Consider the following 71790-nt stretch of genomic DNA (forward strand, 5'->3'; position numbering starts at 1 on the left):
AGATTCACATAAAGACTCACATCTCCAATCCAAAATTAAATCTAGAATCGGCTTCCTATTTCGCAACAAAGCATCCTTCACTCATGCTGCCAAACATACCCTTGTAAAACGGACTATCCTACTGATCCTTGACTTTGGCGATGTCATTTACAAAATAGCCTCCAACACTCTACTCAGCAATTTGGATGCAGTCTATTCCAGTGCCATCTGTTTTGTCACCAAAGCCCCATATACTACCCACCACTGCGACCTGTATGCTCTCGTTGGCTGGCCCTCACTTCATATTCGTCACCAAACCCACCGGCTCCAGGTCATCTATAAGTCTTTACTAGGTAAAGCCCCGCCTTATCTCAGCTTACTGGTCTCCATAGCAGCACCCACCCGTAGCACGCCCTCCAGCAGGTATATTTCACTGTTCACCCCCAAAGCCAATTCCCCCTTTGCCCACCTTTCCTTCCAGTTAGTTCTCTGCTGCCAATGACTAGAACAAATTGCAAAAATCACTGAAGCTGGAGAGTCATATCTCCCTCACAAACTTTAAGCATCAGCTGTCAGAGCAGCTCACAGATCATTGCACCTGTACATAAATAGCCCATCCAACTACCGCATCCCCATATTGTTATTTATTATTTTGCTCCTTTGCACTCCAGTATCTCTACTTGCACATTCATCTTCTGCACATCTATCACTCCAGTGTTTAAATGCTAAATTGTAATTACATTGCCACTGCGGCCTGTTTATTGCCTTACCTCCCTAATCTTACCTCATTTGCACACACTGTATATATATTTTTAAATATTGTGTTATTGACTATACTTTTGTTTATTCCATGTGTAACTCTGTGTTGTTGTTTGTTGCATTGCTTTGCTTTATCTCAGCCAGGTCTCAGTTGTAAATAAGAACATGTTCTCAACTGGCCTATCTGGTTAAATAAAGGTGAATACATTTTTTGGGGGGGAATCTTACAGATGTTTATTTTTTATTTTAATTTTTTTATTATGAACGGAAAAAAATACAAAAATAGAATATATTTATATATATATACAAACAAGAGTACATAATCTAACAGTATTACATATCGAGATACATGTTCAATTTGTCAAAAGGTTTTATGGTGTTTGTTGCTTTTTTGTTTTTACATTTACTGATAATTTAAAAATAATATTTCAATTATATCTTAAATGATGTGATGAGGGGTTTGTTCTCCGCCCACTTCATTTACATCTTACAGATGTGTGAAGCCTATCTCAGAGAGGTAAAGAAACAGCGGTAGACGCTGTGTCCGTATAAATATGAACATTCATTTATCACAATTCATCAAAAACAACACCCCAGGATAGTGTAAATTATCAAAAAGAACTACAAGAACAAGTTAGGCAGACAATTCAGTAGTCATTTGATTTCAATCCACGTTGTCTCAGTCCATTGACGAAATCCATAACATGTGTGTTACCTTGCTGATTACAAAACGTGCTAATGCAAAAAATGTTACATTGTATTCTCTGATGCAAGGCTGTCTGCTATAATGCAATTCCACTGTGGTATACCCAATCTGAGGGATCGTTTCACTAGCCTAATCAATTCTGACACCTTGTGGTGAAACATGATAACAAAAATGAATCCTAAACTGTCGATATGAACACCATTGAAGCGTATTCGTGAATCGAGAAACAAATTACATTTGATGATAAATCGGACAAAATTATTCGTACACCGGTTTGGCTCTTTAACGTTGGAGTTTGTTTGGGCCGTTGTGACAACCAAAGCCTCAGTCTGAGCTTCTAGCACCACCCCCTCTCCTGTTCCAAGTAAACAATACGGAAGTTGCCCAGAACTCTGCCTATCAACAAGAAAGACGACAGAAAGGGTAAGGTTGCTAACTTCGTTGTTACAGGCATTTATATACACAATCTATCGCCGTTTTTTAATTAATCTGTACATCAGAGTGTTTGTATGTATATATGAATGTTTTTTTTTAAATTTTTATCGCGTGGCACGTTCAGGAAAACATAACGAAAGGAAGAGGGAAGTTAGTCAGAGCTATCATTAGCATTAGCCACAACAAGACGAGAGAGCGAAGCAGGGGTGTATTCATTACGTTCTATAATGTAAGAACCAAACGGAACGAAACGGGGAGGGACCTAGCTGAATTCGTCCAATATAATCGTTCGTTTTCGTTGGAAAACGGTTTCATTTTAGAGTAAACTGTTTCTGTACAAAACGTTTTGCAACAGAATTGGCGTGATGAATCCCTTCCTCTTCAAGGAAGTTTGCGGGGCAGGCATTCAGAAGGTCTAGAAGCTATGTACATAATTTCACATAATCTAGAATTAAAATGACACAGAAAAAACGCGATATTAAAAATCACAAGCATTTTTGTGTTTAGAATTAGCTTGCTGGTAAATCATACAGCACAAGGTTAGCTAGATGCGTCATTTAGTTAGCCAACGTTACTGGCAAGGCAGGACATGTCTGTGTATAATATTCAAAAGACTCACGATCGGTGTCGTTTAAGATGAACATGACGTTATTTATTTATATTACAGAATATTGGGTGACTGTCATTCATATTCCATTCACCCAGCTCAATGTAACATCGATAGGTTAAGGATACTAAGTCACATGATACTCAAAATGTCCCAGTACCGTTACCCGTCATGAGGTTGCTACAACCTAGTTTACAAAGTAGGTGCACAAGGTCGAGAGAATTGAGTAATCAAGGTGACAGACCATGACACATTAAATATCGATTTACACAATCTTGCCTGTATCTAGATGATCTAGGGCGGCTATATCCAAACAGCGGTACGCCAAATAAAAATATGATTCGCATTTTCAAACAGTCCATTTAGATTTTCCAATGGGGCTATACATTTGGGTGATGTTTTTTAAATATTTTTTTTATTTAACCTTTATTTAACTAGGCAAGTCAGTTACGAACAATTTCTTATTTACAATGACGGCCAAACCCGGACGACGCTGGGCCAATTGTGCGCCGTCCCATGGGACTCCCAATCACAGCCGGATGTTATTCAGCCTGATTTCGAACCAGGGACTGACTCTTGCACTGAGATGTAGTGCCTTAGACTGCTGCGCCACTCGGGAGCCCTAATACAGGTAGCCTCGTCAAATAATTAACATCCAATCACATTAACCGTTACTCTCTCGCGGGAATTCCACTAATGGTCCATATGTAGCCAAAGGTAGCTGCTGCTCATTCCGTTGATAAATGGTTAAAGAAATGTAAAGTAAGAGGCGCAAATATGATGAGAACTACATTGATTTGGGGCTCACTTATATTGGGAGTAGTGCCTTTCCTCAGCAACATTATACGTGCAAAAGTACTATCTCACAACTCAATGAAACCTTCACTCTTGCACAGACATTTAGAAATGAAACATGCATATTTGAAAAATAAGCCACAGGTGTTTTTTGAGTGAGAATAAAGATGACTTTCGATTAGTAAGACAGGTATAAAAGCAATAGATACATTTATAAGAAGGGTCTAGAAGTGTCTTATATGTTGAGCTACCGAGTGGCTAGGACAGGCAAGCCCCATACTATTGTGGAGGACTTAATTCTTCCGATATGGCTGAGACAATGCTGGGGGAAAAGGCCCAAAAAACTATTCAGACAATTTCTCCATCAAACAACACGGTTTCATTATGCATTGCAGTGCTTGCTAGTTGTTTTTATTTTAAGAATGTGAAATGTCAGAATAATAGTAGAGTGATTTATTTCAGCTTTTATTTCTTTCATCAAATTCCCAGTGGGTCAGAAGTTTACTTACACTCAATTAGTATTTAGTAGCATTGCCTTTAAATTGTTTAACTTGGGTCAAATGTTTTGGGTAGCCTTCCACAAGCTTCCCACAATAAGTTGGGTGAATATTGGTCCATTCCTCCTGACAAAGCTGGTGTAACTGAGTCAGGTTTGTAGGCCTCCTTGCTTGCACACGCTTTTTCAGTTCTGCCCACATTTTTTCTATAGGATTGAGGTCAAGGCTTTGATGGCCACTCCAATACCTTGACGCATCAGTGACATGGCAGGAGATGTTTTGAAACTGTTACTGCTTCGCATACAAGCCAGTGAATTCTATGCGTTAAAGCTGGATGAGTCAACAGATGTGGCGGGCCTGGCACAGCTCCTGGTATATGTCCGTTATGTTTTTTGGGGGGTCAATTAAGGAAGACATCCTCTTCTGCAATCCACTGGAAACCAGGCCAACGGGAGAGGATATTTTTAAAGTACTGGACTGCTTTGTGACATCAAATGGACTTTGGTGGTCAAGATGTGCTGGTATCTATACTGATGGCTCAAAAGCCATGACAGGGAGACGCCATTTGGGTACACTGCAGCATCAACCGAGAGGCTCTGGCTGCCATGGGAATGCCTGACTGCTTGAAAGACGTTTTGGACACTACAGTGAAAATGGTTAACTTTGTTAAAGCAAGGCCCCTAAACTCTTGTGTATTTTCTGCATTATGCAATGATATGGGCAGCGACCATGTAACGCTTTTACAACACTGGTTATCAAGGGGCAAATTATTGACAGGTTTTTAAAAATTGAGAGACAAGCTTAAAGTTTTCTTTGCTGACCATCATTTCCACTTGTCTGACCGCTTGCAAGATGACAAGTTTCTCACATGACTGGCCTATCTGGTTGATGTTTTTTTCTCGCCTGAATGATCTGAATCTAGGATTTCAGGAACTCTCCACAACACGTCTTTCCATCATTGTATGTTTTGTTTTGTGTGCAAATGAACTTAAGCTTACGTACATTGTCAAATGTGGTATAGTGAAGCAGATGAGTGCGCTGGGTGCTCAATTACGCAGATATTTTCCCAGAACAGATGAGACAATCAACTGGATTCGTTATCCTTTTCATGCCCTGCCTCCAGCCTGCTTACCGAAATCTGAACAAGAGAGCCTCATCAAAATTGCAGAGTTATGCGCATCCTTTCAAGCACACCCTTCTCATTAACCTGTGGTGATTTATTCACAATTTTTGATGAACAAATAAGGTTTTATATGTAAGATGGCTAAATAAAGAGCAAAATGATTGATTATTAATGTAATATTATTTGTGCCCTGGTCCTATGAGAGCTCTTTGTCACTTCCCACAAGCCGGGTTGTGACAACAACTCACATGAATTCTTACAGTTCGTTAACACATCGTATAGTGTGTGTGGCAAAAATACAACATTTAAGTGACCTGACCCTGGTGCTAGAGGGGTATGCAGCTGGAGGTTGAATGATTGAAGGGGTACGGGACTATAAAAAGTTTGTGTACCACTGATCTAGGGTGAAATCATTAGTCCAACAGTTGGAAATTAGTTTCTATTGGACAAATTCAGGTATGTTTAATACCGTTCCATTTTAAGAAATATTTTAACAGAATCGGCGCAATGAATACACCCCTGATCACATGCAAACACAGTTCACTTTCATAGCAGCCACTTATAAACAACTCGTTGTGTATATATATCATTCCTTCTCGCATATATCTATGTGCTCTCCTCTCACCGTTTCACTTCGCTTGTGGACTTCAGTGCACAACACATAAGCTGTCTGTGACAAGGCAAAAAAAACTATCCGAGCTATGTCATGACCGCTAACCACTACACACAGCCTACATAATTGTCCGGTCTTAGTCAACATAGCTCCTAGAACTAATGTGTTAGTAAACCTGTTACAATCAAGCAGTACAGTGAGCAGCAAGCAGTTTAGCAGTTACACCGGTGGGTCCCAGTGACACAAAAATAATACAAATAAAAGCTTGCCTTGCCTTGGACAAGTTCCAGCGTTAGATAGCCAGCTAGCTAACATAGCATCCCTCTCTGTTTAAGCCAGGTGTTTGAGTAGGCTAAACTAGCTAGATGCATTCAAAGCTAACAAAGAGAAAGTAAAAAAATATATACTACGAAATATACGGTTGAAGTCAGAAGTTTGCATACACCTTAGCCAAATACATTTAAACTCAGTTTTTCACAATTTATGACATTTAATCCCATTAAAAATCCCACTCTTAGGTCAGTTAGGGTCACCGCGTTTTATTTTAAGAATGTGAAATGTCCGAATTTTGGGCAAAAAATTATTTGTTCAAGTATTGTCTTCTCTCTTTGAGTCAACTACGCACCACATTTTATGCATTGCAGTGCTAGCTAGTTGTTTTTATTTTAAGAATGTGAATTGTCAGAATAATAGTAGAGTGATTTATTTCAGCTTTTATTTATTTCATCAAATTCCCAGTGGGTCAGAAGTTTACTTACACTCAATTAGTATTTGGTAGCATTGCCTTTAAATTGTTTAACTTGGGTCAAATGTTTTGGGTAGCCTTCCACAAGCTTCCCACAATAAGTTGGGTGAATGTTGGTCCATTCCTCCTGACAAAGCTGGTGTAACTGAGTCAGGTTTGTAGGCCTCCTTGCTTGCACACGCTTTTTCAGTTCTGCCCACATTTTTTCTATAGGATTGAGGTCAAGGCTTTGATGGCCACTCCAATACCTTGACTTTGTTGTCCTTAAGCCATTTTGCACAACTTTGGAAGTATGCTTGGGGTCATTGTCCATTTGGAAGACCCATTTGCAACCAAGCTTTAACTTCCTGACTGATGTCTTGAGATGTTGCTTCAATATATCCACATAATTTTTCTACATCATGATGTCATCTATTTTGTGAAGTGCACCAGTCCCTCCTGCAGCAAAGCACCCCCACAAAATGATGCGGCCACCCCCGTGCTTCACGGTTGGGATGGTGTTCTTCAGCTTGCAAGCCTCCCTCTTTTTCTTCCAAACATAACGATGGTCATTATGACCAGGCAGTTCTTTTTTAGTTTCATCAGACCAGCGGACATTTCTCCAAATAGTACATTCTTTGTCCCCATGTGCAGTTGCAACCATAGTCTGGCTTTTTTATGTCGGTTTTGGAGCAGTGGCTTCTTTTCTTGCTGATTGGCCTTTCAGGTTATTTCGATATAGGACTCGTTTTACTGTGGATATGGATACTTTTGTATCTGTGTTCTCCGGCATCTTCACAAGGTCCTTTGCTGTTGTTCTGGGATTGATTTGCACTTTTCACAACAAAGTAGCTTAATCTCTAGGAGACAGAACGCGTGCTGCTGAGTCTACTGTAGACCTTCATTGCAAAACAGGGTGTTTTAATCAATTATTTGGTGACATATAAATATACTGTATTTAGTATAGTTTTATGTAAAAAGTTTAACATTTTAATTTTTCTGGAATTCTTTGAGGATGTTCCTGGCCTTGCTCCCCTGAGGAGCCTTCACTGATGTAAACATTGGGTTCTTGATAAAAACAGAACCATCACATTGAACACAACACATGCTTTAAGCGAACAACTTCAGATGTCTGGCTGTCATAAGTAAAGGATTAAGCAAGTTCTGTAGCTATGTTTCTGTCATTTCCTCCTGTTCCTCTAAAACTATACCCTGGTCCCAGATATTTTTGTGCTGTCTTGCTATTTTTTTGGTGTCAATGGCCATAGGACTTAGCAAGACAGCATAAACAGATCTGGGACCAGGCTAATCAAAATAGCAATTTCTGCTGACTAGGGTTGATCTTTTTATTTTCTCAGGTGAAGTCTTCCTGAACGAGACATTCGTGATGATGGGGCCACTCAGCAAGGCGGACTGAGGGGGATCTGGCTAGATGTTTTTCCATTCTAGTTTGCTTTCATTTCACCATTTTTGCTCTTTCATGAGCACCTGCATTTCAGAGGAGCACCTGCATTTCAGAGGCGCACCATCATTTCAGAGGAGCATCATCATTTCGGGGGAGCACCATCATCAGAATGACTGTCTCTTTCAACCTTTGTGTCATCAACATTTTGTTTGTAACTGGTGGGTTTTACTTTGAATGTGACTCATCTATCTGCCTGTTTTGTCTGTCGGTCCATATGTCAGGTGGTTAAGAACAATACTTAATGCCAGGGCTCTCCAACCCTGTTCCTGGGGAGCTACCGTCCTGTAGGTTTTTTGCTCCAACCCTGATCTAGCACCCCTGATTCTAATAATTAGCTGGTTGATACGCTGAATCAGGTTAGTTCACAACTGGGGTTGAAACAAAAACCTACAGGAGGGTAGCTCTCCAGGAACAGGGGTGGCGAGCCATGCGTTAGGCCAACAACTATTGTAAACATTGTATTTTGTAAGCAGTATCTAGTGTGAAATGTACCGTGTGCAAATACTAGTCAGATCTTTAGTAATGCCCGATTCAGACCTCTGTAACTCTGTTTTTGCCTGTTGATTCACAGCCTACAGCAGCCTGGAGCTGGTCTCCAGTACTGGTAAGAGCGCTACCCCTCCCCCTCCCTCTCTCTTGCTAATGTCTCCATTCATGTTATCAAAGGGACCCATCTGCCTCTCACCAGTTTTACACAATCCTCATAGTTATGTGATCAACATGGGTCGGCGTGGGAGTCTCAACTGTAATTGACAATCAGTGGTGGCACCTCCGGGTCCTTTACATTTTTCACTCCAATGTTTCAGGCGGTACATATCAATTAATAGTGTGTTACGGCCTGATTTAATTGGACCAGGAATACCGTAGAAAAATGTTTTGCAACTGGAAAACAAATATGTGTTCTCAGGCCGCCCCTCCCAGTCTAATATACTGTAGGGTTCTTCTCTCTCCCAGCTCATTGTGGACGATCTCCCCAAGTCCTGGAGGCTGCGAGAGGAGAGATCAGAAGCTTTGTGCACCGCAGCTCGTCCTACCGCCCTCGGCCCTTCTACTGTAGTTGGATTATCAAGGCACATGTAGGAGAGTCTGTTATTCTCAGGTAATGTCTCCCCACTCGCTGTCTTACCGCTGTCTTAGGGGCTTATTTGGTGGGTCAGGGTGCATCAACGTTTGTCCCCAAAACAACTTCTAGTCTAGTCCTAAACCCTCTTGGCACTAGTGTACACCTGAAGGATTTAGGTAGGCGTAAGCAATTGGAGGAAGAGTTTGTACAGCCTGTCAGTGGTGGAGCTACTACCATGTTCTTTAAATATACTTATCCAATACTTTCAGATCTACATGAAGTGCCCAGGGTGTACGGTGTAGGGGTTGTGTCCGGACTGGACTTTAGAAATGTCACATTGTGTAAAGGAAAATGGCTTCATTGCCAAATAATGTAGTTTTTGATTGTTTGCTTACTTCTTTATCTATTTTTTTCCCGTCGATCTCTCAGTTTCTCCCAGTTTTCCACACGGTGTAAGAAGGAATGGGTCTCGGTGACGTCATCGACTGGCAAGCCCATTACCCTCTGTGGTTCCGACCTGCCGAAACCCATGGAGTTGATGGGGGGAAACATTACAGTGAAGCACCACTTCCTGCCACACTTATTCCCTGTGTCTGCGTTCCGCCTGGGCTATGTCAGAGGTATGGTGCCGTGATGTTAGGCTATATCACTTGTTAATCATCACCTAGTAGACTCGTTATAACTCTCTTTGAGTACCAGGAAATTTAATATAGCTAATAGAAATATCAGCTCTGCTCCCTCTCTCCCCCTTTCCCTGCCACTCCTCTCTCTCTAGACTCCGGGGACTGTACGGGTGTGGACTTTGAGTGTTTGGGCGGGCGCTGCCTGCCCCTGTCGTGGCGTTGTAACGGCCGGGTGGAGTGCCTGGGTGAAGGGGTGGGACTGGGCATAGACGAGCAAGACTGTGATGGAGAGATGAAGATCCTGAATTTGGATCCTGAGCATGGCAAAACAGTGGTGGCCACCGCCACACCAGAGTCCTACAGGGCGCGGGAGACCGGAAGAGAGAAGAACGGGGGGAGTAACAGCAGAGGGAGGGATTGGGAAACAGTAGGGAAGGCACCGGGCAAGCTGGAAAAAGAGGAGGAGGAGACAGAGAAGCAAGTAGATGTGAATGGGGACCACACCAAGGAAAAGGAGCCAACCAATCCTATATATGACTTCTGGCAGTTCCAGGCTCACAGAGCCCACCCCAGTGTGACCCGGGCCCCCGTTGAGTGGCCCTGCGGGGGCCTCCTCCAGGCCTTTTATGGGACGTTCACCCCTCCTGCCATCAGAGGCCCCTCTCTGTTCTGTGTGTGGACCCTGGACCCCCAGGAGTCTAGGCCTCTGAAACTGGACCTGCGGCTGCTGGAGCTGGGGCCTGGAGACACGGTCACCATCACTGACAGACAGCAGGGCACCGGGGAACTCCTCAAAACTGTGAGTGTGCCTGGGGGTGTGTTTGTGTCTTAGAGTTAGGTAAAGTGGCCCCTTATAAACTGATACGGGGTCAGATATTATTTAATTACTCTCGGATTGAAAGTAGGCTAGTCTTGATCTGTGGTGAAAGCCAACTTCTACCTCTAGAGTTTGTTACAAGACTGATCAGTTCAGTTACCCAAGTTAATTTACTCATTCTAATCATTTCACCATCTTCCCTTTCCCTTTGTGACAGATCACCAGCGCGTCCAATTACAAGACCATCCAGGTCGAGTCCCGGACCGGCCTCCTCTCCCTGACCTATCGTACGCTCCCCGGCTCTGAGGGGCTGGGCTTCAACGCCACCTACCGTGTCGGGGGCTACTGCCCCCCCTGGGAAGGTAAATGTGGGGGTGCCGAGGGGGGCTGCTACACCCAGGAACAGAAGTGTGACGGGCACTGGGACTGTCCCGAGACGGGACATGACGAAGCAGGGTGCAGGGGATGTCCCCGGGACCAGTTTGCCTGTGGAGTGGCTGGGCAGAGGGCACTGCTGGTGGGGCATAGCTTCCTAGGGCATCCGGTGTGTTTCCCTGCCAAGGAGAGGTGTAACTACCAGCTGTACTGTTCTGATGGGAGTGATGAGAGAGACTGTTCTATATGTCAACCTGGGACCTTCCACTGCGACAGTGACAGGTAGAGGAGTGTGTGTGTGTGTGTTTTGGGGGGGGTTATTTTTCTGCCAATGAAATCCTTATAATTGAGATTCTTCAAAGCGTCAGATGACATGGCCTCCACAATCACCCGACCTCACCCAAGTTCAGATGGTTTGGGATGAGTTGGACCGCAGAGTGAAGGAAAAGCAGCCAACTAGTGTTCAGCATATGTGGGAACTCCTTCAAGACTGTTGGAAAAGCATTCCAGGTGAAGCTGGTTGAGAGAATGCCAAGAGTGTACAGCGCTGTCATCAAGGCAAAGGGTGGCTACTTTGAAGAATCTCTGATATAAAATAGATTTTGATTTGTTAAAACACTTTTTTGGTTACTACATGATTATATATATATATATACATACACACACAGTGGGGCAAAAAAAGTATTTAGTCAGCCACCAATTGTGCAAGTTCTCCCACTTAAAAAGATGAGAGAGGCCTGTAATTTTCATCATAGGTACACTTCAACTACGACAGACAAAATGAGAAAAAAAATCCAGAAAATCACATTGTAGGATTCTTAATGAATTTATTTGCAAATTATGGTGGAAAGTAAGTATTTGGTCACCTACAAACAAGCAAGATTTCTGGCTCTCACAGACCTGTAACTTCTTCTTTAAGAGGCTCCTCTCCTCTGTCCTCCACTCGTTACCTCAAATTTATTTATATAGCCCTTCGTACATCAGCTGATATCTCAAAGTGCTGTACAGAAACCCAGCCTAAAACCCCAAACGGCAAGCAATGCAGGTGTAGAAGCACGGTGGCTAGGAAAAACTCCCTAGAAAGGCCAAAACCTAGGAAGAAACCTAGAGAGGAACCAGGCTATGTGGGGTGGCCAGTCCTCTTCTGGCTATGCCGGGTGGAGATTATAACAGAACATGGCGAAGATGTTCAAATGTTCATAAATGATCAGCATGGTCAAATAATAATAATCACAGGCAGAACAGTTGAAACTGGAGCAGCAGCACGGCCAGGTGGACTGGGGACAGCAAGGAGTCATCATGTCAGGTAGTCCTGAGGCATGGTCCTAGGGCTCAGGTCCTCCGAAAGAAAGAGAGAATTAGAGAGAGCATACTTAAATTTACACATGACACCGGATAGGACAGGAGAAGTACTCCAGATATAACAAACTGACCCTAGCCCCCCGACACACAAACTACTGCAGCATAAATACTGGATACAGCATAAATAGCCGTATTAATGGCACCTGTTTGAACTTGTTATCAGAATAAAAGACACCTGTCCACAACCTCAAACAGTCACACTCCAAACTCCACTATGGCCAAGACCAAAGATCTGTCAAAGGACACCCGAAACAAAATTGTAGACTTGCACCAGGCTGGGAAGACTGAATCTGCAATAGGTAAGCAGCTTGGTTTGAAGAAATCAACTGTGGGAGCAATTATTAGGAAATGGAAGACATACAAGACCACTGATAATCTCCCTCGATCTGGGGCTCTACGCAAGATCTCACCCCGTGGGGTCAAAATGATCACAAGAACGGTGAGCAAAAATCCCAGAACCACACGGGGGGACCTAGTGAATGACCTGCAGAGAGCTGGGACCAAAGTAACTAAGCCTACCATCAGTAACACACTATGCCGCCAGGGACTCAAATCCTGCAGTGCCAGACGTGTCCCCCTGCTTAAGCCAGTACATGCCCACGCCCATCTGAAGTTTGCAAGAGAGCATTTGGATGATCCAGAAGAAGATTGGGAGAATGTCATATGGTCAGATGAAACCAAAATACCATACCTACTGTGAAGCATGGGGGTGGAAACATCATGCTTTGGGGCTGTTTTTCTGCAAAGGGACCAGGACGGCTGATCCGTGTAAAAGAAAGAATGAATGGGGCCATGTATCGTGAGATTTTGAGTGAAAACCTCCTTCTATCAGCATGGGCAATGAAGATGAAAAGTGGCTGGGTCTTTCAGCATGACAATGATCTCAAACACACCGCCCGGGCAACAAAGGAGTGGCTTCGTAAGAAGCATTTCAAGGTCCTGGAGTGGCCTAGCTAGTCTCCAGATCTCAACCCCATAGAAAATGTTTGAAAGTCCGTGTTGCCTAGTAACAGCCCCAAAACATTACTGCTCTAGAGATCTGCATGGAGGAATGGGCCAAAATATCAGCAACAGTGTGTGAAAACCTTGTGAAGATTTACAGAAAACGTTTGACCTCTGTCATTGCCAACAAAGGGTATATAACAAAGTATTGAGATAAACTTTTGTTATTGACCAAATACTTATTTTCCACCATAATTTGCAAATTAATTAATTAAAAATCCTACAATGTGATTTTCTGAATATTTTTTTGTCATTTTGTCTGTCATAGTTGAAGTGTACCTATGATGAAATTTTAGGCCTCTCTCATCTTTTTAAGTGGGAGAACGTGCACAATTGGTGGCTGACTAAATACTTTTTTGCCCCACTGTGTGTGTGTATATATACAGTATATATATATATATAACACACAAAATAGATTATTTTTGAGAACTAACAATCATCAAAATAAAATATAGACAGTGAAAGAGAAATTGAAATTTTTAAAAGTAAGAATTTAGCAGTATTGATTTTATTTGGTTTGAGCAAAAATAACACCGTGTTGGCCATGGCAAATTTCTCTCAACTCCATGGATAAATGTGTAGAATTGCAGGACGTTGGCTTAAAAATGTCTACACTGCCAAGATGGGGGGGTCTCAAAGAATTCTCAAATTCACGGGGATAACTGTTCCCATTGTGACACCCCCTACCATGCCCACCATCTAAGCCCCTTTTTGATCCCGAAAAAAACTTAGTGTGTGTGTGTGTATTCATTTAATGTTTGTTAGTGAGCTTTGATATGTGTGTTAGTGTAGTTTCGACGTGACATGCGTTTGGTGTGTTTCGATGTGTGTGTATACCCCACCTGAACTGTTTATGCCTCTGCCCCAGGTGTGTTTTTGAGAGCTGGCGCTGTGACGGCCAGCTGGACTGCAAGGACGGGACAGACGAGCTGAACTGCACCGTGACCCTACCTCCCAAGGTCGTCACCTGCGGGGGCCTCCTCCAGACCTTCTATGGGACGTTCTCCCCTCCTTCCATCAGGGGCCCCCCTCTGTTCTGTGTGTGGACCCTGGACCCCCAGGACTCTAGGCCTCTGAAGCTGGACCTGCGGCTGCTGGAGCTGGGGCCTGGAGACACGGTCACCATCACTGACAGACAGCAGGGCACCGGGGAACTCCTCAAAACTGTGAGTGTGCCTGGGGGTGTGTTTGTGTCTTAGAGTTAGGTAAAGTGGCCCCTTATAAACTGAAACAAAGTCAGATATTTATTTTTTTAAATAAGAGAGTAGGATGGTCTGATCCTAGATCTGTGGTTAATGCCAACTTTTCTACCTCTGAAATCACTGGGAAAGTTAATATAACCAAGTTGATTTACTCTATCTAATCACTTCACCCTCTCCCTCCCTTTCCCTCTGTGACAGATCACTAATGCGTCCAATTACAAGACCATCCAGGTCGAGTCCCGGACCGGCCTCCTCTCCCTGACCTATCGTACGCTCCCCGGCTCTGAGGGGCTAGGCTTCAACGCCACCTACCGTGTTGGGGGCTACTGCCCCCCCTGGGAAGGTAAATGTGGGGGTGCCGCAGGGGGCTGCTACACCCAGGAACAGAAGTGTGACGGGCACTGGGACTGTCCCGAGACGGGACATGACGAAGCAGGGTGCAGGGGATGTCCCCGGGACCAGTTTGCCTGTGGAGTGGCTGGGCAGAGGGCACTGCTGGTGGGGCATAGCTTCCTAGGGCGTCCGGTGTGTTTCCCTGCCAAGGAGAGGTGTAACTACCAGCTGTACTGTTCTGATGGGAGTGATGAGAGAGACTGTTCTATATGTCAACCTGGGACCTTCCACTGCGACAGTGACAGGTAGAGGATGGTCTGTGAGGGTGCGTGGTGTGTTTTTGATGTGTGTAAGTGTATACACCATCTTGACCGTTTGTCTCTTCCCCAGGTGTGTGTTTGAGAGCTGGCGCTGTGACGGCCAGGTGGACTGCAAGGACGGGACAGACGAGCTGAACTGTTCCGTGACCCTGCCTCGGAAGGTCATCACCGCGGCAACCGTTGGCAGCTTGGTCTGTGGGCTGTTGCTGGTCATCGCTATGGGCTGCACCTGCAAGCTTTACTCACTGCGCACCCGAGAATACAGGTATCCCTCATGCACCTCACACGTCAGGTTTACTACTTGTTGATGCTTCATCACCCACAAATGCCTCCCTTGATCTGTGTCCAAATTGTCTTATTGGACCAGACACCCATATGTTTCTGTCTGTCTTCCTCCTGCAGTATGTTTGCTCCAATCAGCCGCCAAGAGGCGGCGCTGATCCAGCAGCAGGCTCCTCCCTCCTACGGTCAGCTGATTGCCCAGGGCATCATCCCTCCAGTGGAGGACTTCCCCACAGAGAACCCCAATGAGGTGAGAGCCTAGTAACAGGTCTAGGATCAGCTAGCAGTCCCCCAATCCTAACCCTAAGTGACCTTAGATCAGGAACTAACAACAACTTTGTTCCACTGTGCTCTGATTGGAGCACAATTAATTGAAGGCCTCAAATAACAGATTACTTGAGATTTGGTTTCCTTCCTTTACAAGAGGAATCCACCACTAACTTAGTTTATTTGAAATCTCCTCAGTAGGACTGTCGGTCCTCTGACTCCTCATGAGTAGCCTTATCTGACCTACCAGAGGCACTGAGGGTTCAGCTTCACTGGTTGACTCAATATCCTCAGCCTGCATGATGAAAGTAGCAGCAGGAGCATGGTCTGATAGATTGAGTTACACCAGAGCCTGTAGGAGTGCTGATCTAGGATCGGTTTAGCTTTTTAGATCGTAATGAGTAATATTATACGGACAGGGGGGATCTGATCCTAGAGCTGTCTGATTAGCTGCTGCAGACAGCTGAAGGAGGTCAAGAGGACTAACTAAAACAATGTGCTCTCTGTGTTTCACTGTGTTGTAGCTTCTTTTAATGGTGATCTTACGCAAATCATAAACTTAAATGATAATGTTAAGAAATAAGCTTATTTCTTATAGCACATTTTCAAGTTCAACAAATGAACTGCCTCTCTGTCTCTGTTTCTCTTTCTCTCTCTCCCCCCATCAGTCTTCCTCTCTTACTCTGAGAGGTATCCTCCAGCTCCTCAGACAGGACACCGCCAACTCTCCACGTCGCCGCCGCCGGCCCCGATTCGTCCGCCGTGCTGTCCGTCGCATGCGGAGGTGGGGCTTAATCCCTAGAACCGCCTCCAGGCCCTCCCAGCCTTCTAGTTCCACCCCCAGCAGACAGATCCCACCTCTACTGGTGCAGAGCCCAGTCAATCAACTCCCGCAACTTCCTCATTGGCTGTGGAAGCCGTCAATCTGCCGTTGCCACAGAAACTAGGCTTGCTCCCTCAGACGGTGCAGCACCCACCACCGCCGCCTCCCGCCTCCCTTCCTCCACCCCTCGTCTCTATCCCAGCCACCCCCCAGAGCTTCCCTGTGGCTGCCCCTCCCACCCCCAGTAGCCCCTCCCTGGCCTCGCTCTTTCACTCTCTGGGGCGCGGTATCTCTCGCTTCCGCGCCTCACCGTTCTCCTCCTCCCCCACCAACTCCCTGCCCCTCTCCGCATCCCCCTCTTTCTCCTCTTCGGAGGATGAGGTGCTGCTTATCCCCCTCTCGGAGGACATGACCTCGGAGGATGACGTCCCCCTGCTAACCCTTGATCCCTGACCTTATCCAAACGCCACCGCCATCCCCCTCCCTAAATGATGTGCACAGTGCTCGCGCACAGGAGCACTGCAAGGCTCTCCACTTCTCTGTGCTGATGTAGTGCCTTTTGAATTACATTGGGTTGGTTTTGACTGACTGTAGAAATCTAGTATTCAATGCTTTTATGTTATTGAGTGTGGGACCTCCTTGAGAAAGTGTATACGTGTGCCTGCCTCTGCGTGCGGGTAGTCATGAATGTGTGTAGTCTGAAAGTGGTGAACTTTGCACAGAGAATCTTCCTCCCACATCCTCATGCTCTAATATATCAGCTACTGTCAAATGAGTGATTTTGTTTTTAACACATGAAAGAGCTTGTCTTTATGTGACTCGTATGTGTGACTACGTCATGTGTGTTTTAGTATTTATGAGGGTAGGGCAGCAGTGTAAGGGTATGGAAGATGTTCTAATATTATAAGTTATACCCCCCCCCCCCCGTTTAAGTGCCTTGTTTAGAAGCTTCCTGCATATGATGAATTTGAATGATTACACACGCATACTGCATGCATACTGTCACAAATATGCTATATATACAAAAGTATGTGGACACCCCTTCAAATTAGTGGGCTCTGCTATTTCAGCCACACCTGTTGCTTGCCGGTGTATAAAATCGAGCACACAGCCATGCAGTCTCCAGTAGAATGGTCCTACTGAAGAGCTCAGTGACTTTCAACGTGGCACCGTCATTGAATGCCACCTTTCCAACAAGTCAGTTCTTCAAATTTCTGCCCTGCTAGAGCTGCACCAGTCAACTGCAAGTGCTGTTAATGTGAAGAGCAAACGTCTAGGAGCTTCAGCTGTGAAGTGGTAGGCCAGACCGAGTGCTGAAGCGCGTTGCGCATGATAATCGATTGCAACACTCACTACCGAGTTCCAAACTGCCTCTGGAAGCAACGTCAGTCAGCACAATAACTATTCTTCGGGAGCTTCATGAAATGGGTTTCCATGGCAGAGCAGTTAAGAGTTGGCTGGACTGGTGTAAAGCTCTCCACCATTGGACTCTGGAGCAGTGGAAATGCGTTCTCTGGAGTGATGAATCACGCTTCACCATCAGGCAGTCCGACGGCAGAGGCCAGGAGAACGCTACCTGCCCCAATGCATAGTGTCAACTGTAAAGTTTGGTGGAGGAGGAGTAATGGTCTGGGGCAGCTTTTCATGGTTCGGGCTCTTTAGTTCCAGTGAAGGTAAATCTTGAAACTACAGCATTCAATGACATTGTAGACAATTCTGTTCTCCCAACTTTGTGGCAACAGTTTGCGGAAGGCCCTTTCTAGTTTCAGCATGACACTGCCCCCGTGCACAAAGGGAGGTCCGTACTGAAATTGTTTGTCTCGATCGGTGTGGAAGAACTTGACTGGCCTGCACAGTCCTGACCTCAACCCCATCGAACACCTTTGGGATGAGTTGGAATGCAGACTGCGAGCCAGGCCTAATCGCCTAACATCCGTGCCCGACCTCACTAATGCTCTCGTGGCTGAATGGAAGCAAGTCCCCGCATCTAGTGGAAGCAAGTTCCAACATCTAGTGGAAAGCCGTCCCAGAAGAGTGGAGGCTGTTATAGCAGCAAAGGGGGGGACCAACTCCATGTTAATGCCCATAATTAATAGAATGAGATGTTCGACGATCAGGTGTCCACATACTTTTGGTCATGTAGTGTGTGTGTATATATATACACAAAAAGGCACACCTACCTTCTCACAGACAGACTGTTTTATATTGCTTTTATAATTGATAAATTCCATGCAGTTCTGCAAACTGGCAATAATTTTGGGGACCCTCCTGGTTAGTGTATGTAACTTGTGTGTGTAATGTATGCACTTAAATGTGATGTATGAATGTTTATAATGTAATTCTCTAGTACACATTGTGTCTAGACTCACAAGATGATCTCTCTCAGTGCCTGAGGTTGGGTTAGACTTGTGCAGTGCACGCAGAACGACGAGGCCCCCAGGGGCAGCAGGCACAACAAACTTGACTTGAAGTCTCACCCCTTTGTGAATCCAACCCACTCTACCACACTTTGACACGATGAACAAATAGGGCATGAAGCGGTGTTTCAGTGTGCCATTTGTATATCATATTCTTTTGTTTTTTTCTCTTGCTTTTGTCCTCCAGAAATTTACTTTCAATTTTATTTTCTTATTGTTCTGTTTACCTGGTTGTACTGAATGTATTCAATTATACATGGAGTGGTTGGACGATTGCAATCTAATAATAAGATTGTAGTGATTTTTTATTTTTTTTTTTAAATAGGGTCTATTTCACTGTACATAGGCAAAGATATGAACGAATCCACAGAGATTAAACAATTTGCACTTTTATTTGGACGTGTGTGTGTGTGTGTGTGTGTGTGTGTGTGTGTGTGTGTGTGTGTGTGTGTGTGTGTGTGTGAGAGAGAGAGGGAGAGGTGTGGGTCAAAGAAGTGAAAGTGCAATGTTAGGAAAAGTAAAGAAGTGGTAAGTTTTTAGATAAGGTGGGTCTATAAGCCATTGTCCTCTGTCTTCTGGGAATGTATCAAAGGCATGTCACATCCAGTCTCTCGAGAAGAGCCCCGGGGAACCATGACGACAGTACATTTAAATACCTGGGTGTCAATGGTGGAGAGCTGTTTGGTCGCTTGCACCGTTAGGAGAAGAGTGAAGCCGAGTCGGGAGGAAAAGCCATTACATTTACAGAAGAATACTGATGAGTATGTTGAGGAATGTCATTTAATTTAGAAAATTCTGCACTCAATTTTTGATGGGGTCGGCGCAAGGCGTTCCCAGGTAATTAGAACCGAACCATGAAGCAGAACCGATTCAGTTCAAATTGTCTAGATTAATTTAAAATAGCAGAGGAGAAAGTGGTCCACTATACAGCACTTTTTGACTAATAGCAAGGGGGAATTGAAAAACTTCGATTTAGGCTTACCCTTTTCATGAAGTTGTGTAGAAAAGTTATGGAGACTCATTTCGCAGTCTGAAACGGGCTCCTCTCGTGAAAAACAGGTCAGACTGATTCATTCAAGTGTCATTACATCAGTCAATACTTCAGTTGTATATTGACTCACCATTTATACATGTTTGAGTGAATACACTAAATGTTACATTATTACATTACATTATTGCACAATCGTGTCCAAGTGGACTGCTGAAATGCAGTAGTTTTCCGAAGATATATTTGGATTTCCCTCTAAAATCACCTCTAATCCCACATGTTTTTTAAACAACTAATTTAGGATTATCTTGTAGCATGTTAGCTTAGTCCTGCAACTAGCCATTCAAATGACCATTTATATGAACAATGTAGACCTATAATAGAAATCTGTAACATTAAAAGTAAAAGTCAAAATTGTTCATATAAATAGTCATTTAAATGGCTAGTTGCGGGATGAAGCTCGTAGCTGTTAGATCTACTGCTGATGTCATGTCAGTCCAACAGATCCGTCTCTGATCTCTTCCCCGAGATGAGGCTTCTGTGGAGCGGTGGCTCCTGTGGAAGGGCTATGATTATGCCTTCACCCCCCTCCCTCAGCAGGCCGTGGGTTTGGATGGTGGTGGTGGTCATATGGCTCCCTGGTGCTCTGGAGAAGTGTATCTTTGATGAGGTTCAGCAGTCGGTCACAGTGGTCACCACACCCACGGATCCAGACGGATCTCACCCTAAGACGACGGCCAGTAACAATGTCGGGCATCAGATTCGGCTTCCTGCTTCAGAGGACACAGCTAATCCTTTTCAAATTCCTTCATTTGCGCTTCAACTTTCTTCATCCCAGAGACACCACAGGAAGAGCACAAGAGAGCTGGCTCCACCCACAAACCATCCACAGCCAATCAGGATCCACACCTGGGTTCCGAGGGATAGCCCCGCCCTGTCTCAGGTGGAAAGCGAGAGACTGGAGCCAGCAGTCAGGGAGGCTGTGGGCATCATGTCCAACTTGCTGTCAGGTAGGGGATGAGTGTGTCTGTCTCTGTGTGCTGTGTGTTTGAGTGGATCTGTACTGCACAAAAATATAAACGCAACATGAAACAATTTCTAAGATTTACAGTTCATATAAGGAAATCAGTCTATTGAAATAATTCAATTAGGCCCTAATCTATGGATTTCACATAACTGGGAATACAGATATGCATCTGTTGCTCACAGATAACAACAAAAGGTAGTGGCGTGGATCAGAACCATTCAGTATCTGGTGTTACCACCATTTGCCTCATGCAGTGTGACAAATCTCCTTCACATAGAGTTGACAGGGTCTGTCTGGCCATGTCCGGACGGGGCCACAGTGTCTCCTGACCGCTCCTGTCTCAGCCTCCAGTATTTATGCTGCAATAGTTTGTGTTGGGGGGCTTGGGTCAGTCTGTTATATCTGGAGTATTTCTCCTGTCTCATCCGGTGTCCTGTGTGAATTTAAGTATGCTCCCTCTAATTCTCTCTCGCTCTCTCTCTCTCTCGGAGGACGTGAGCCCTAGGACCATGCCTCAGGACTACCTGGCATGATGACTCCTTGCTGTCCCCAGTCCACCTGGTCATGCTACTGCTCCAGTTTCAACTGTTCTGCCTGCGGCTATGGAACCCTGACCTGTTCACTGGAAGTGCTACTTTGTCCCAGACCTGCTGTTTTCGACTCTCTAGAGACAGCAGGAGTGGTAGAGATACTCTCAATGATCGTCTATGAAAAGCCAACTGACATTTACTTCTGAGGTGCTGACCTGTTGCACCCTCTACAACCACTGTGATTATTATTATTTGACCCTGCTGGTCATCTATGAACGTTTGAACATCTTGGCCATGTACTCTTATAATCTCCACCCGGCACAGCCAGAAGATGACTGGCCACCCCTCAGACCCTGGTTCCTCTCTAGGTTTCTTCCTAGGCCGTGCTTCTACATTGCGTTACTTGCTGTTTGGGGTTTTAGGCTGGGTTTCTGTACAGCACTTTGTGACATCAGCCGATGTAAAACGGGCTTTATAAATACATTTGATTGATTGATTGATTGATCAGGTTGTTGATTGTGGCCTGTGGAATGTTGTCCCACTTCAATGGCTTTGCAAAGTTGGTGGATATTGGAGGGAACTGGAACACATCGATCCTGAACATGTTCAATGGGTGACATGTCTGGCCAGTATGCAGACCATGGAAGAACTGGGACATTTTCAGCTTCCAGGAATTGTGTACAGATCCTTGTGACATAGGGCATGCATTATCATGCTGAAACATGAGGTGATGGCGGCGGATGAATGGAACGACAATTGGCCTCAGGATCTCTTCACGGTATCTCTGTGCATTGAAATTGCCATAGATAAAATGCAATTGTGTTTATTGTACGTAGCTCATGCCTGCCACCATAACCCAACTACCACCATGGGGCATTCTGTTCACAACTTTGACATCAGCAAACCACTTTCCCACACGATGCCATTCACGTGGTCTGCAGTTGTGAGGCCGGTTGGACGTACTGCCAAATTCTCTAAAATGATATTGGAGGCGGCTCATGGTAGAGGAATGAACATTCAACAGCTCTGGTGGACATTCCTACTGTCAGCATGCAAATTGCACGCTCCCTCAAAACTTGAGACATTGAGACATCTGTGGCATTGGGTTGTGTGACAAAACTGCACATTTTAGAGTGGCCTTTTATTGTCCCCAGCACAAGTTGCACCTGTGCAATGATCATGCTGTTTAAACAGCTTCTTGATATGCCACACCTGTCAGGTGCATGGATTATCTTGGTAAAGGAGAAATGCTCACAAACAAGAATGTAAACAAATTTGTGCGCAAAGGTTTAGAGACATAAGCTTTTTGTCTGTACGAAAAATGTCTGGTATATTTTATTTCAGCTCATGAAACATGGGACCAACACTTTACGTGTTGCGCTTCTATTTTTGTTCAGTGTATCTACTGTGTGTGAATGTTTCTCAGTAGGAACATTATTGTGTGTGGATGTTTGTCAGTAGGAACTTTTATTGTGTGTGTCTTTGACTGAGTCTTTGTGACTTTTGTGTCACGTTTGTGTGTAATAACAATGTAATGATGTAATCATGTGGGGATAACTAAGTATTTCACTGATAATTTAATACTTGCTGTCCCGACAGTAAACAGAGTCCCTGGTCATCTGCTGCTCAGCAGAAACATCAACAAGTACTGCAAATTCATATGGCGGAACGCCAACGCTGCCAACTATAACAAGTCTGTGTGTTACAACTGTATACCTCGCTATATGTGTGTATTTGTCCATTTCTTTACATAGTAAAACACTGTCTCTGTTTATACAGTATGTTTCTCTTGTCTTAGACTTTCTGATACAGTATATTGGATTTTCTACTGTTATTGGTCGGTGAATCATTTCAACCAATCAAAGATTTCCATTTCCGCAGGTGTGGCCGAGCCAATGAGAACTACAGGACGGAGACCTGTCTGGATGTCATTGTGAGTAGCAGCATCTGAACCCTCTCTCATATCACACAGAAAGGGAGATGCTGTGTTATTATTAGTCCTTTGATGGAAATCATGACCTGCCAGTGAGGATGCACCACCATTGATTGACAGATCCCAGATGATCACCTGAGGGGTTGTTCCGTGTACTCAGAGCCTGATGCACCAACCATGACTGTGATAAGGCCTGAGGGGGCGGGACTTCCTGACACTGACTTCCTACTTTACCTCCACGCACAGAGTACCGACAAGTGTCGAGCGGAGGTGAGGGGTCACAGCGGAGACCATGTTATGTTCTATGTAAATCAACTTAGTTGGTGACTGTCAACATAGCTCTGGTTGTCAGGTACAGATCTAAGATCAGCAGATATCCTTACCAGCATACCCTCACCAATGAAAAGCAATACGATCAGTAATGAACTCAGGTCATAAAATACGTTGACTGTCAATGTATCACTCTTTCCTCTTCGCTATTCATATATCCCAGCCCAGTGTGTTGGCCTATGCAGTGCACTGCCAGACTGACTCCCAGGGTCGACCTCTGGCTGGAGTGGTGGTCATCTGTAGGGACAGACTGACTGGGGAGGGATACAGCCACCAAGGCACTGTGCAGGTAAAATAATTGTAATTGTGTGTGTGTGTGAGATATAAATATATATATATATTTATATAAGTAAAAATAATTAGCATCTCCTTCTCTCCAGACAGTGATCCATGAGTTGTTCCATGCATTGGGTTTCTCCAAAGAACTCTTCAGCACCTGGAGAGACTGCTCCTACTCACAACGTCAGTAACCTTGCTTGTGTTATCATTTGGTATATTACATTTGTATTACAAGGCTATATTCTATTGTGGTACTTAAGAGTGTGTTTTTGTCCAATCCTTTCAGGTTAGATTTTTAGATTTTTCTCTTTCTGTTGTAAAGGTATCTGTTTTTGTTTTGCTGTGGGCTTGTTGTTGTGTTGTGTGGTTGTTGTGTGATTGAGTTATACTCGGTTGTGTTGTGTGGTTGTGTTGTGTGGTTATGTGATTCTGTGTTGTCTTATTGTGTTGTGTAGCTGGGATGGGCTGTTCCCCCCGGGGTCAGGTGACTAACACAGATGAGACAGGTCAGGTCAGGATCTACACCCAATCAGTGATCAGAGCCCTGCAGGAACACCTGTCATCTACTGACCCTGACCTGGGAGGACCACTGGAGAACCTGGTACGGACCCTGCCATGAGCCATTAACACACAATATATAGTAGTGCAGAAATATAGGCACTGTAGTCACACTCATGAAATACCGGACTCTCACACTTTATTCATATTATATATATTATATTGTGCTTTACCTTTCTCTAAATCCTGTGTGGCTCAGTCGGTAGAGCATGGCGCTTGCAACGCCAAGCGTCGTGGGTTCGATTCCCGCTGGGACCACCCATATGTAAAAGTAGTGGCCCCAGCCGACTTGTAAGTCGCTTTGGACAAAAGCGTCTGCTAAATGGGATATATTTAAATGGGATATATTTCTATCTACCTCATTACCCATAACTCCTTTCTCACACTTTTCTCTCTAAATCTCTCTCTTTCTCTCCCCTGCTCTTTAACACACACTCTGCCCCTCCGTCTCTCTTTCTCCACTCCACTCCCCATCTCCCAGGATGTAGGTTCTAGTGGTCTGTCCTCTCACTGGGAGTCCAGGGTGCTACAGGGTTCCATCATGGCTGCAACCCTGGGGGATCCAGCTATGGTGCGTGTCGACCCGGTCACCCTGGCCGCCCTACAGGACACGGGCTGGTACTCTGTCAACCACAGCCGAGCACAGGGCCTGGTGTGGGGAAAGGGTGAGGGACCCGCCTGTCCATTGAGACGGATATAACTGAACCAAACAGATGAGGGGTTTAGAAAGAATATCTGTCAAAGAGAAAGAGTGTAAGAGAGGAATATCATGTGGTATGAGTGATTCTGTGTGTTCCTGATTAATGGCCGTAGTGAATTATTGTTTGTGTATCTTTCGTAGGTGAGGGAGCAATGTTTGGATTACTGTCCACCTGCCATGACAACTCCTCCTCATTTTTCTGCACGGGCAGGTAGTGTTATTCTTTTATTTGAATATCCCACACTTAACCATACAATAAAAAATAAATCCCATTCTCCAACGTTGTCTAAAGCTGTCCAGGTCCTCTACCTCATTCTCTGTTTGACTTGTGTTCTCCATCGCTCAGTGGTTTAGGGTGTCATTATCTTCACCGCCACAAGGGGGAGTGCCAGACTGACGCTCACCTGGATGGGTGCCGCATTTACAAACCTCTAATGGTGGGTCTTCTGCATACTTGTTTACTTCAGTTTGACCGTTTCCCTGAACTCTGTTCTCCATGACAAAACAGTATTTCAAACTCTCTTCCTCAGCTTCACCTTCTCTCTCTATTTGAACTTCTCCCTCTTTTACTTCTCTCTCTGTGTTTTCCTAAGAGTGAGTGCTGGAAAGAGGATAATGAGAGAGAGACTGAAACAGAGTGGAGTGGAGAGTTGTACCGTATAGACAGCCGATGCTTCTTCTCTAACCTGAGCAGAGAGGTCAGTGTGTGTGTATTTTATGTGGACTCACACTGCATATATTTGTGAAAAGGTGTATGAAGGTGACACCTACCCATTTATTTTATTTTCTATCTCCTCTCTCTGTCAGAATGTCTCCCTGTCTGTCAGTGACTCTGTGGTGGGGCGTTGTTATAGACACAGGTGTACTGGGCTGAACCGGTATCAGATACAGGTGTCTGGCTCTGACTGGTTGGACTGCCCAGTAGGAAGCACCATTGAGGTAAACTTTTGAGCATACACCGATTTTGCCATTTTGGCCATTAGATTCTACCATGATTTGACATGATTTCTCATTCATTCAGGTGACAGGTTACAGGGGGCTAGTTGCATGTCCTGACAAGAGGTTGTGTTATTACCCTGACATTGGTCTCTCCATCGACAACCAGGACCCCCACTCTCCAGCTGCCTCTACTAAAGGCACAGTGACTACTGAGAAGTGAGTATGGATGAGTACGAAGTATTTCAGTATCTTTGGTATGGCACAATATGAACTTGCAATGTTGTTATTTTGTTAAGGTTTAAGTGGTCTTTCACTTTCTCAGAGCGCAATACATAACTTATTTATCAGTATAAATAAAGTGTTTATTTTCTTATCTTCTCTCCCTCAGCGATCCCCTGTTATATCAGAACACAATCCCTGACCCGAGCCTGACCTTTGACCCTGCCCCTACTTGTGCAGAACCAGGGGTCAGTACAGACACCACGTTGGCTGCAGTCCTGGTGGTCAGTGCTGCTGTCGGTCTCCTGGCTGCCCTGATGGTGGTCTACAGGAGGTACCGCTTCTCCAGAGTCAGGGTGCATGCTGCCCCTGAGGCTCCCAGGGTTCTGCAGTTGCACTCGACCCAAAGTGATTCAAATAACTGCTAATGGAAACTGGGTGTCCATTATAGCACAGTCTTGTGCACTGGTGTAAATGGTTACTTAATCAAGTAGGTGGTGTTTGTACATTATTTATCAGAGGGGGAAATTGACTATTTGTTAAGTTGAACTGTACAAATGAAAAAAGTACACTAGAGTAAAGAGCAATGCGATGCTGAGGTGTTCTAATTGTCCCATGGATTTGTTGTTCAACATGGATTTAGCTTTAACACTATGTTAACCTGAAATAACAATGAATTATGTGAGCGTTTTCTGTGTCTTATCCCTGTGGTATACATTTTACTTGTACAAATTGACATATGTAAATTTTGCCCTATTTATTTTTTATACATATCTGTTGCCATGGTGATGTTCTCTGGAATCCCCCTTAGATAAGTCAGAGCAGGGAAGGTTCCAGGCATAAGGGACATAAGCGGTAAGCCTTCTCTTAGGCCTCCAATCACCCCCCAACCCCAAAAAAACAAAAACAAAAAAAATTATATATATTTTTTTATATGAACTAAATATACACTACAGTTCAAAAGTTTGGGGTCACTTAGAAATGTCCTTGTTTTTGAAAGGAAAAGCTCATTTTTTTGTTCATTAAAGTAACATCAAATTGATCAGAAATACAGTGTAGACATTGTTAATGTCAAATTTTATCTTGTTATGTCAGTCACTGACAGTCACTCAATTAACCAGCTAACAATTTTTTAATTGGTAAGTTAGTCTAGCCACCTATCTAAACTTGTAATAATGGCTAAATACTGACCAGGCACGCAGGACAAAAGCCCAGGGGCCCCTATAATAAGTCACTCTGGATAAGAGCGTCTGCCAAATGACTTAAATGTAAATGTATTGACTTTGTTAGTCACTCTCAGTCAGATATCATTAACAGAGCATAAGTCATGGCACGTGTAGAATTGCAAGAATTATGCTTTAAAACTGAAAAAAATGTCTCTCCCCATGGAAAAATGGGTAGAATTGCAGATAATTAGCTGTAAAACTGAGAAAAAGCAGTGTCTTGCCCCATGGCATTTAAAAAAAAAAAATATCATGAAATTTGAAATAATATTGTAAAGACAATTATCCGCCCCATGACAAAATGTGTAGAGTTGCAGGAAATTCACTTTAAAACGTACATTTAATCTCTGCCATAAAGAGGGAGGGTCACTAAAATGTTTTGCAGACTCAAATGTTTTGCTTGCTTAGGGCCCCCCCAAAAGGCTAAAACGGGCCCTGAGTCAGAGAATGTCAGTTGATAGAAATTAATCTGCAGTGACTGGGATCTGTCATGCTCAATGATCAAGATAATTATAATGTTGGACAGTCATGAAACATGACAACATGCACAGGTGCTCGTCTCTAGGAATCAGTTCAGCAGCACAAAGTATAACAATACACGTTTCAAACACTAGCTCGGAGTAAAATAGTAGAGCATCAACAGCATGCATTTCCTTCATACCATGTGACTTCTCGTAAATGTCAGGTGAAAAAGAAAGTGAAATCTAGCTATGTTGGAAAAACACGTACAAGAGATAGTCGAGGAGCAAATCGGCTTCTCTTATTCATATCCCACAGTCCGTCCTGTGTGTATGAGGCAACGACTGAGAGACAGTGGAGAGAGAGAGCAACACGATGACAACCCAGCAGCAGGAGGGTGAGAAGCGCTATGACCCCAAAGACACCACGCTCAAGTTCGTCACTAGACACGATGATATTAGTAAAATGTATCTAAGCCTCTCTTGCTCAACCGTAGTTTATGATTTCAAGTAAAATAGGAATTGCTTAATAGGTCATGGAATTTTGTATGCAGATTTGAAAGTATTAATTTGATTGTATAGCTTGAATATACAGTAAATGAAATATACAGGTAACTGCCAAAATAATGGAAACACCAACAAAGTGTCTTAATAGGGCGTTGGGCCACCAGGAGCCGCAAGAACAGCTTTAATACGCCTTGGCATAGATTATGCAAGTGTCGAACTCTATTGGAGGGATGCGAACTATGTCCCCTATGAACTGCGCGCGTGCGCGGCCGCGCAGCTTCTGCCAGGATTGCCGGCACAGAAGAAATGTCATGCCGCGCAGAGACGCAAGAGATTGAATGTCACTGAGTTCGCCCCATTAGTTTTCTCTATTTAGATCAACGTTTTTTCCTGTGATCGAATCAACATTATATCAGCCACTTTTCAATGTAATTAACCAAAAGAAATCTAACTTTGCAAGACTGAGTCTTTGATTTTGTTGTGGGCAAAGCCAGAGCGCAACGGAGTAGAATTCTATTGGCGGGGGTAGTACACGAGCGCTCGTTCAATCACCCGCGAATGAATGCGTTTTTCAGATCAGTTCAGATCAGAGCGCAGTGCCGCGGGTGTCCCCATTTGTTGATATTCTTTTCTAGTAAACAAGTTATTAGCCCAAGTGTAGATAAATATAGGTTTATCAAGGAAGAGTTATTGCTTCCTACAAGAGCACAAAACATGTAGGCTACATTTCAAGCTGTTTTTGAAAAGCCAGTCAGGTCAAAAGCTCATGTCTTAATTAAAGGGACAGTGTTGTATTTTGAGACATGCTTGAATATGCAAATAAGCCAATAGGCAGAGGTGTAACCTACATTGTCTGATTCTCTGTATGGCAATAATAAATAATTGTACTTTGAAAAGTGGTTTCTTCATCATAAAACACAATACAATGCACTTTATAGTCACCTACTTGGAGTGGCGATTTTAGCATGTCTTGGTGGGGCAAAAACAAAAAAGTGGGATGCATGTCAGCAAAGCCACTACACAACACTAAACAATACATTCATTGAGGCCTCCCGAGTGTCACAGTGGTAGAAATGTGCCTCCCCCTAATGTGTAGTGGGCCGGGCACATGCATGCTGACACAGTCGCCAGGTGCCTTCCAGGTTAAGCGGGCATTGTGTTAAGAAACAGTGCAGCTTGTTTGGGTTGTGTTTCGGAGGACACACGGCTCTCGACCTTCGCCTTTCCGGAGTCTGTACAGGAGTTGCAGTGATGAGACAAGACTGTAACTATCAAATGGATACCATGAAATTGGGGAGAAAAAGAGGTAAAAAATGTTTTATTAATTGCACTATAACGGTGACAAACTGTTAGGGCCTACATAAAGTTGTCCCAAAGCAGGCCCAACATCTTACCACTGCTACACCTGGCTATCAGCGGAGCCTTGTCTGGCAGCCAAACTGTTCATTCAGCCTCATTTACTGCCTTAAAAAAACACAGCTGATATGGCTGACTTGCTTAAACAAATGTGGTTTCTAATGACAATTAAGATGTACAAACTATGACATAAGGGGACGCAAAGCGGATAAGAGGCAATCCGTAATTTTGATTAAGACATTAATGAGCAAGCTAGGATGGATGTCGTCAATATAACTACTCAGCACTTTTGAAATGTACAGCGACAGAATTCAGAACATTGACCATTCTTACAGTGTTCTCCCTGTACACCAAGTCAGAACCGTAGGATAAATAAAGGGGGTATATAAGCAGACAATGAAAGCTCTTACAATATTCAATGATTACATTTCTCTAAAACAGGTTATAGGCTACATGTGCACCACCAAGTCAGAACAGTAGGCCAAAATGAAGAGGGTTAAATAGACCCAATTATTAGGGGGAGGCACATTTCTTGTCCATTATAATAACATCAAATTCATCAGAAATACAGTGTGGACATTGTTAATGTTGTAAATGACTATTGTAGCTGGAAACAGATGGTTTTTAATGGAATATCTACATAGGCGTACAGAGGCCCATTATCAGCAACTACTACTCCAGTGTTCCAATGGCACGTTGTGTTAGCTCATCCAGGTTTATCAGTTTAAAAGGCTAATTGATCATTAGAAACCCTTTTGCAATTAAGTTAGCACAGCTGAAAACTGCTGTTCTGATAAAAGAAGCAATACAACTGGCCTTCTTTAGACAAGTTGAGTATCTGGAGCATCAGCATTTGTGGGTTTGATTACAGGCTCAAAATGTCCAGAAACAAAGACCTTTCTTCTGAAACTCATCAATCTATTCTTGTTCTGAGAAATGAAGGCCATTGCCAAGAAACTGAAGATCTCGTACAACGCTGTGTACTACTCTCTTCACAGAACAGCACAAACGGGCTCTAACCAGAATAGAAAGAGGACTGGGAGGCCCCGGTGCACAACTCAGCAAGAAGACAAGAACATTAGAGTGTCTAGTTTGAGAAACAGACGCCTCACAAGTCCTCAACTGGCAGCTTCATTAAATGGTACCCTCAAAACACCAGTCTCAGCGTCAACAGTGAAGAGGCGACTCCGGGATGCTTGCTTTCTAGGCAGAGTTGCAAAGAAAAAGCCATATCTCAGACTGGCCAATAAAAATAAAAGATTAAGATGGGCAAAAGAACACAGACAATGGACAGAGGAACTCTGCCTTATTTGTATTTGTCTTTATTAACTCAATGATATATCTGTTTTTATATTGTTTGCAAACTGATATGTGAACACATATTGATGCCAAAATAACATGCAAAATACAAGTAAAATATAAATATAATTAATTAATGTCAAGCTCTTTAAAAAAAAAAGTCTCATGCAATGTAGGTCTACATTGAACACCCCATGTAGGCTACTGTAGGCTATATCAAAGTAATCCAAAGCTATTTCCAATGTTTTGGGATTTGCCACATTGGTTTTGTTGGTAGGCCTACATTATGCTCAAATAGCCACAATAGCTTATTGGCTAAAACATTAAGGGTACAGCCTCAATGTTCACTGTAAACACACCGGAAATTACAAAAACATTCCTGAAACATTGACATTTCCGCTCACGAGACCTAAACTTTGCTTAGTGCCGTAAAAATAATAGGGAACATTGGATGCAACACCATGTTTCCACGAGAAATTCCATCATTTGGTGTTTTGTTGATGGTGGTGGAAAACACTGTCTCAGGGGCCCACTCCAAAATCTCCCATAAGTGTTCAATTAGGTTGAGATCTGGTGACTGAACGCATGCGCACACACACACACACACACACACACACACACACACACACACACACACACACACACACACACACACACACACACACACACACACACACACACACACACACACACAATTTAAACCACCTATTGTATGCTCCTTTGAGACCTCTCTTTCAAAGTCATGGTTATCAAAATAATGGGCAACTCGGCATTTTTATACCCTAAACATGATGGGATGTTAATTGCTTAAAACTCAGGAACTACACCTTTGTGGAAGCACCTGCTTTCAATATACTTTGTATTCCTCATTTACTCAAGTGCTTCATTTATTTTGGCAGTTACCTACCTGTATGTTGTAAGATGTGTTAGAAGTTTTGGGAAAAATAGGATACAAATTACAATTTTATTCCAAATGCCAATTTGAACCACTTCTGTAGATATGTGTATATATATATATATATATATATACCTAATATATATATATTACGTTTTTTTATTAGCATTCTTCCATATTGACACAACCTCTATGATATTTACCAGGAGCCCAGTTTATAGATGATCACAGGGCAGAGCTTATTCAGAGGGTCAGTCCAGTAGAGCCCATTGCAGATGTCATGCTCTCACAGGGACTGATCCATCCAGAGGTTAATTCTAACATCCTGGCTGCCAGAACCAGCCAGGACAAAATGAGGGCGCTATACGGAGCCATGTCCACTCAACCCCAGAAGGAGGCACTCTACAGCATCCTGGTGAAGAACTATTCTTGGGTCACTCAGGACATCCGTAAGTATCACAAGCTGTATCGGCTCTGTCAGCTACCACTAAGCCATAAGGTACCGTTATCTCTCTGCATACAGTATGCACACCAGACCTGGTTAGAAAACAGTTGCATTTTGTAGTTTATTTGAAAATACCAACCTTTCAAATACTCAAAGTTGTCGAATATAGAGAATCAACTAAAGGCAAGTATTTCCTTTGATAATCAAATACAGGTATCAGAAAATCAAATAATATTTGAAAGTATATTGAATACCTCTCAGAAAAAAAACAAATAATATTTTAAGGTATTTAAGTGATTTGAAAACAAAAATAATATTTATTTGGTGGCTGCCAAATGCTGTATTTGATGAAGAACTAAAAACTACAACAATTAGTTGAATTAGTCTAAATATATGATCATTAGCACATGGTTTGGAGGGCTTTAAGATATTAATCTATAGAACATTACTTTGTGATTACTCCAATGGCAACGTTGTTCTTACATAGGACTTTAGAAACCTGGGTCCTGTTTAAGAGAATGGAAATGTACAGAATGTTCAAACATACATGTATTGTGTAGATCTAATGTGATCCACTGCCAGATGGATTGGAATTCAAATACTTAAAAAGGTAGTCACTTTCTGATATCTGTATTCAAATAGTTTTAAAATGATTCATTTTTGGGTCACCTCCAAAGTATTTATTTGTTACTTTCCCAAAATAGTTACTTTCCACAAAGCATATTTAATACTATAGTTATCTCAGGTCTGCTTGACAATGTACGAACCAGTTGAGCTATACAAAAGGAGCCAATTCGATAGCACCATTGGTGACATTTTAAGTTAGCTGTGGAGTGAGTTTACTCCACATTCTTATCTCCGTCAAAGACGGTGGATAAATGAAGATGTCCCACTCAGGCCGTTTACCATTGAAGAAAGGGGGTGGCTCTCCCATTGACACCAATGCATTAGCACCTGGGTCTGGTCTGCTTAGTTCATTCACTTTATATAAAATAGCGAGTGGGATGTAAATATATATATATACTTGTAAAATTGTATATATATATATATATACAGTACAGTACTGTACTGGACCAGTCAAACATTTTGGACACACCTACTCATTCCAGGGTTTTTCTTTATTTTAATATTTTTCTAGATTGTAGAATAATAGTGAAGACATCAAAACTATGAAATAACACACATGGAATCATGTAGTAACCAAAAAAGTGTTAATCAAATCAATATATATTTTATATTTGAGATTCTTCAAAGTAGCCACCCTTTGCCTTGATGACAGCTTTGCTCACTCTTGTCATTCCTGTGGCGGTCCTCGTGGGAGCCAGTTTCATCATGGTTGACGGTTTTTGCGATTGCACTTGACGAAACTTTCAAAGTTATTGACATTTTCCAGATTGACTGACCTTCATGTCTTAAAGTAATGATGGACTGTCATTTCTCTTTGCTTATTTGAGCTGTTCTTGCCATAATATGAACTTGGTCTTTTACCAAATAGGGCTATCTTCTGTCACAACACAGCCGATTGGCTCAAATGCATTAAGAAAGAAAGAAATTCCACAAATTAAGTTTTACAAAGGCACACCAATTAATTGAAATGCATTCCAGGTGACTATCTCATGAAGCTGGTTGAGATAATGCCAAGAGTGTTCAAAGCTGTCATCAAGGCAAAGGGTGGCTACTTTGAAGAATCTCAAACATAAAATATATTTTGATTTGTTTAACACTTTTTTGGTTACTACATGACTCCATATGTGTTATTTCATAGTTTTGATATCTTCACTATTAAAAATAAAGAAAAACACTTGAATGAGTAGATGTATCCAAACTTTTGACTGGTACTAATATATATATATATATATCTGTTTTTCATTATTTATTTATTTATTTTGGAACTCAGTCAACTTACCGTTGAGCGTTAGAATAATAGAATACAGTAAGTCTGGCGGCCAGCTATCTAAATTTGTATAACTGACTGACGTGGAGCCCATTGATCATCAAGGCTAGGCCCGGCCCTGGATAGAGGGAACAGAATCTAATGTACGGTATCAAGATCTATAAAAATAGAACTGCACATATACAGTAAACATCGAACCACCGGGAAAAACATCACTATTACAATGTATTAAACTGTTTGGTTTCAGATAACATGGAGTAGTCACTGTATGAGTAAGACGGTCATTTCAAGTGCATTAGTTTCTCAAATATTGTGTGTTTTTTCTATTAAAACAGATAGAATGAGGATATTGCCATTGGGAAAAACTTGTGCTGGGAGGAGTGCATCAGGAAACACAATCCTTGGTGAGAGATTTTCCTTCTGAGTCTAACTTCTCTGTTACACACGTAAAACAGAAATTAAAATGGCAAAGTGCAGCTATAAGATTCATCCAGGGCTAAGTTAGAGTCAGAGTTCATTACAAAAATTTCAAATGAGAAGTAGGTGAGTGTCAAATTATAACTGTCAGTATAATTGTAAGTGTGTAGAAACGGCTTTGTATGGCCTGCCTGTATGCATATATATATACACCCCAAAAATAAACATTTTCTTACAGACATTAACTGCTACGATTATTATTATCGATTATTATTATTGTCTTTCATTAAAAAAAAATATTTCAGTAAATAATTATAATATATATATTATAATTATTTCCTGAAATATATATTTATATATAATTATATATAAAAACATTTTTTTTTAATGAAAGACATTTAAATTGTGGGATAATAATAATCGTAGCAGGTAATGTCTGTAAGAACATGTTTATTTTGGGGGTAGAGGCCAGGGGGGGCACGTAAACAAGCATTTTAAAACGAGCACCCAAGTTGCTAAGTCTGCTCCTGCATTTATATTTGTATATTTATATAGTGGAAGGACTGAGACAGGAGAGAATGGCAATCAGCATGGGCCACACAGAGGAGGAGATGAACAATACCAGAGTGCTGCAGCTGAAACAGAATGTTGTCGAGCGAGTGCCAGATAGACCACCAAGGAAGTCAGGTAAGCAGGTAGAACTATATGCAGAATTGAACACACATACTTACGAGGCAATGTCAAGAAATCAATGATGATAGACTCTATTAAAACTACAATTAGAAATTAAATGTAAAATTGCTTAGCAATATAAAAACAACAGCGAAATACCTGAGGAGTTCAGGTAGGCAGGTGGAACTGTAGAAGGCAGAGTACAATACACTGGGCAATATCAAGATATCAATGTATGAAAAAATGAAAGGTGACAAATAACGTGCATTTTCAAGTAGTATAAACAGTACAAAGTCAACATAAGCCTGTTAGCATTCCCATAGACTTAACATGGCGGGTTAGCTACTTAGCATTGTGGAACAACATAAAATATTTAGATCCTGACCTAATTTTATGTTCATAAAAACATCTCAGCACTATTTCTGTCTTTTGTTATTGATATTCTGTGTCTAACAAGATTGACCTTTCAAGCAATAAGTCTCAAAGAAAAAAAAAATCTACACGAATTCAATATGTTTATGACCATGACTTGCAAATTATACATAAATGCCTTTGAATGTAATTTAGTCTAATCCTTGATTCGTGCATGAATAAAGTTTGTTTTGATCACATTCAGCAACATTCCATGTTAGAGTGAATGGACTGAGAGGGGAGATAATGGAAATCGACGTGGGCCAATCCGAGGAGGAGATGAACAATACCACAGTGCTGCAGCTGAAACAGAAAATTGCCCAGAGACTACCAGGCTGGGACATAGGTAGGGCAGTTTGAACTCTACAGTACAGAATTAGAACAAACATACTGGGCAATGTACATAATGATATTTATGGTATTTGATGGTTTATCACGAGGGAAACAAGGCAACTCCCAACATATTGAGTAACATTGTGATAAACAATTCATCATAACAGTAATGTGTGTCCCACCTTATTAACGACAACTGTACGCTGAACTCTCACCTCTTTATGCAGATACCCTAACGATGAGATACACATGCAAGACTCTGGAAGACTCGCGCTTGCTCTCCTGTTACGGAATCCAGGACAAGTCTCTCATCAATCTAGTGCTTGATAAATATAGAGATTAAAGCATCTTCACCAGTCACATCATCCCACTACACTACTCTCCAAAAAATGCTGGGTTGTTTGGTTGATCCTGGGTTGCAGGTGTTGGGTTGGGTTGTTTTCTTTAAAAACTGCTGGGTTATTGATGCTGAGTGTTGGATTATTGTAAATCCCATTGTTGGGATACAATAAGGTGGTATACCTTATTATAATCTGTAATGATTAATCCAATGTGTAAAATGCAAATAAAATAAAGGACAATTTGAATTTGCGGTATGTAAGCTTAACATGATCAAATGGGATGACATTTACTCTCACAGTGTGGCCAATACGATCTAGCTGAATGCCACACCCCTAAAATGCGACACTTTTTGAAAATGACCGTACATTCAAAATGACCCAGCTGCTTTGTCAACCCAGCATGAGAGTTAAAAATACCCAACTGATGGTTAAATGAACCCTTGTTTGGGTAATCCAAGACACCCAATTTGTTGGATAAGCCACGCAACCCAACTGGGTGTGATTTGTCCTTAATTTCTACCCAGCGCTGGGTTTCCAAATAACTCAAATTGTGTTGTTTTTAACACCAGGTTTCCTTGCCCTGGTTGGCTCGGAAGGTGCCCATCCCACGTCGGGCTGCCCTGCATTAAGCACTCATGCCACCATCGTTTACGCACAACTGCCTTCCCTCGTCTTTAGTAATATTTGATATATCCTTCACTTGTTCTTTACTATGGTCTGCTCTTCATGTTTATCCCTGTGGAGTGTAACAAAACTTTATACTGATGTAAATGCTTTTGATTCAGGTACCTACCGTTTCAAAGAAGTCACATGATTTAACAGAGGGGGTAATTCAACTTCAGAGCCACTTTCTCTCCTCAGTACAGACCGACTGTGGCTGCTGTCCTGGGGGTCACTGCTGATGTGTGTCTCCTGGCTGCCCTGATGGTCGCCTAGAGGGCAAACTTTTTATCCAGATCAAAATGATCCCGTGTTTTCTCAATCCGGTTTCTCCATTCAAATTTGTTCCTCAATCTAAGACAGAAAATATTCTGACCAAATGTCATGGGATCATACAGTACAACATGAACTTTGTAGCTTAGCGTTAGAAAGTTATAAAATATTTAATTGTCACTGCAATGATACAATAATTGACAATACAAAATACAGATTTTAAAAACCACATTGTTGACCACTAAAATAGAATTTGAGAGGAAATAGCACATGATGTGATATGTTAGAGATTTGTTTCCATTTTGTCTTAAAACGAGGGACCATATTTAACACAACACAGGGTCATTTTGATCTGGATTTAAAAACCTGGGCCAATGAGGTACCGCTCATCCAGAGTCAGGGTGCATGCTGCCCCCTGAGGCCCCCGGGTTTCTGCAGTTGCACTCAACCCTATGTGATTCAAAATAATACTGATGGAAACTAGGTGACCATAATAGCACAGTCTTTCATGATTTAATACAGCAGGAAATCAACTATTCATTAAGTTGAACTGAGCAAAAAGCAAAGCTTAGCAAAGCTCAGGTTTTCTATGATCGTTCCCTTGATTTGTTTTATGAGATTTCACTTTCTCTGCCATTATGATATGATGTGCCTTTTGTCATATTCTACCTTATTAATATCCTTCTCTTTGATATTTATTATATTTGACCCTGGAGGATAAGACCTTAAAACTTTGCACTGATGTTATGCTGCATTCATGACGTGTCGAAATTAGGAAACTCAAACATTTCTGTCTTGAAAACTCGTTGTAGGAAGATGTCACATTCAAGACAACTCGGAACTCGAATACTCTAACATTTCAGACTTGGGAACTCGTTGTAGAAATCGAAGATCCAAGTTTCCCACTTAGAAAATATAAAAATCAACCAATAAGAAGCTCTATGCAAATTTGAACTCAGAGGTCCCGAGTTTCCAAGTTGTCTTGAATGTGGCAATAATACATGAGTTGCCCACTTGGGAAGTATCAGAATCAACCAATAGGAAGCTATATGCAAATAACTTACACATTGATTTGAACTTGGAGGTTCTGAGTTTTCCGAATTGTCATGAATGCAGCATTAAATAATTATCTAATCAGGTACCTACTGTTTGCAAGAAGTCACACAATCTAACACAGGCCCGCAGTGACCTGCAGTTACACTTTCCCCAGGGGCGAAAATCTGATATCAACTTTGGAGGGGACAATTACCTGACATTTTCTCAAGAGCAATTCCTGAGGGGGACACCAAAAGTAGTGCTGCAACACATAACCTACTTTGTAATATGTTAAATGTATATTGTGGAACCATAATCACTACTACTGGATAATTGATAGGTACAGTAGTTAACTTGTTCAAATGTTTAAATCATTATAATACTACTACTAATAATAGTTATAGCAGTGTTCCTTATCAGTCCAGTATGTATGCACGTATTTGTAATTACAACCAGCAATACCAACAAAGGCCAGTAGGTGGTAAATACAATGAACATGGTGTGATCTTGTCTAAAATAATCCCCATTGAGAACCATCACAAAGTTGGTCTCCGTATTGAATTGACCTTTTTCTGATACATTTATATAGTCATTAAATATGTGCCACTGGCCTGAGTCTACTACAACAAATCAAATTTTATTTGTCACATACACATGGTTAGCAGATGTTAATGCGAGTGTAGCGAAATGCTTGTGCTTCTAGTTCCGACAATGCAGTAATAACCAACAAGTAATCTAACTAACAATTCCAAAACAAATTTCTTATACACAGTGTAAGGGGATAAAGAATATGTACATAAAGATATGAATGAGTGATGGTGCAGAGCCGCATAGGCAAGATACAGTAGATGGTATCGAGTACAGCATATACAGTGCCTTGCGAAAGTATTCGGCCCCCTTGAACTTTGCGACCTTTTGCCACATTTCAGGCTTCAAACATAAAGATATAAAACTGTATTATTTGTGAAGAATCAACAACAAGTGGGACACAATCATGAAGTGGAATGACATTTATTGGACATTTCAAACTTTTTTAACAAATCATAAACTGAAAAATTGGGCATGCAAAATTATTCAGCCCCTTTACTTTCAGTGCAGCAAACTCTCTCCAGAAGTTCAGTGAGGATCTCTGAATGATCCAATGTTGACCTAAATGACTAATGATGATAAATACAATCCACCTGTGTGTAATCAAGTCTCCGTATAAATGCACCTGCACTGTGATAGTCTCAGAGGTCCATTAGAAAGCGCAGAGAGCATCATGAAGAACAATGCAAACACACCAGGCAGGTCCGAGATACTCTGTTGTGAAGAAGTTTAACTCCTCATTTGGATACAAAAAGATTTCCCAAGCTTTAAACATCCAAAGGCAGTCCACTGTGCAATCTGATAATATTGAAATGGAACCTGTATCAGACCACTGCAAATCTACCAAGACCTGCCGTCCCTCTAAATTTTCAGCTCATACAAGGAGAAGACTGATCAGAGATGCAGCCAAGAGGCCCATGATCACTCTGGATGAACTGCAGAGATCTACAGCTAAGGTGGGAGACTCTGTCCATAGGACAACAATCAGTCGTATATTGCACAAATCTGGCCTTTATGGAAGAGTGGCAAGAAGAAAGCCATTTCTTAAAGATATCCATAAAAAGTGTTGTTTAAAGTTTGCCACAAGCCACCTGGGAGACACACCAAACATGTGGAAGAAGGTGCTCTGGTCAGATGAAACCAAAATTGAACTTTTTGGCAACAATGCAAAACGTTATGTTTGGCATAAAAGCAACACAGCTCATCACCCTGACCACACCATCCCCACTGTCAAACATGGTGGTGGCAGCATCATGGTTTGGGCCTGCTTTTCTTCAGCAGGGACAGGGAAGATGGTTAAAATTGATGGGAAGATGGATGGAGCCAAATACAGGACCATTCTGGAAGAAAACCTGATGGAGTCTGCAAAAGACCTGAGACTGGGACGGAGATTTGTCTTCCCACAAGACAATGATCCAAAACATGAAGCAAAATCTACAATGGAATGGTTCAAAAATAAACATTTCCAGGTGTTAGAATGGCCAAGTCAATGTCCAGACCTGAATCCAATCGAGAATCTGTGGAAAGAACTGAAAACTGCTGTTCACAAATGCTCTTCATCCAACCTCACTGAGCTCGAGCTGTTTTGCAAGGAGGAATGGGAAAAAAATTTCAGTCTCTCGATGTGCAAAACTGATAGAGACATACCCAAGCGACTTACAGCTGTAATCGCAGCAAAAAGTAAACAAAGTATTAACTTAAGGGGGCTGAATAATTTTGCACGCCCAATTTTTCAGTTTTTGATTTGTTAAAAAAGTTTGAAATATCCAATAAATGTCGTTCCACTTCATGATTGTGTCCCACTTGTTGTTGATTCTTCACAAAAAAATACAGTTTTATATCTTTATGTTTGAAGCCTGAAATGTGGCAAAAGGTCGCAAAGTTCAAGGGGGCCGAATAATTTCGCAAGGCACTGTATCTGTTAAACCTTTTGAAGGGATGGCATGATTAAGGGGGAACCAATTACTTGTCTCCACAATGTCTGTGCGCAAGTCACTCCCTCCTTTGGCATTGGCGGGAGGTGTATGGCAGTGTCTGGAAACATTGTACGTCCTCTCTGGTGTTGCACTTATCCTGGGATAGTGTATGACATAGAGGCTCACTCCCCTCAGTGAGTTTGTCCAGGAGAGGGGTCAAGAAGGGGTTTAACTTTAGATGGGAGTGTCTAGAGTTGACAATTGAGTTATGCCATTGGATGAGGTAATGGTTCTGTGCTATGAAGTACCAGGAACGAGATTAGAACCTCGTTTTAGGGACCAAACTGAACGATAATTTATAGCGAATGTTATCTGGCTAAGGGATACTCCTTTCTTAATTATAAAGTCTCTTTTTGAACTGTTCCTAAGATCTATGGTTCGTCATGTAGGTTGAGAGCTGTGTATCTTGGCTATAAAAGATCTCTGTACTTTTGTGTTGTCACTTTCAATGGTTCATTAGAAATGGCGCATCATTGAAAGTCATTGCTAATGCAAAGCTCTTATTAAAGATGTAGTTTAAGTATAACTCTGACTGGTGTGTGAAGTTTGTTACTCCTCATTTGCTAGTCAGAAATTAGCCACCACAACCTCCAGCTGGGCAGTCCATCCAATCTGAACCAGATACCTGTACCTGGTACCTGTTTATCCCAGTACACCTGTGTCTGTAACTACACCCCACCACAGAGTCACTGACAGAGAGGGAGATGTTCTGAGAGAACAAGGAGATGGCCAGAAAAGAAAAGGATGGTGAGCGTTCACTTGCATACACGTTTCACAAAAATGTGCTGTGTAAGAACATACCTGCACACAAAACACACACACACTTGCCTTACATTATATGGGAATTGAATTGGTGAAGACGCCACGTAGGGGAAGAGATACGGATACATTTCTTCTCCAAAGAGAGACATTTGGATAGATCGCTTGGCCACTCTTGCCCCAGCAGGCCTCAATGAGGAATGTTATTTTTCTTAGTTTTTGTAGTTGGTTATAAATAGGGCAAAAATTCAGGTAATGACATCATAATGTATTTGTATTGTGTGTCTATCTTTATTTGATTGTCATGTTTCCCCCACTGCTTCCTCTACCGGGACCTCTTGATTGGGCCAATACTGACTGTGAATTTATAATTATGCCCACCTGTGTGGTATGTTTGTTGCGACATTGATTGCCATTGCCTTGCACACTGAAGATAGGCTCACACCATTGTGTAAATGGTAAAGAAGATGAAGAGGTGTTTGAAATCAAATGTTATCATGGAGAACAGAGCTCAGGAAAAAGGTCAAACTGAAGTGAAGTGAATGAGTGCAGAAGACCCACCGTTTTACTCCAATATTTATAAAGAAATGAATCGACTCAAAACGTGGTTAAAACTATAATTTTGATATCATGAATGGTCAGTCCTTGCATCCATACTAGCTCTGTCTATGGAATTGAGAATGGTCACATATCTCCAGTATCATCCCTCAGCTTTTTACCTAAACAGTGGTGGGGACCCTTTGTTATTGTTTCAACTGCAGATTGTCCCTTTAAATAAGTAAAAAAATTATTGTAACTTTCTAAGAGAAAGAGGATTATTTGTTCAAGAGGCTACATTACTTTGTTTTGTCTCTCATCTGTCAAAAAAGGTATTGTCAAGACTGTTTTAATGTGTAATTTTCCTGTGTTGTATAAGGTTATGATGTATGTCTTTCATTGTTATAAACTACCTATGACCCTTACTTATAAACCCTTATAAAGGGTAGTGTTACCTATAAAGGACCAGGGAAGAAACCAGATGCCTTTATACAAGCTTAACCTGGAATCCACACTGAGGTGAAGTAATAGTGAAATTGAAAGACTACAGAGTTTAGGCTAGTTAGTATACTGTACAACTAGTGTTGGGAATTTTCTTATTCAGGTGTGAAGTATAGAATCAGAGATGAAATCGGACGATGGTGTAAAGGCAGAAAGAAAAGGTTTAATTTGGAAGCACACACCATGTCTGAAGACAGCAAAGATGACATAAACGTTTATCCCTTCACAGCGCAGTCAGTAAAATCAGCAATGTGTTCATGGTAGCACTTTAAGATAGTGTTGTGTGTTACTCAAGGCTAAGGAACATTCCAGAGCCTCAAAAATAGATGACAGAGCTGAGAAACAAGACTAACATTTAATTACTGCTATTTAATCGATACTAAAGAATTATTACATAAATCTTCCGCTAACGTTCCTCAGCCTAATTTTCAGAGCCTCGAAAGTGCTCCTGTCATTTTTATTCTCCTTCCAGCAGTCCAATATATACTCTCAAAATGGCACTGGAAAGCAGAAGAACTCTACATTTGTGCTAATCATGCATTGATAGCATTGCTCACTCAATAACAATGGGGTAGATGTCAGAAGTTAGTGTCAAATCAAATTGTATTTGTCACATGCGCCGAATACAGCTGGTGTAGACTTTACCATGAAATGCTTGCTTACGAGGCCTTCCCAACGATGCAGAGTTTAAAAATTACAATACACAGAAAAAATAGTAACACAAGAGGAATAAAATATAATACACAAGAATGGAGCTACTGTATATACAGGGAGTACCAGTATCAGATCAATGTGGAGCTACATACAGGGAGTACCAGTATCAGATCAATGTGCAGAGGTACGAGGTGTTTGAGGTAGATACAGTATGTACATGAATGCAGGGTAAAGTGACTAGGAATCAGGATAGATAATAAGTGTAAAAAAGAGTGTAAAATAAAGAATAGCAGCCGCAAATGTTTGTGTTGTATCGGTATGCGTGTGCTATGTATATGTGTGTGCGTATGTCAGTGGAGGCTGGTGGGGGGAGCTATAGGAGGACGGGCTCGTTGTAAAGGCAGGAATGGAATGAATGGAACAGTATCAAACACATCAAACATAAGGAAACCACGTTTGACTCCGTTCCATTTATTCCAATCCAGCCATTACAATGAGCCCGTCCTCCTCTGGCGTATGAAAGGGAAACGGGGATACCTAGTCAGTTGTACAACTGAATGCCTTCAACTGAAATGTGTCTTCTGCATTTAACTAGAGAGGTGCGGGGGTGTTGCCTTAATCGACATCCGCGTAAGTGTATGGGTTTTGTGTGGGAGTATCAATGTAGTTTTTGTGTGAATGAGTGTGTATATAGTGTGTATATATAGTCTAGTGAGTGTGCGTAGGGTCAGTGCAAGATAGGAATCAGGATAGATAGTTCGGGTAACCATTCATTGACTATTTCACAGTCTTCTGGCATTTAGCAGTCTTATGGCATTGGGGTAAAAAATGTCTCAGAGCCTGTTGGTCTGAGAGCCAATGCTTCCGTACCATTTGCCAGACAGTAGCAGAGTGAACAGTCTATGGCTTTCGGGCCTTCCCCTGACACCGCCTAATATAGAGGTCCTGGATGGCAGGGAGCTCGGCCCCAGGGATGTACTGGGATATACCACTTTTTTGTAGTGCTTTGCGGTCGGGGGCGTTGCATTTCCCATATCAATCGGTGATGCAGCCAGTCAAGGTGCTCTCGATGGTGCAGCTGTAGAAATATCTGACGATCTGAGGGTCCATGCCAAATCATTTTAGCCTCCTGAGGTGGAATAGGTGCTGCTGTGCCCTCTTCATGACTGTGCTGGTGTGTGTGGGCCATGCTAAGTCCTTAGTGTTGTGGACATCAAGGAACTTGAAGCTCTCTCAGGGAGGGGAGGGGACTAATCACACACCCCTGAGGGGCCCCGTGCTGAGGGTCAGCGTGGTGAGATGTTGTTGCCTACCCTCACCACCTGGGGCCGGAGTCCAAGATCCAGTTGCAGAGGAAGGTGTTCAATTCCAAGGTCTCCAGCTTGGTGATGAGCTTGGAGGGGACTATGGTGTTGAATGCTGAGCTGTAGTCTATGAACAGCACTCTCACATAGTTATTTCCCCTCTTGTCCAGGTGAGAGAGGGCAGTGTACGTCATCTGTGGATCTGTTGGGGCATCATGAGAATTGAAGTGGGCCCATAGTGTCTGGGATGATTATGTTGATGTGTGTCATGTCCAGCCTTTCAAAGCACCTACAGATGTGCGTGCTACAGGGCGAAAGTAATTTAGGCAGGTTACCTTGGAGCTCTGGTCTGCTCATGCTTTGAGAACGCACCCTGGTATTCCGTTTGTGTGATTGTTAACCTGTTTAAACGTTTTGCTCACATCAGCCACGGAGAGAGAGATCACACAGTCCTCCAAAAAAACAGGGTCTTTCACGCTAGACACAGTGTTGTATTCCTCGAAGCGAGAATAAAAGGCTTTCAGCTGGATTGGGAGTTCTGCATTACTGGGTTACTCACGGCTGGGTTTCCCTTTGTAATCCATTATCGTCTGCAGGCCCTACCACATACGACGAGCATCGAAGCCGGTGTAATAGGATTCCACCTTCCTACTATAGCATCCTTTTGCATGTTTGATTTCTAGTCGGAGGTCGTAGCAGGCTTTCTTGCATGCGTCCATGTCCATGTCCCATTCCTTGTAAGCAAGAGGTAGCTCTTGCCTTTAGCCCAAAACGGATATTGCCTGTAATCGATGGTTTTTGGTTTGGATACGTTCGTATAGTCACTGTGGGGATGACATTGTCTGTGCCCTTATTGATGAACCCTGTGACTGTTGTGGTAAACTCCTCAATGCTATCGGATGAATCCTGTAACATATTCCAGTCTGTACTAGCAAAACAGTCTTGTAACCTCGTGTCATCCGAACACTTCCGTATTGAACGCATCACTGGTACTTCCTTTTTGAGCTTTGTTTTGTAAACAGGAGAATGGAGTTGTGGTCAGAATTGCAGAAGGGAGGACAAGGGAGGGCGTTGTATGAGTTTCTGTGGGTAGAATAAAAGTGGTCTAGAGTTTTAGGTCCCCTAGTGGAGCAGGTGATGTGTTGGTAGAAGTGAGGGAGGACGGTTTTAATCTCCTCACGTTAGTCTCCGCCCGCCAGAAACACTGCCACTGGGTGAGCAGTTTCATGTTTGTTTATGGCCCCATACAGTTTGTTGAGTGCCAGAGTTTTGTTGTCTTGTAGACCGCCGTGATAATTACGGATAACTCTCTTGGTAGATGAAAGGGTCTGCAGCTTAACTTACCATGAGGTATTCTATATCAGGTGAGCAAAAGTTATAGATTTCCTTCACACTGGAAGCAGCACACCTGTTGTTATTTATGACCCCCCCCCCTCCTTCTTTAGACTTTCCCAAAGCCTTCGTCCGATCTTGCCACTGGATGAAGAATCCACAAATTACTATGTGTATAGTGTCATCATCTGGCCACGTATCTGTAAGACATGAGACTCTCAAACGAAGCTCATCTTATTCTAAAGTGACTGGACATTTGCCAACAGAAAGGAGGGGAGCGCCGTTCGGTTTTCTCATAATTTTCACTAGGGCTGCAGCTCGTCTACTGTGTCTATGCCTGCAGGGTTTTGGTAGCTAATGGAACAAAGGAATAGGGACCGGGCAACAGCTGAGTTTAAGTCTTATTTGAGGTCGAAATCGTGGTTAGTAACTGTTTATCTGATATCCAGAAGTGTTTGGGGTCAAATGGGATAATAGTATGAACTTTTCTTGTCCAATTTTTCCCTCAATGAGCTTTAATGCCAAGGAGATTAATATATCCTAATTATACAAATCTTACTGGGACAGGGCATCTCCCCATAGGTCACGATCTCATACAGCAAGGTGCCGAAGGAACACACGTCACCCATGATGGTGAACTTTCTACTGGTGATGTCCTCAGGAGCTGTCCATCTCAAAGGGAATAGTGTGTTCCCTATAGGCATATAATACACACCAGTCCAATTGAAATGCAGACTTATAGACCTGTGATCAATCTCCCAGGGGTCCGCAGAGCCAGGAAACTGTGGAGTGAGATACAAGATCAGAATATCAGCAGAAAATTTGAGTCACTAACAAACCTAACAACTGGAATCTGTCTTCTGTAATCAGCAAACCTCCTTATTAAAGGCCCAAGTACAGTAGTAAAATGTCAACTTCTCAAGCTGTAAAAAGATGCTCTGAGCATACCAATGATATTGTACAACTACTTTATTTTTTAAAAATCACAGTTTCAGTGGAAAATGGAAATAGGTTTTGAGTTTAAACACTTTTGGATGGATACAATCCATCATAGGTTTGGACAACAAGTTTTTCTACAAACATCTCAAAATTCATGAAGTCAAACACAGACTGCGCATCTCACCCACTTGACACAATAAAGCTTCCCAAGGAAGGTTCCTTAATAAAGCCCTGATCATCCACATATCTGACGATAACTGACAACTGCAAACAGACTGGTGGCACCATAGGTCCCAGAGCGGGGGGGCAATTTTTAACAGTTTATCATCCGATACAGCATGTCAGATTTCGAATGTTTAGGTGTAGCCTGCTGACAACATTTATGTCATGAGTTTTTGCTTGTGTCTGTCCAGAGTGATTATGTGTTCTCGTCTTCTGAGCGCACAAGACAAAATGCGCTGCGCCAAGCTCTCCCCTTAATCTAACTTTTAATGGATGATGCGATGGAAGCTATCAAATCCTTTTGAATTGTTTTCGAGATCCCAGAAAAGACAGTTGAAAGTTTGATATGTTCAGCAAGTAAAGCATCATAACGCGTAATTACCTCTGCAACCTCCTTGTAGTTGCCCTTGTTAATGGAACTTTCCCTCTCGTCGTGTCCTCTAAAAGCAAATTCTTGCATGCCCTGCTTTTGTTTTTTCGTTAGCTGAACAATCTATGTTCTTCGTGGCACTGTACCCACTTTTTGACCAAGGCTCGGACTTTCCAAAAAGCAGGCAAGGCCAGAAATACAGGCGGCCTGATGAAAGGCTCCCTGTTAACCAGCTAACGATATACTTTTGATACCAGTTTATATTGAAAGCCCTCACCTTTTCATCCTTCTACATGAAACTCATCTCGGGCAGAGGTCGACCTTCGCTTTTAATTTGCACCTTTTCCTGTAGACCAGAGAATGAAAGGGGTTCTTCAACCAAAAGTCCACAACATTTTCAGCATCGTTGGCCCTTCTACCATTCTGACAGAGAAAACTGCACACTCGTGCTGGTAGCTAGCTACAGAAGTTAGCAAGGCAATTTGGAATAGATTGCACTAATTGGAAACAAAAATAAAGTTTGAAAACCAAGAGAACAATTTATAATATACCTCCTCCTGTCTCCTGTAATTACAAATGTTTTTTGGAATTAACCAACTCCCCGCACCGATAGCATAGTGTTAATTAGCACCCATTTTCACGTGAGCTAGCTAATTAACGTTAGCAATAGCACCCTTAGGCAATTGCTTACAATGAGGAAATCTTATTTGGACAAATGTACCTACTTGCATCGTTGATGCCGACGGCCATTCCCTAAGATACACATAGCGAGTCTACACAGCCTACACATAGTATATACAATAATGAAATGCCTATTGCCTATTTTATGCCACTCTATGTCCATGCCTTCATGCCTTTTTATGTCTATGCTTATTTTTCTTTGATGTATAGAGACACGTTAGTGTGTTGTTGGAGGGCGAGAGTCCTAAAATGTAAAAATGCAGCAGCTGTCAACTTCATCACTGCCCCTTCTGCACATATAAGGCTGAACAATATATGGTCAACAACCACACCAAAGGTCAACAACCACATCAAAGGTCATGCTTCAGTGAGGCACAGAGGTACTATTTCTTTGTTTATTGAATATATTTGACATTCACATTTTTTTATATTTGCCCTATTTTTTTCAGTTACATCAGTGTATTTAATGCAGGATCAGGTACAGCATAGGCTATTAGCTAAAGTAAGGTGCATTCTTGTATACACATCACTAGAGGTTCCCTTACATTACTTAATGACCACAATCTGTTTTCTTTCTAGACAAAACTGAAAACTACGGCTGTATGATGGCCTGGATGAAGAATATTCTCCTCAAGGAACCATTCATGTTCTCGTTCCAGTTACAGAGACATTATGAGATGTTCTATGTGGAGGCAGTTGACTACAATAAAATGACTGTCTGCCTCTTTTGAGGAGCAAGAGTGAAGCCATTTTTGAGGAGTGGTCAAACCTTGTTTTCCTCTGCTGTGTTAATTGTTTCAATTGTTAATTGTGTTGTTTAGTAAAGATGATGTAGAAGTCACCCGAGTCTCTGATCTCTTTACTGGAGCTGGTAAAACTTAGTGTACAAAGCACATTCAGCTTGTCCACGTGTCTATATGTTATAGTCTGTCTCCATTCTCCATTTTGCTTTATCTTGGCCAGGTCGCAGTTGAAAATGAGAATGTAACGGCGGGTGAGTGAAATGAGTGAGGAGTCAAATGCAGAGAGCGAAATGAACGGGAAAACGCTTTCATGTCCTTCAAAACGTAACACGTCCAAAACATGGGTGAATGCCCAGAACACTGGCGCTAAACAAACCCAGAACCTAGATACAAACACTGGACAGCGAAAACCCAAAACAAACCACGATACATATATATCCCATTTAGCAGACGCTTTTGTCCAAAGCGACTTACAAGTCGGCTGGGGCCACTACTTTTACATATGGGTGGTCCCAGTGGGAATCGAACCCACGACGCTTGGCGTTGCAAGCGCCATGCTCTACCGACTGAGCCACACAGGACCCAAACGTAACAACCAACAAGCCCGCACAAACACCAGTGGGCAAAACGAATTTAAATAACACCCATCCCAAAACCCCAACAAGGAACAGGTGAAAACAATTAGACAAAAACAAACGAAAAGGAAAAAGGGATCGGTGGCAGCTAATAGACCGGCAACGACGACCGCCGAGCGCCACCCGAGCAGGAAGGGGAGCCACCTTCGGTGGTATTCGTGACAGAGAACTTGTTCTCAACTGGCCCACCTGGTTAAATAAAGGTGAAAAAAAAAAAAAAAAAAATACATTCTCATGAGGAAAGTAAATAGCATTATAAATCAGGATAGGTAGTAACTATATATACGCTCAATGAAATAATATAATTACAAATGTATAACATTTATCAACACAATTTTAACAGTACATGACATACATAACAAGTCTGTTGTTCACTGCAACAATATCAGTAGCTTGTCTCAAATATAGCATGAAACAAAAAGTGTTACAACACATGTGCTGGTACCACGTTATGTAATATTACTTACGATCTTCAAAAATGACATATGTTTGTATTCAACGTGTGCCTTGCACAAACGTGTGTGTTTGTATTCAGTGTGTACTGTCAAACCTCAGATGGACAAAAAAAACACAGGTGGGCGGGGTCAAACGTGGGCGGAGTCAATTATTTGACTCTGCCCATATTGAGCCAGGCACGAACTGCACACTGCAGTCAGGGGTACATGCTACGAGTCTTCTAGCTTTTGTTTTGAAGTCAGTGTAGCAAGAGGAGGACAGAAGCTAGCTGTCCTCAGGCTACACCATGGTGCTACCCCAGACCGTGCTGTTGAAGTTACTGTAGACTTTCATTTTAATCAATTATTTGGTGACCACTGCATAGGACATACTTCCCTAGTTAGGTTCTTATTCTACACACACACACACACACACACACACACACACACACACACACACACACACACACACACACACACACACACACACACACACACACACACACACACACACACACACACACACACACACACACACACACACACACACACACACCAGTTAAAGCAGGCCTTTACCAATACACACACAATTCTATCTTATATGAGCTGCTATATTTAGCCATACCGACTAAGGAGAACATGTTTTCATTCTGTATTCATTCATCTCTTTAGTCATACACATACCCCCCCAACATCCCCTTGAGCGGGGAATCATTGCTAATGGTTTGCTAGGGTGTGCACTAATGAATACACCCCAGAAGAAACATTGTACATGGTAAGCCTAATTTTTTATTTTTTATGTATCAAGTGATAAAGGACTTTTGAAGTTGCCTGTTGTTGGCATTATTTGTATGACTAAAGAGATATAAGAAATACAACATGCAAACGTGTTCTCTTTAGTCGATATGTCTAATGACACAGACTTGGCAGAATGGGTTTGTAGCCTAAAACTAAAAACTGTATCTATATGTCTAAAATCTTTCAACAAGGCCACTGAATACAACTGGGTACTGGGCCCACTTTATGTGAAGTGCATCCTATGAAGGCTTCATAAAGCACTACATAGATTCTTCACAAATGATCTATAACCATATATCATGCTCTATAACAATGTCTAATGTGGCATAGCTGTATGACATAACCATTCATTGATTTGTTCACGTTCGTTACTCTTTTCTAGAGCATGAAATACAGTTATAGAGGATTTGTGGCCCATTTATCTAGTACTTTTAAATTCTACAGTATATGACTGCTTTATGAAGCCTTAGCCTTCATAAGATGCACTTCAAATAAAGCGGGACCTAAAACAGAATATAATTTGTTCCAAGCGTACCTGTTTTATTGCTGAATGATAGCCTAGGCTTTAAGCAGAATAGCTGGCTAGTGAAGCTGTTAGTTGCCATTGTTGATATCACTTTCCCAGAGACTTCAACTGGCAGTTAGCTTTAAGTGACTTAGCGTAACAGACTCCGTCATATGTTCAATTCCTCTTCTATACTTGACAATTCCTCTTCTACACTCTTCCATTCCTCTTCTATTATATTTCATTCCTGTTCCATACCCTTCACTTTCTCTTCTATACTCTCCAATTCCTTTTCTATACTTTTCAATTCCTCTTCTATGCTCTTCAAGTCCTCCTCTATGTTTTTCAATCCCTCTTCTATACATTTCAATTTCTTTTGTATTCATTTCAATTTCTCTTCTATACTCTTCAACTCCATATATTCTCTTCTCTTCCTCTTCTATCATCTTCACTGTGTCTCTTATTGTCATGAATTGTTGAGGAATGTCATCAATGCCTCTTCCATTGTGTTCTACCCATGTCATGAATTCCACATATATTCTCTCCAATTGCAATGCTATACTCTGTGATTCTACATTGATTATTTTCTTCAATTCTGCTTTAATTTTATTCCATTCCTCTTTTATTTTCCACAATTATTCTTCTATTTTCTTCCATTCCTCTTCCATACACTTTAATTCCTCCTCTTTTCTTAATTTCCTCTTCTGGTTGATCCGGAGCACGTGCTTAGAATTAGAGGGAAATGCATACATAAGTTTGACTGGAATTGGTCAAAAATAGTTTAGATGAAGGAAGCATAATTCAGTTTATCCAAGCAGAATTAACATTTAGGGCCACAAATCTGAAGGGACTGAACAGGAGCTGTTGAATTCAGGATAAATGAAAACATATAGGAGGATCCTTTAAGATAAGTGATGCTACTGTATGGGATGACTGTATGACAGATTGTTATCGCTCCAATGCAGCCATTTCTTTCTCAATATCAAATCATTTCTGGGTAACAATTAAGTACCTTTCAGTGATTGTTTTAAATTAAAATGGTAAAAAAAAAATTAAAAAAAAAAAAGGTTTCTTAGCTAAAAGCAATATCTCAAGCAAGAATTTTTTCCTAAGACTGTCTGAGAGTGGTCTGAGTGAGGGACCTATTTGGAGAAGCCTATTGGGAGGAATATGTAACCTTAAAACTAGCTGTTATTGGCAAAGAGTAGGGCTACCTCTCTTATTGGTTATTGGTCTATTGTCCAAAACCCCACCCATGCAAAACAAGCTAAAATTTCAGGCAGTATTTTCAAACAGCTCTTACATCATTTTCCCAATTATTATTCCAACCTAGTAGTGTGGAAATATATAGAAAACAGAGGAAAATATATATATTTTTTACTGCACTGCCACTTTAACTTACATTTCTTGTACATAAGCAGATACACACTCTGGGATCTAGTGGAAATAGGAAAATAATGTTAAAACTGTAATATTACAAAAAAGAGGTGATTCAGTTTGGCATGATGTTCTCTGGAAACACACACACACACACACACACACACACACACACACACACACACACACACACACACACACACACACACACACACACACACACACACACACACACACACACACACACACACACACACACACACACACACACAACCTCAAGAGATGGAAAACACTGACATTTTACCTTTCATTATTCATATGACTGATTGATTGTGGATTGGGCTGTAAGAGAGGAGCAGTATGTATTACAAGAGTATACAAATATATGCAAATCATTGTGTACACTGGCCTACAGTATATTGAGGGTTGCGTCTATTGGAGGTGTTTTAATATATTTTGACGACACATAATACTTGACATTGAAACAGTCAATATTCAATTCAATTGACAAAAAAACATACCTGTCTGACGTAGCTGTCATCGAACACATACCAGTTGTGATCATCATAGGACTTGATTCTAGCAGTGTAATGTCCACCTCTTAGACTTCCCACATGGTCCACAACTGCATAGAGTTCATAGTCACAGTTCTGTTCAGAGAAAAGGTCTGTCATGAAGCTGTTTTTGGTCGGGACCGGTGAAGGACCAATGAGAATGAGAGAACACGTAACCCTCTGTTTTCCTTCTATAGTGCTCCTGCCTGAATACATACATATACAAATGTGTCGCCGACATGAGAAAAATGTTACAAAAGCACCTGTCCTATAAAGAAAGTATCTCTAAATACCTTTGTCCGTAACGTGTGAGGAACTTCAACACAGCAGTCATTTTTGGTGTATGACATACTGTGGTAGTCAAACTCAAACCTCTTGAGGAGCAGAGTCAGAATCTCTGGGTGATGTTCCATTTTACATGCCTGGGCGACACAAAACAAACACACACTATCAGTCTATCAGTATAGCCATGACCTTCCATAGTCTAAAGCATGTTGTCTTTTTGAGAGGCTTTTGGTACCATTGTGGATTAAGGATTTTGATATGATTGAATATTCTCAACATCACAACTCACAATGGTTGAATAGGTTTTCTCATTGCATTGGTCGCAATACATCTCACTGACAGTTGAAGACTTGAAAAACTCCTCAAAACCATCCCTCTGTAAACACACACACACACACCGTTCACAAACAATCCTTCCCTGCAAAATTCCAAACCTTTGGAAATGACTAAAATACTTGAAGAATATTTTCCTTACCACACTGTAGGTTTTGTTTGAGTCTGATTGATTTTCTATTGAGAGTGGTAGAGTCCAGAATGGACCAGTTTCATCACTGGTCACATGACCTTCTGAACATCTCATTGTGTGTCTCAAATGTCCTTTGAAGATCTAAATGCAAAAATATGCCATATAATAATAAAGTCTTGTCATGGCAAATATTGTATTTATAACATGTTCAGTTGCAGGTTTTTTCTAATAACATGTCAGTATAAATAATCAATAATACTGTACCTGAGACACATAAGGATTGACCATGCTTAAAATAGTCTCAAAATATTCAGCAGCATCCCGTTGCTCGTAAACTGATTGGTAAAAACAACAAGTCAAAACACTCCTGCGGTAGGTCATAATGCAAAGGATATACTTTTTCATTTATATAAACTCATATAATTTATAATTGTTTACTAATATATATGTTTTACTAAAATTATTTATAATTTGATTCATTCAAATGTATGTATATAGTTTAACCTTTTAATGCAGTGGGCTAAATCAGGGTCACACAAGAGTGTTTCTTGGTAGTCTTAAACAAATCTACTTTGAAACAAAATAATTTCCCTCACACACACACACACGGAAAAACATCCCCACAGCATAATGCTGCCACCAACATGCCTCACAGTAGGGATGGTGCCAGGTTTCCCCAAGACGTGACACTTGGCATTCAGGCCAAAGAGTTCAATCTTGGTTTCATCAGACCAGAAAATCTTGTTTCTTATGGTATGAGTCCTTAAGCTACCTTGTGGCAAACTCCAAGCAGGCTGTCATGTGCCTTTTACTGAGGAGTGGCTTCCGTCTGGCCACTCTACCATAAAGGCCTGATTGGTGGAGTGCTGCAGAGATGGTTGTCCTTCTGAAAGGTTCTCCCATCTCCAAAGAGGAACTCCGGAGCTTTGTCAGACTAACCACCGGGTTCTTGGTCACCTTCCTGACCAGGGCCCTTCTCCCCTGATTGCTCAGTTTGGCCGGGTGGCCATCTCTAGGAAGAGTCTTGGTGGTTCCAAACCTCTTCCATTTAAGAATGATGGAGGCCACTGTGTTCTTGGTGAACTTCAATGCTGCAGAAATGTTTGGTACCCTTCCCCAGTTCTGTGCCTTGACACAATCCTGTCTCTGAGCTCTATGGACAATTTAGACAATCGTGGCTTGGTTTTTACTCTGACATGCACTGTCAACTGTGGGACCTTATACAGACAGGTATGTGCCCTTCCAAATCATGTCCAATCAATTTAATTTACCACAGGTGGATCCAATCAAGCTGTAGAAACATCTCAAGGATGATGAATGGAAACAGGATGCACCTGAGCTTAATTTCGAGTGTCAAAGCAAAGGGTCTTAATATTTTTGTAAATAAGGGATTTCAGATTTTATTTTTATTACAATAGCACTTTGTCATTATGGGGTATTGTGTGTAGATTGAGGAGGAAAACATTTTATTTAATCAATTTTAGAATAAGGCTGTAACGTAATAAAATGTGGAAAAAGGGAAGGGGTCTGAATACTTATTATTGTAAAAATTATTTTACCCCCTTTTCTACACAATTTCATCATTCCCAATTGGTAGTTACAGTCTTGTACCATCGCTGCATCTCCCCTATGGATTCGGTAGAGGCGAAGGTCAAGTGGCGTGCGTCCTCCAAAACACAACCCTGGAAAGCCACACTGCTTCTTGACACAATGCACGCTTAACCTTGGAGCCAGCCCTACCAATGTGTCAGAGGAAACACCGTACACCTGGCAACCATGTCAGCTTGCATGCGCCTGGGCCCGCCACAGGAGTGGGACAAGGATATCCCGGGCGGCCAAACCCTCCCCTAACCCGGACGATGCTGGGCCAATTGTTTGTTGCCTCATGGGTCTCCCGGTCGCGGATGGCTACGACACAGCATGATATCAAACCAGGAACTGTAGTAACTCGGCTTGCACTGCGATGCAGTGCCTTAGACCACTGCATCACTCGGGAGGTCACAGTATATATATTTGACATAGAAATAGCGGATTTTAGGCATTTTCTGTTTTAAATGTTCATTAATTATGAAATTCAAAAAAATATGAATAATATTCCACCCATGAGGCCACCAGGTCATTTGACTGCAGGAAAGGAATGTATTATACCTGTTTGAATATACTGTATAATGCTCTTAGAGCACTTGTACATTTATCAAAGTTAGGTCAAATATATACTCTTTCTCAGCAGGATATCAAAAGCAAACTCACCATTTCCAATGCCAAGTATGGATAAGATGTCCTTTGTGTGAGTTTCACTTGTCTTTAACGCCTGGAAAAGGCTGTTCAGGTGAAAATCAGCAGTCTTCTGATCTTGACCACAGTGACTGTAGAGATCGATGTGATATCTAATATATTCTCTTACTGCATATCATTATAGTTGAATGTATTGATTTTAGATTGTAAATCATTGTGTTAAGTGGGACTCAATCAGAAAATGGAAATTCCCAAACCTTTCCACAGCCTCTCTGAAGTCCTTAGTCATGAAGAGGACCTGCAGCACACTGTTCAAATAACAGGTTGCTCCTTGATTAACTAAGCCATTGTAGTCTAAAATAAAGAAAGAATAATGAATTATTGTAGTACCATAACTGATCCACTTCAGTGTGTCAGCATGTAGACCTACAATGGCTCGATCTTGAGACAGAAACGGACTTATTGCTTACCAAATATGAGGTCAAGTCTCATTTTAAACCTCTTCACGATGCCTTTGTCGCATCCTGTTTTCTTTGGAGGATTCTCTCTGGAACTCATTTTTTCACACCTGAATAATCAAAAGATCTTGTGTTAACAGAGAAAACATTACAGCCATAATCTGTTAGATTTAAATGTGTATACACCTTGATTTGGAAAAATATATTTAGGCCTACCTTATTGTAAACACATACTAGACTAATTATACGAGTATTATTAGAACACCACTATAACAATTATAACAATGTAACAACAATTATATAACTACAACAATAACAATAATAACCACATTATATATAGAATAGAATATAATTATTATCAGGCTAAATCATTTATGAAATAACAATGAGAATGTCGTACCGTATCTGGGCTACGAGGCTACTTGGAGTTTTTATTTTATTTACAATAATTGTTCAGGCCTTTTTCGATCAACAAAGCCCGTCACCCATAAAGACGCACCATAGTTTCATTTTTGTACGTCTGTTTGCGCGGATTTTCGTTTTGAGGTTACTGCCGCAGCAACACTCATTTGTGGACAGCGATATGGAAAATGTCGTCTGTATTAAAATCTAATTGTAGACCTCGCATATGGATTCAAATTCCAAATATTTGAAGATTCGCCACAACAATATGCATGCACACATGAATAATCTACATGAATAGTAGCTTCAGCAGGGCTGAAATAGAGCCTGGAAACGGACTACAGGCGTCTTACAATACCTACATGTCAGTATGATTTCATGACTTGATTACTTCGTTAGTTTCATGTACATTTTAGCACTGTGATAACACAATTAAAACCGTAGCCTACCAACAATTTACCGATTTCACCGATTTTTCAGCTTCGAGAAAGAGAAGTGCGACATATTTGTTTTCCAAATTTCAGTTTCGATTTAGATTCACTTTACCTCGCTTGAAATCTACAGTAATACGCATATGTGGCCAGATGTGGCGTATTGTATACGGACTACTGAAAAAAATAAAACACATATTGAGAGTTGTTAATTATAATGTATATCCCCAAACAGAGCCTATTACATTAGTAGTCCAATTCCTAATTATATGATCCCCCTCTCTCTCACACATAGACATATATAATTTAACGAAGCACAACGTATAGGTCAAATAAAATGTCTAAATAAATCATGAAAATAGAAGAGGAGAGTAGACATTTCCAATCTTCCTTCTGGATCCCATAAAAAGAGAACAGGCATGAATATTCCAGCTGCTTGTCTGTATGGTAGTCATACTGTTCCCTAAATAAAAAGGTGAGGAGAGTAGAACACATCATAGGATAGCTTCACATATCAGCATTATAATCAAGTTCATTTGAATTGATTTCACATTCATTGTGCACGTTTCCCTCTTATCAAATTATACTCAATACAAGTTTCTTTGTTCAGTGTGTAACCATTAAATTAGCCAACGGTCAAGTCTCAGAGTGTGATGTGTGTGTTTGTTTGTGTGGTAGTTTTAACTGCCTACCTGAGCTCTGGCGTACTTTCTCAGTAGTTTTGAGTTTCAGCTGCAGCACTGTCAATAATGTTAATCTCTTTTTCTGTATTTTTTAATTTTTAATTTAAACTTTATTTTACCAGATAGGCCAGTTGAGAACAAGTTCGCATTTACAACTGCGACCTGGCCAAGATAAAGCAAAGCAGTGTGACAAAAACAACACAGAGTTACACATGGGATAAACAAACATACAGTCAATAACACAATAGAAAAATCTGTATACAGTGTGTGCAAATGTAGTAAGATGGTAAGGCAAAAAATAGGCCAATAGTGGCAAAGTAATTACAATTTAGCAATTTACACTGGACTGATATATGTGTAGATGAGGATGTGCAAGTAGAAATACAGGTGTGCAAAAGAGCAGAAAAACAAAAACAAATATGGGGATTGTCTAGGGGTTTTGTATGTTTATGGGGCTGTTTTCCTTTCTAGGTAAATTGTATGTCTATGGTTGCCTAGATTGGTTCTCAATTAGAGGCAGCTGTCTATCGTTGTCTCTGATTGGGAACCATATTTAGGCAGCCATATTCTGTGGGTACTTGGTGGGTGATTATCTATGTCTATGTTATACGTTAGCACATTGTTTATGTAGCGGTCCCGGTCGTCTTATCGTTTTGTTGTTTTTGTTTAAGTGTTCTTCGTGTTCTACATTAAAGAAAATAATGTATTCACACCACGCTGCGCTTTGGTCCCCTCCATACGACGATCGTGACAGAATTACCCCCCACCAACGGACCAAGCAGCGTGGTAACAGGCAGGAGGAGCAGCGAAATAGGGAGGAATGGAAGGGGAGGACATGGGAGGACGTTTTGGACGGCAAGGGTTGCTACACATGGGAGGAGATCCTGGCGGGAAAGGATTGCCTTCCATGGGAGAGCAGAGGCAGACGGAGAGAGGAGCCGGCGATACGAGGGAACACGGCTGGCAAGGAAGCCAGAGAGGCAGCCCAAAGCATTTATTGGGGGGCGGCACACGGGGAGTGTGGCCAAGGCAGGTAAGAGTCCTGCGCCAGCTTCCCATGCTTACTGGAGTGAGAGGGGGCGTCGTACTGGTCAGGCACTGTGTTATGCACATTGTTTTTTTTTTTTTTTTTTTTTTTTTTTTTTTCACCTTTATTTAACCAGGTAGGCTAGTTGAGAACAAGTTCTCATTTGCAACTGCAACCTGGCCAAGATAAAGGATAGCAGTGTGAACAGACAACACAGAGTTACACATGGAGTAAACAATTAACAAGTCAATAACACAGTAGAAAAAAAGGGGAGTCTATATACATTGTGTGCAAAAGGCATGAGGAGGTAGGCGAATAATTACAATTTTGCAGATTAACACTGGAGTGATAAATGATCAGATGGTCATGTACAGGTTAGAGATATTGGTGTGCAAAAGAGCAGAAAAGTAAATAAATAAAAACAGTATGGGGATGAGGTAGGTGAAAATGGGTGGGCTATTTACCAATAGACTATGTACAGCTGCAGCGATCGGTTAGCTGCTCAGATAGCAGATGTTTGAAGTTGGTGAGGGAGATAAAAGTCTCCAACTTCAGGGATTTTTGCAATTCGTTCCAGTCACAGGCAGCAGAGTACTGGAACGAAAGGCGGCCAAATGAGGTGTGGGCTTTAGGGATGATCAGTGAGATACACCTGCTGGAGTGCGTGCTACAGATGGGTGTTGCCATCGTGACCAGTGAACTGAGATAAGGCGGAGCTTTACCTAGCATGGACTTGTAGATGACCTGGAGCCAGTGGGTCTGGCGACGAATATGTAGCGAGGGCCAGCCGACTAGAACATACAAGTCGCAGTGGTGGGTGGTATAAGGTGCTTTAGTGACAAAACGGATGGCACTGTGATAAACTGCATCCAGTTTGCTGAGTAGAGTGTTGGAATCAATTTTGTAGATGACATCGCCGAAGTCGAGGATCGGTAGGATAGTCAGTTTTACTAGGGTAAGTTTGGCGGCGTGAGTGAAGGAGGCTTTGTTGCGGAATAGAAAGCCGACTCTTGATTTGATTTTCCATTGGAGATGTTTGATATGAGTCTGGAAGGAGAGTTTACAGTCTAGCCAGACACCTAGGTACTTATAGATGTCCACATATTCAAGGTCTGAACCATCCAGGGTGGTGATGCTAGTCGGGCATGCGGGTGCAGGCAGCGATCGGTTGAAAAGCATGCATTTGGTTTTACTAGCGTTTAAGAGCAGTTGGAGGCCACGGAAGGAGTGTTGTATGGCATTGAAGCTCGTTTGGAGGTTAGATAGCACAGTGTCCAAGGACGGGCCGGAAGTATATAGAATGGTGTCGTCTGCGTAGAGGTGGATCAGGGAATCGCCCGCAGCAAGAGCAACATCATTGATATATACAGAGAAAAGAGTCAGCCCGAGAATTGAACCCTGTGGCACCCCCATAGAGCCTGCCAGATGACCGGACAGCATGCCCTCCGATTTGACACACTGAACTCTGTCTGCAAAGTAATTGGTGAACCAGGCAAGGCAGTCATCCGAAAAACCGAGGCTACAGAGTCTGCCGATAAGAATATGGTTCGTCTTATCATTTTGTTGTTTTTTGTTTAAGTGTTCTTCGTGTTCTACATTAAAGAAAAGAAGAATGTATTCACACCACGCTGCGCTTTGGTCCCCTCCATACGATGATCGTGACTACGAGGGCATACAGGTTGCAGTGGTTGGTAGAAACTATGGCTTTGGTGACAAAACCAATTTGCTGAGTAGAGTGTTGGAGGCTATTTTGTAAATGACATTGCAGAAGTCAAGGATCGGTAGGATAGTCAGTTTTACTTTTACGAGGGTATGTTTGGCAGCATGAGTGAAAGGAGGCTTTGTTGCAAAATAGGAAGCCAATTCTAGATTTAACTTTGGATTGCAGATGCTTAATGTGAGTGTGGAAGGAGAGTTTACAGTCTAGCCAGACCTAGGTATTTATATCACAAAACTCTTCATAGAGTTGGTCCATACTGACTGTCTCTGTCATTTTGAGGGCAACCACCACCTGCTCCAGGTCAGTGAAGGAGAGCTCCTTATAGAGGCCGATCGGTTTCTGGTGAGAAATCAAACCACTTGTCAATGTATGTAATGACATGGAACTTCACAAAGTCCTGTTGCTGCTTGGACCTTTGCGCTGACAATTGTTTGTCCAGCAGCTGCTTGGTCTGGTATCCAAAAATGTTGTCCTGTTTCCGCTGAAGCATCTTCATTTTGAACTTTTGGACTTCCTCGTAAACATCTGTGATGCAGAGCGTTGTTTCCTTCAGCTTTTTTATGATTTTGTTTTACAAAAATACTCTTCAGTCCACCAGGACAGGTCTCCCCAAGGGACCTGAAGTATGAAGTAAGAGCTAGCCAGATTCGCAGGAGACGATCGACAGCTGGATGAAGAGCCAGCCATCGTGTGCAAAAATGTTGCAGAATTTCACGCCACTCAATGTCAGCAAAGGCAAAGAATGTACACAGTTCCTCTCTTCGTGATGCAGATACTGAGAAGTGGCTGTAGATCTTTAAAACAATTGTCTCAATATCCACTGACAGCTGATTGCAGGCGTTCTTGCAGGCGTTATGAGCTATGTGAGCTGGGCAATTAGCTTTCAGAATGCGATTGTCGGCACTGCTCAATAACTGGTAAACAGAGAGGCGTTTTCCAAAGTTGACATTGGCATTATCTGCTGCATAGGCTGTGCTGTGTCTAATATCCAGTTCAGCTTTTCCAGACAGCTCATCAGAGCTTGATGAGTGCCATTTGCAGTTTCATCAATGTCTTCATAAAAGTCAAGTAACTTGCACTGTGCTCCATCATACACAGAGAAATATCTCACGCACACTGGAAACATTTGTATTTTTCCCTTCCTTGAGGCATCACTGGCAACTGAGAAATGCACAGGCTCACCTTCGATCGGGGACAGATCATCCAAAATATCCCATGCAGTCTTTGGTCCTAAAGCATTCATTGTAATCATCTCAGCTTTCGTTCTTCCCAAGTGCATCTTCTTCACAACATTTGAGTCATGAAACAAAGCACCGTTGAGCTTAACAAGACACTCGGTGCTGTCGTTGCTGAGTCCGTGTTTAACCGTATGGTACACATACGAGGCCTCCCTTGCCACGAAAACCAATTTAGACCAATATAAGGGACATCTCGGCTAATACGGGACAGTTGGCAACCCTAGTTAGGGGAAGGGTTAGCTAAAATGATTAAGGTTAGGGTTATGGGAAGGGTTAGCTAACATGCTAAGTATTTGCAAAGTAGCTAAAAGGTAGCATGTAGTAGCAAGTTGTCTATGATGAGAATCAAACTTGCAACCTTTGAGTTGCTAGATGTTTGTGTTCATGCCTTAAGTAACCATCTGTCTTATGAAACCATACCAAACATAACATACTGCATCATATTCATTTGAGTGTCCTGGATTTATGTTTAGTATGTTAAGTCTAGTCTATGAGACCAGGTGTCAACCTGGTACCTTCGTTTTTGCTTTAAGTAAGCATCCGTCTTATGTAACCATACCAAATGTAACATATCATACTCATTTGAGTGTCCCGGATTTCAATTTACTATGTTACATCAAGTCTATGAGACCAGGTGTCAACAAGAAAGGACTGAAAAATGGACATTCTGTCATGTGGAGGGGACAGGTGAAGGGAGGGAATTCCAGAGCCTGGGTGTAGCTTTCGAGAACACCCTGTCACCAAAGCAGAGGTTGGACTTCTTGTAAAAAATAAAGGGGACTGTAAATGCTAGGTGGAAAGAAAGAAACATTTACTGATGTTGAGAAACGAGGCCAAGGAAAATTCCAGGGAGAGCACACCTGCATGTCTGCCTCCCTTAGCCATATCTCACAGTCCACCCTGTGTGTTTGACACAGTAACTGAAAGACCAAGAGGAGACCGAGAGCAACAAAATGGAGGATGAGAACAGCTATGACCCCGGAGACAGGATCCTCAAGTTCGTCAACAGACAGGATGATATTAGTAAGAATGATTTATGACTCTCTTATGATTTAAAGTAAAACAGGTTAAGAGACAATGGTTTAACATGTTTTATTAACTATATAGTCAACTGTTGTGGCCAGACATGAATATTTTTACATGAAGCTCCTGATATTAAGCAATGTCTTTTTTCTGGCAACACTTCCGTAAAGCCCAGCTTTGTGCAGTGTACGCCTTAATGTGGTCCTATGGACAGATACTCCAAATCTCCGCTGTGGAGCTTTGCAGCTCCTTCAGGGTTATTTTTGATCACTTGTTGCCTCTCCGATTAATGCCCTCCTTGCCTGGTCCGTGAGTTTTGGTGGGCGGCCCTCTCTTGGCAGGTTTGTTGTGGTGCCATATTCTTTCAAATTTTTAATAATGGATTTAATGGTGCTCTGTGGGATGTTCAAAGTTTTGGATGTTTTTTATAGCCCAACCCTGATCTGTACGTCTCCACAACTTTGTCCCTGACCTGTTTCGAGATCTCCTTGGTCTTCATGGTGCCTCTTGCTTGGTGGTGCCCCATGCTTAGTGGTGTTGCAGACTCTGGGGCCTTTCAGAACAGGTGTATGTGACAGATCATGTGACACTTAGATTGCACACAGGTGGACTTTAGTTAACTACTTATGTGACTTCTGAGGGTAATTTAATGCACCAGATCTTATTTATGGGCTTCATAGGAAAGGGGGTGAATACATATGCACGCACCACTTTTCTGTTTGGATGGGGGGGCTTTACTTGGCTCCGGTCGCCAGTTGAAAGGTGTTTCCTCCCACACATTGGTGCGGCTGGCTTCCGGATGAAGCTGGCAGGTGTTAAGGAGCGCGGTTAGGCAAGTCATGTTTTGAAGGACGCATGACTCCACCTTTGCAACTCCCGAGCCAGTTGGGGCATTGCAGCGATGAGACAAGATCAGAATTGAAATTGGGATTAAAAAAAGGGGTGAAAAATACAAGTGTCAACTAAAATGTAAGAATAATATTTAGCATTTTTAAAATGTCAGACGAAGGATGATCTCTAAACCTCTTGTGAAGTCTTTCAAGAATCAAGATCAGGACTAAGTTCTTCTCTACATACAAAGCATCTTTAATATACAGTAATCTGAGTAAAATGATGAACGATGTTGAACATAAAGAGGCTAATAACAGGACTTAAGTTAAAGTTTGTTGTTAAATATATATATATAACAATTTAACTCTACGTTAAAGACAGAATTGTACCAAAAATCTGATTATATTCCGTCTTTTTCAGTTTTCAAATTGGACCAAACAGAAACTTCATATGTATCGATATCTTCTCCTTCCCTGAAGTTCCTCTGTTTCTTCTTTCCTTGTCTTTACCCAAAAGCTCCATCTCTTCTACACTTCTCTTTTCATTCTTCCTGCAACTTTATTTTTTTTTGTGTGTGTGTGTGTGTGAACTGTGGCATTTATTGACACATAGGGAGCAGGGAGCAGGGAGTTTACTTCTTCTTAGATATGCCAACGGTGCGACCGATGGCCTTGGTGTGCTTGCCACCCCATCCTAGAAGCGCCTGAAACCACAGTGAGCCATGTTCTTCTTCTGCCTCTCAAGAACCTCTCTCAGCTTGTTGTCCTGAACGTTAGCAAGGACCTGGCTGTAATTGCCATCCTTTTCATCCTTTCTTCTTCACGTCACTTTCCTTCTGAGTTCATTGATCTCTTGATGGATGTGAGAAGAATGTGATGGGATGGTCTCACACCTGTTTGTAGACCTGGAAGACTCTCCATACTTGGTCAGACTTGTCTTTGTCTCACGAGATGCATTTCTCCCTTTACCACGACACCCTCTCTGTCCTAATCTACCCTTCTCACTGCATTATCCTCGTCTATCGATGAACACCTGATGGGCAAAATCTAGTCATGATGAAACACACGGAGTCTGCCTAATTTCCGACATATCTCTGGACTCTGCTGGTTCTCTGTTATCAAAACCACATCATATCGTCTTGTTCCATCCACATCCTCTCTCCTGTGTGCAGCATCCTCCTTTCTTCTCTCTATCAAATTCATAATCTCTTCTTGTATCTGTCTGTCCTGAACTTTCTCCTCTTTTCTGTTATTCTGACTGCAACATGTTGTCCCTGCCCTTTATTTCCATCAACACCGTGATCATTCTCATCGATGTGGCTGTAGTGGAGCAGGTTGAGAGCTTCAAGTTCCTTGGTGTCCACATCACCAATGAACTATCGTGGTCCAAACACACCAAGACAGTCGTGAAGAGGACACGATAACGCCTATTCCCCCCAGGAGACTGAAAAGATTTGGCATGGGTCCTCAGATCCTCAAAAGATTCTACAGCTGCACCATCGAGAGCATCCTGACTAGTTGCATCACCGCCTGGTATGGTAACTGCTCAGCCTCCGACTGCAAGGGACTACAGAGGGTAGTGCGTGCGGCCCAGTACATCACTGGGCCGCACACCAGCTGTGCCATCAGAGTCCCTGGGTTCGCGCCCAGGCTCTGTCTTAACCGGCCGCGACCGGGAGGTCCGTGGGGTGACGCACAATTGGCCTAGCATCGTCCGGGTTAGGGAGGGCTTGGTCGGTAGGGATGTCCTTGTCTCATCGTGCACCAGCGACTCCTGTGGCGGGTTGGGCGCAGTGCGTGCTAACCAAGGTTTCCAGGTGCACGGTGTTTCTTCCGACACATTGGCTGGCTTCTGGGTTGGATGCGCACTGTGTTAAGAAGCAGTGTGGCTTGGTTGGGTTGTGTATCGGAGGACGCATGACTTTCAACCTTCGTCTCTCCTGAGACCATACGGGAGTTGTAGCAGTGAGACAAGATAGTAGCTACTAACAATTGGATACCATGAAAAAGGGGGTAAAATAAAATATACAAAAATAAAAAATCACATCTTGTGATAAGTCAAACTCAAAACTCTTGAGGAGCAGCAAGAATCTCTTGGTGTGGATGTACCCAAATCACACCGTAGGCAAAATTGCCACAGGGATGGGGGAGAAATGTCCCCTCCAATATTCAGAACAAATCGATTTTGTTTGTCCCTCCCAATAATTTGTTTAAAATGTAATACAAATGCTTGGGACATATACCGGTCATTAAAAATATTAATGCGAGTAGATCTCTGATTGGCCAGCTTATTCTCCTTAGGGGGATGACATCGTCAAAATTCTCTCCAATTTATGCTTTGCCCACAAATACAAGTATAGGAATGAATCAACAACATTATTTGGGTATGAGTTAACAGTATATTAACTTTTTAAATTGTGACTTTCACTGGACAGTTACTTTAAAACTGCAATATTTTCCCTCATCCTCATGGCAAAATGTGAAGAATAGCATGAAATGAGCTATAAAACAGCACATTTTTATCTGCCAATAGCAAAACAATGTCAAAGGAATTCCAGGGGAGAGCCCCCTTGAACCCCTGTCTACAGTCTACAGTTTGCCCCCCCCCCCCAATATCTACATCACGATTTCACCCCTTGAAACACACTATCGTCACAGCTCTAGAATAATATTTTTCTAAATGTTATCTTTTTGAGAAACTTTTGGTACAATTATCAGGATTGATTGAAGGATTGAATATTATAAATATCATAACTCACAAAGATTGCATCTGTTTTTCTCATTGCAGTAGTCACCGTACAGTAAGGTGGGGTACACTTTAGAAACAAAGGTGCTACAGTATCTAGAACCTTTCAAGGTTATTCGGTTGTCCCCATAAGATAACCCTTTGAAGAACCTTTTTTGGTTCAGGTAGAACCCTTTTGGTTCCAGGTAGAATCTATTTGGGTTTCATGTGGAACCATTTGGAACAGTTTTTTCTAAGAGTGTAACTGGAGCCAAAGGGGTAAGTTGAGCCAACCTTGTTTTTTCACCAAGTCAAATAATTTATTGTGTTAGAGGTTTCATGATGCTTCTACACTCTATATACATAAGTATTTGGACACCCATTCAAATGAGTGGATTTAGCTAGTACAGCCACACTTGTTGCTGACAGGTGTATAAAATACATAGCCATGCAATCTCCATAGACAAACATTGTCAGTAGAATGGCTTTAAAAATGGTCTGTCCTTGGTTACAACACTCACTACCGAGTTCCAAATTGCCTCTGGAAGCAATGTCAGCACAATAACTGTTCGTCGGGAGCTTCATGAATTGGGTTTCCATGGCTGAGCAGCTGCACACAAGCCTAAGATCACCATGCGCAATGCCAAGCGTCGGATGGAGTGGTATAAAGCTTGCTGCCATTGGACTCTGGAGCAGTGGAAACACGTTCTCTGGAGTGATGAATCACGCTTCACCATCTGGCAGTCCAACGGACTAATCTGGGTTTGGCAGATGCCAGGAGAACGCTACCTGCCTGGATGCATAGTGCCAACTGTAAAGTTTGGTGGAGAAGGAATAAAGATCTGGGGCTGTTTTCCATGGTTCTGGCTAGGCCTCTTAGTTCCAGTGAAGGTAAATCTTAATGGTACAACATACAATGACATTCTAGACGATTCTGTGCTTCCAACTTTGTGGCAACAGTTTGGGAAAGGCCCTTTCCCGTTTCAGCATGACAAAGCCTGCGGTGCACAAAGCGAGGTCCATATAGAAATGTTTTGTCGAGATCAGTGTGGAAGAACTTGACTGGCCTGCACAGAGCCCTGACCTCAAGATGGGATAAATTGGAACACCGACTGCAAACCAGGGCTGCATCAGTGCCTGACCTCACTAATGGTCTTGTGGCTGAATGGAAGCAGGTCGCCTCCGGTTATAGCAGCAAAGGGCGGATAAACTACTAATATGGCCATGGGGTTAGTCAAGCCAATGGTTGAGCCATGACAAGTTTAGCAAATTGAAGTGTTTTCTTCCCAGGCGTAATGCAAGGCATTATCACTGGGAAATGAGGTAACAGCAGGGCCTGGCTTGTTAAAAGATTCAAAGGCACTTGAATCTTTTGTCTTTTCCCTTCACCCTCTGAATGAAACACATACACAATCCATGTTGCAATTATCTCAAGGCTTAAAAATCCTTCTTTAGCTTGTCTCCTCCCCTTCATCTCCACTGATTGAAGTGGATTTAAAAAGTGACATCAATAGGGGATCATAGCTTTCACCTGGATTCACCTATGTCCTGGGAAGAACAGGTGTTCAGAATGTTTTGTACAGTCGTGGCCAAAAGTTTTGAGAATGACACAAATTTTCACAAAGTCTGCTGCCTCAGTTTGTATGATGTAAATTTGCATATACTCCGGAATGTTATGAAGAGTGATCAGATGAATTGCAATTAATTGAAAAGTCCCTGTTTGCCATGCAAATGAACCGAATCCCCAAAAAACATTTCCAATGCATTTCAGCCCTGCCACAAAAGGACCAGCTGACATCATGTCAGTGATTATCTTGTTAACACAGGTGTGAGTGTTGTCGAGGACAAGGCTGGAGATCACTGTCATGCTGATTGAGTTTGAATAACAGACTGGAAGCTTCAAAAGGAGGGTGGTGCTTGGAATTTTGTTCTTCCTCTGTCAGCCATGGTTACCTGCAAGGAAACGCATGCCATCAGTATTGCTTTGCACAAAAAGGGCTTCACAGGCAAGGATATTGCTGCCAGTAAGATTTCACCTAAATCAACCATTTATCGGATCATCAAGAACTTCAAGGAGAGCGGTTCAATTGTTGTGAAGAAGGCTTCAGGGCACCCAAGAAAGTCCAGTAAGCGCCAGGACCATCTCCTAAAGTTGACTCAGCTGCAGGATCGGGGCACCACCAGTACAGAGCTTGCTGATGAATCCCCTTTCCGATTGTTTGGGGCATCCAGAAAAAAACTTGTACGGAGAAGACAAGGTGAGCGCTACCATCAGTCCTGTGTCATGCCAACAGTAAAGCATCCTGAGACCATTCATGTGTGGGGTTGCTTCTCAGCCATGGGAGTGGGCTCACTCACAATTTTGCCTAAGAACACAGCCATGAATAAAGAATGGTACCAACACATCCTCCGAGAGAAACTACTCCCAACCATCCAGGAACAGTTTGGTGACGAACAATGCCTTTTCCAGCATGATGGAGCACCTTGCCATAAGGCAAAAGTGATAACTAAGTGGCTTGGGGAACAAAACATAAATATTTTGGGTCTATGGCCAGGAAACTCCCCAGACCCTAATTCCATTGAGAACTTGTGGTCAATCCTCAAGAGACGGGCGGACAAACAAACCCACAAATTCTGACAAACTCCAAGCATTGATTATGCAAGAATGGGCTGCCATCAGTCAGGATGTGGCCCAGAAGTTAATTGACAGCTTGCCAGAGCGGATTGCAGAGGTCTTGAAAAAGAAGGGTCAACACTGCAAATATTGACTCTTTGCATCAACTTCATGTAATTATCAATAAAAGCCTTTGACACTTATGAAATGCTTGTAATTATACTTCAGTATTCCATAGTAAAATCTGACAAAAATATATAAAGACACTGTAGCAGCAAACTTTGTAAAATTAAGATTTGTGTCATTCTCAAAACTTTTGGCCATGACTGTACACTCAGTGTACACGTCCTTACGGTATGTGATATGTTTTGTGTGCATGTAGGATATAGGTACATGTCTCACAAACCCCAATGCCTACCATGTAATGTGCTGATAGGGACTGTTGGGGGTTCATACAATAAAATATGTCACTAGGACGTTTTACTGGTACAAAGATTTATCAGAAACTTCAAAAATATTGTACTCAGACAATAAGAGGTTTATTAGGACAAAAAAGGTTGGTATTCAATGTTCCATTATTATGGACAACAAAAGAACAAACAGGTTGAAATGGGTTACTTTTGTGAGTATAGTTTATTAATAAAGAAGCACAGACACAACACAATATAAATGAGATTACAAACATATATTTGATTAACTCTTGATAGTGACGACATACAGTACAATAATATTGACATACAAAGGGATGATGGTTTGGCTGTTCACAAATTCAGGAGCCCAACAATTGCTATAGAATCACATCATTCTACATTACGGCTCAATATGTTCAGAGCAAGGGTGATTTGTAGAGTGTTTGTAAATGGTATTGTTTTTTAGTTTTTGAAACAAAAAACACAAGAAAGGTGTAACATTAAAGTATTAGAACATGAAGGACAAACAATACAGCATCAAGACACTATCAAACACGTATCAGTCTTTCTGCAACAGAGCCATTCTTATGTGTGAGGGTGTGTGTGCATGATAATGATATAAAATATATGTCATAGTTTCCTTTTCATGATCACAATCTTGTGAGACCCGAACCGTCCAAGATCCCCCCCACAGTTCACCAATAGCTGTCCCTCAACTTTTTGAGACGCCTCCCACAGCCCCCCCCCCCACCCCCCGGAAGAAAAACACAATCAATTCCATTCCCCACCTCCATGAACCCCCCCCAACGCACCAACGAAGAGAATGAACTAAAGAGAAAAAAGGAAAAGACAGAAGAAAACAGCAAACAACAATGCAAAAAAATATAAAAAATAATACATTTATAACAAAGGACATCAAGGACAACTGAAATCATAACAGCAATGCCAACTTTATATGTTTGTGTGCAGGTCTGGCTCCATTACATGCATGTGTGTGTTCTTGTATGTGTTTATTTGAATGAGAGTGTGTGTATATGCATGTGTACAAACACCTGCACAGCGTCAGCCTCAGGCAAACCGGCATTAGTTGTAAAAACACTGCCACTTAGTGTCATTCAAATGTACTTTTATTATGTTTTATTTTGGCTTTTTTTCCCCGTTATCTTTTGACCATCATTCTCTCTCTCACACAGCAACTCCACTCCCACTTGTCTCCAATTCCACACACCAACCCTCAGCTTCCATCAGCCCATCCCATCTATCTCTGCTGGCCACCCACTTCGTGTTTCTACGCAACACATATCTTTCAACTATGCCATGATGTTTAACGTACAATTTCAATGTATCTAATCGAATAGAATCTTCAGACTGAGTGTTGAAGATAAATACTTTTACTAAGAGTATTAGTATATTAGTAATTGACTGACCCAGTCTCTCCAGATCTCCTAACAGTGCTATTTATTGGGCCAATTTTAGATCAATGCTATGCATTTTCAGCCATTCCTGAACCTGAGACCAGAAACCTGAGGGCAATACCTAAATAAATGGTCTATTCATTCTGGATCACCACAAAGAATCTGCAGAGCTTCAAAGATTTTATGCCCCAAATATTCAACATTTTGTTGGTGGCAGGAATTCGATATAATCATTTTAGCTGAAAAGCACGAAGTCTTGAATCTTGCGTTTTATATATCAGCTCAAACACCCTGTACCATGGAATCGGTACATCAAAAATCTCTTGCCAACTATTTTGCAATCTGTGTGGCACAGTAAATAGTATTGTTTGTTATTGGTGTGGCAACTTGGGGACCAGATAATGAGCACTACTTCTCTTTGATGTATTTTAATGTGTGTGTGTGTGTGTGTGTGTGTGTGTGTGTGTGTGTGTGTGTGTGTGTGTGTGTTTGTAGCATATTAAAAATGAGAGGACCAAAGGGTGGAAAGTTAAACTAGGTCAACTCTTAGGGAAGAGAACATGAGCCAACCAGGGACATCCCAGTTACACCTGCATATGGCAGGTATC

General features: G+C 42.0%; 5 protein-coding genes and 1 non-coding gene across 13 annotated transcripts in view; 3 read left to right on the forward strand and 3 right to left on the reverse strand.

Moving 5' to 3' along the window:
- The first annotated feature begins 1767 nt into the window (after positions 1-1767).
- On the forward strand, positions 1768-18982 carry LOC135516235 (low-density lipoprotein receptor-related protein 10-like). Its single transcript, XM_064940379.1, is given in 13 exon segments — positions 1768-1867; positions 7597-7861; positions 8275-8307; positions 8658-8802; positions 9196-9386; positions 9542-10188; positions 10424-10863; positions 13814-14111; positions 14346-14785; positions 14871-15065; positions 15203-15332; positions 16018-16183; positions 16186-18982. Coding segments are annotated over 12 exon segments (3174 nt in total). The 5' UTR covers positions 1768-1867; positions 7597-7812; the 3' UTR covers positions 16626-18982.
- Positions 18983-19053: 71 nt separating this feature from the next.
- LOC135515495 (ciliated left-right organizer metallopeptidase) lies at positions 19054-26782 on the forward strand. The gene is made up of 14 exons (XM_064939125.1): positions 19054-20587; positions 22734-22887; positions 22947-23067; positions 23188-23337; positions 23561-23686; positions 23778-23859; positions 24132-24277; positions 24716-24899; positions 25076-25145; positions 25281-25371; positions 25528-25632; positions 25742-25873; positions 25956-26089; positions 26262-26782. The coding sequence occupies exons 1-14, from the start codon at positions 20062-20064 to the stop codon at positions 26518-26520; spliced, it is 2280 nt and encodes a 759-aa protein (XP_064795197.1). The 5' UTR covers positions 19054-20061; the 3' UTR covers positions 26521-26782.
- A 595-nt stretch (positions 26783-27377) lies between these two features.
- On the forward strand, positions 27378-38955 carry LOC135516236 (uncharacterized). Its single transcript, XM_064940380.1, has 6 exons — positions 27378-28171; positions 32037-32279; positions 34505-34573; positions 35142-35273; positions 35875-36015; positions 36230-38955. Exons 1-6 carry the CDS (start codon positions 28150-28152, stop codon positions 36343-36345), a joined length of 723 nt encoding a protein of 240 aa, XP_064796452.1. The 5' UTR covers positions 27378-28149; the 3' UTR covers positions 36346-38955.
- A 7138-nt stretch (positions 38956-46093) lies between these two features.
- LOC135516238 (ubiquitin carboxyl-terminal hydrolase 47-like) lies at positions 46094-57617 on the reverse strand. Of its 6 annotated transcripts, none has more exons than XM_064940386.1 (12): positions 57429-57617; positions 56677-56774; positions 56464-56560; positions 56222-56337; positions 54236-54306; positions 53981-54112; positions 53795-53881; positions 53514-53642; positions 53188-53316; positions 52971-53008; positions 52692-52726; positions 46094-49741 (listed from the first exon to the last, which is right to left on the reverse strand). In XM_064940386.1, coding segments are annotated over exons 1-12 (1035 nt in total). In that variant the 5' UTR covers positions 57431-57617; the 3' UTR covers positions 46094-49640. The 6 variants fall into 6 exon arrangements, with proteins under 6 accessions (XP_064796458.1, XP_064796453.1, XP_064796454.1 ...); XM_064940381.1 differs by lacking the exon at positions 46094-49741 and adding an exon at positions 51810-52014; XM_064940382.1 differs by lacking the exon at positions 46094-49741 and adding an exon at positions 51810-52014 and having other exon boundaries at positions 57065-57617.
- On the reverse strand, positions 49425-49500 carry trnaa-ugc (transfer RNA alanine (anticodon UGC)). Its single transcript has one exon. It is a non-coding gene; the product is annotated as a tRNA-Ala (tRNA).
- Positions 57618-71614: 13997 nt separating the features above from the next.
- LOC135516239 (ubiquitin carboxyl-terminal hydrolase 17-like protein B) overlaps positions 71615-71790 on the reverse strand; it is a 10172-nt gene continuing 9996 nt past the window's right edge. For all 3 annotated transcript variants that reach the window (XM_064940389.1, XM_064940388.1, XM_064940387.1), the window contains one exon: positions 71615-71790. This exon is cut by the window's right edge and continues 1901 nt beyond it. The gene's annotated coding sequence lies outside the window, so the exon portion shown is untranslated.

Source organism: Oncorhynchus masou, chromosome 27 (assembly GCF_036934945.1).
Source record: "Oncorhynchus masou masou isolate Uvic2021 chromosome 27, UVic_Omas_1.1, whole genome shotgun sequence".
Lineage (NCBI taxonomy): Eukaryota > Metazoa > Chordata > Actinopteri > Salmoniformes > Salmonidae > Oncorhynchus > Oncorhynchus masou.

Coding starts and splice junctions, on each gene's coding strand:
- LOC135515495 (XM_064939125.1), top strand. CDS start 20,062: ATGTCATGTCAGTCCAACAGATCCGTCTCTGATCTCTTCCCCGAGATG. Junction 23,860..24,131: donor AGACTGCTCCTACTCACAAC/GTCAGTAACCTT, acceptor TGTGTTGTGTAG/CTGGGATGGGCTGTTCCCCC. Junction 24,900..25,075: donor GGGCCTGGTGTGGGGAAAGG/GTGAGGGACCCG, acceptor TATCTTTCGTAG/GTGAGGGAGCAATGTTTGGA.
- LOC135516236 (XM_064940380.1), top strand. CDS start 28,150: ATGACAACCCAGCAGCAGGAGG. Junction 32,280..34,504: donor TTGGGTCACTCAGGACATCC/GTAAGTATCACA, acceptor CTATTAAAACAG/ATAGAATGAGGATATTGCCA. Junction 36,016..36,229: donor ACTACCAGGCTGGGACATAG/GTAGGGCAGTTT, acceptor CTCTTTATGCAG/ATACCCTAACGATGAGATAC.
- LOC135516238 (XM_064940381.1), bottom strand. Junction 56,561..56,676: donor GAGACTTGACCTCATATTTG/GTAAGCAATAAG, acceptor TCTTTATTTTAG/ACTACAATGGCTTAGTTAAT. Junction 53,317..53,513: donor CTCACACGTTACGGACAAAG/GTATTTAGAGAT, acceptor TTCTCTGAACAG/AACTGTGACTATGAACTCTA.